The sequence below is a fragment of the Ahaetulla prasina genome, chromosome 12, assembly GCF_028640845.1.
Source record: "Ahaetulla prasina isolate Xishuangbanna chromosome 12, ASM2864084v1, whole genome shotgun sequence".
Taxonomy (NCBI): Eukaryota; Metazoa; Chordata; class Lepidosauria; order Squamata; family Colubridae; genus Ahaetulla; species Ahaetulla prasina.
In genome coordinates this window covers 4,448,947-4,520,060 of record NC_080550.1, presented here as the reverse complement: position 1 = coordinate 4,520,060, position 71,114 = coordinate 4,448,947, and the positions used below count along the sequence as shown (strand labels likewise).

The following is a 71,114-nucleotide window of genomic DNA, read 5'->3' as shown; positions in this document are numbered from 1 at the left end:
TGGAGATTTATTTTAAAAGAAACCATCTTGGAGGCTTTCTGGATGTTCAGTTTAACACCCATAAAGCACAGCCGTGACTCCTTTTCCCCCGTTCTAGAGAGGCGTGGGGCATTTTGTGTTTGTTGTTTTTTTCCCACCTGGTTTTTGGCATCTGTTCAAAAACGAAACATTCTTGATTTGGAGGGTGAAGAGAGAAGCCGAAGCTCCCTGGCAGCTAAAAAATCTGCATTCCCCCCCCCCCCCTTTGCTGGTCTGTAATTTGTCTGCAGGGAATTGTGACATCGTCAGCTTTGGAAGCCATATTAATCCAGAAACTTCCACACTGCCACTTTCTCCTATGTGGGAAAGTAGAAGGTGGGGGGATTTAGTAGAGGGGTTGTCTTTAGACAGAATAGCATAATCTTCCTGTCTGTCAAGATCGGGCCGATCCTGCATCTGGAGAAGGAGTGCTGTCTCGAGATGGGACAGTTGGCGATTGGAGCATGTGATCGACTGAGGAGTGAGGGGATGGTTTGGGGTTTTTTGATTTACTGAGGGAAAACCCAGACCTCTCAGATTTGGGTTTTCCCAGATGTGCCAGTTTAGCTATCCTAGTAAATAGAACTTTGAAAGATGCTTGCTTCGGATCTTTTACTTGGAGTTGGGGTTTTTTTCTGGAATGCTGACAGACATGCCCATTAAACCATGGGCTGTTTATGGAAATGGACTTGGCGGGGGGGTCAATTAAAATTTTAGGAGGGGGCTTCAGACAGATGCCCCAAAGAGCTTCAGATTTAGGAGTGTTGTCCTAGTCCACATTTTGTCTCGCAGAATGCCTTATCAGCCCAGGTCATTTCAGGACTGCCTGTAACCTTCCAAGGGTGATTGAGCGTGATTCAGGGGTGAAATCCAGCAGGTTCTGACAGGTTCTGGCGAACCAGTAGCGGAAATTTTGAGTAGTTCAGAGAACCATTAGCAGAAATTTTGAGTAGTTCGGAGAACCATTAGCGGAAATTTTGAGTAGTTCGGAGAACCAGCAAATGCCACCTCTGGCTAGTCCCAGGAGTGGGGAGGGAATGGGGATTTTGCAGTATCCTTCCCCTGGAGTGAGGTGGGAATGGAGATTTTGTAATATCCTTCCCCCAGCAGTGGGGAGGGAATGGGGGTTTTGCAGTATCCTTCCCCTGGAGTGAGGTGGGAATGGAGATTTTGCAATATTCTTCCCCCAGGAGTAGGGAGGGAATGGGGATTTTGCAGTATCCTTCCCCTGGAGTGAGGTGGGAATGGAGATTTTGCAATATTCTTCCCCCGGGAGTGGGGAGGGAATGGGGATTTTGCTGTATCCTTCCCCTGGAGTGAGGTGGGAATGGAGATTTTGCAATATCCTTCCCCCAGGAGTGGGGAGGGAATGGGGATTTTGCAGTATCCTTCCCCTGGAGTGAGATGGGAATGGAGATTTTGCAATATCCTTCCCCCAGGAGTGGGGAGGGAATGGAGATTTTGCAATATCCTTCCCTGCCACGTCTGCAGAACTGGTAGTAAAAAAAAAGGAATTTCACCACTGCCCTTGGTTGTTTTTGTTTGCATTCAGTGGTTCAGTTCAGAAAAGGAACTGAATGGAACGAAAGCCCAGGCCAACATTGCTAGAAAAGTTAACAAAACTTTATTTTTTGTTAAAGCAAAGGCATTATTTTTTTTTTCTTTGCTCCTTTCCCCCCCCCCCCCTTGGCAGAAGTCATTCTTTCTACCTTCAGGAAGGAAACTAGAAGTTTTCAAGGGCTGCTCCCATTGTGGGTTGCATTCCATTCTCTTTTGAAATCAGGAAATCTTCCCTAAGGCTGGTCTGCAAGTCTGTAGGTTTAACCCTTTCTGTGCTGCAGCTGGCAAACTGAAAGAAGGTGCAATTCAGAGGTGGGTTTCAGCAGATTCTGACCAGTTCTGGAGAACCGGTAGCAGAAATTTTGCGTAGTTCGGAGAACCGGTAGTAAAAAACCCCATCTATTCTCTGCCTCCCAAGTCCCAGCTGATCGGGAGGAAATGGGGATTTTGCTGTAGCCTTCCCCTGGATTGGGGTGGGAATGGAGATTTTACAGTATCCTTACCCTGCCACCCCACCAAGCCACGCCCACAAGCCGTGCCACACCCACCAAGCCACACCCACAGAACCGGTAGTAAAAAAATTTGAAACCCACCACTGGTGCAATTATTTGGGCATGAACGCAAAGCTGGAAAGCTTTGAAAGGAAGCCGCCCTGCAGTGAATAACTCTGCAAAATCGGATGCTTTCTTCAAGGATCTTACTAAGCCTGATTCAGACTTTTGGGGATTTTGCCAAGGACCTCTTTCTCGCTGCATGGTGGTTGTTACTGTTGTTATTTTCATCATCGCCATTATCTTTAGGGGACTGGAGGTTAAAACATGCTGGAATTGGGTATGTTGAATGAAAAGGAGGATTGGTTTCTTGATGGCACGGTTGTTTTGAAGGACCTCAACCTTCAAATGAATGAGGGAAAGGTGACACGTCGGGATCCCTGAGCAACTTCAACGGCGTTTGTGATTGTCTTGTGTTTCGTTCAGAACGGCGATGGGACCATAGACTTCCGCGAATATGTGATTGGTTTGTCAGTCCTGTGCAATCCTGCCAACACGGAGCAGACGATCCAGATGGCGTTTCAGGTAAATCCTCTTAATTGACGACTCAAGGTGTACTGCAGCCCGGATCTGCAATTACAGGTAGGGCATATCTGTGGGTGGAGAGATTCTGTGCAGAGCCTGGCCACCGGTCATATCAACCCTGGAAAACATTGGAGGAGGACGACCTTGTTAGTCTATAACAGGGGGTCTGGTCTCCAAACTTGGCAGCTTTAAGACTTGTGGACTTCAACTCTCAGAATGGTTGGCTGGAGAATTCTGGGAGTTGAAGTCCACAAGTCATAAAGTTGCCAAGTTTGGAGACTCCTTGGTCTACAGCACTCTAAAGAGCATCCTTTGAGACTAACAAGTCTAAACTAGCATGATCAAGAACTCATTATGTGAAAGCTTCACAAAAGTGTGGGCCATATATTTGTTTCCTTTCTCCTATGTGTGGTCTGTGTTTTTCTTCATCTTGCATCCTCTACAAGAATCCTGGAAATTGGATGGTTCTGTACTATATCTTAGCTGTTCCTAGCCCTGCAGTCTTCTGGACAAAGAGCTTTGAAGTAGCCTGGGATCTATTGGATCCACTCTCCCACCTTAGGAGACACAGTCCTGGGTGCTCCTACCACCAGGGACCAAATTGGCCTTGATTTCTCAGATCTTTACTTCCTCCTTGAGGTCCTGATTGAGGTCCTCCACCTTCTCCTTCTGATGTTCTGGTCACTTAGTACTGCTACATCTCTTACTACTGCTGCCTTCTGATCTGAAATCAGGTGCTCTTCCTGATGGGAAAGCCATGATTTGGGTGGTATTAGTTGTTCTTCTGAGAATGGGACTACATGGCTCTAAAGTAGTGAGCCCTTCATAAGAAGAGAAGTTAGTTCTTATGGGAATTAAGTTTTCTACCACTGCAAGATGAAGAGCAGAGCCTTCAAAAGGGGTGGCCAGAATACCATTCTCCCCGATGGCTTTAAAAGAAATCTGGGAAGCGTTTCCCATGCATACAAAGATTGACTTGGAGATGTCTTGGAGCTGAGCTTCATCCCCCTTCCCAACAAACACTCTTTGTTTTCAGCTTTTCGATGTTGATGAAGATGGCAGCATAACAGAAGATGAATTTGCCCTAATTATCCGCTCATCGCTTGGGCTTCCTGACCTCGATGTTTCAAACCTCTTCAAGGAGATCGATGTTGACAAATCTAACAAACTCTCTTATGGTAAAGTAGCCCAGTGGGATTTAAGGAAAAGAAGATTTAGGAGGTACAGTTGGGAGGAGACTTGGGGGTGACTGGAATGTGGGAAGAAAGTTGGGAGACGGGATGAAGAGATGCTGCCAAGGGAACAATCAGATAACAAAACAGTAGAGTTGGAAGGGACCTCGGAGGTCTTCTAGTCCAACTCCCTGATCAAGCAGGAAACCCTGTACCATTTCAGGGAAATGGTTGTCCAATCTCTTCTCAAAAACCTCCAGTGATGAAGCACCTACAACTTCTGGTGGTAAGCTGTTCCACCGGTGAATTGTTCTGTCAGGAACTTTCTCCTTAGTTCTAGGTTGCTTCTCTCCTTGATGAGTTTCCATCCATTGCTTCTTGTCCTGCCTTCTGGTGCTTTGGAGAATAGCTTGACTCCCTCTTCTTTGTGGCAGCTTTTCAGATATTGGAATACTAATTTTCATTAAACTAGATAAGAGAACAGCTTAGCCCACAACTGTATAACTGGCAGGGCAAGAGCCTCTCAGAAGAGACCCTCCCTAGTTTCTTCACCTGTAAAGGAGATGGGAGGGGAGGGGGGAGAATTTTATGTTCAGACTTGCAAAGTTCGGTCAACGTAGCCTCACAATGAAGTTGACTTAGGTCAGCTGGTTGCGATTCCTATTTGGTTTAATTAGCAGGCGTAAGTTGCCTGTTACGGGTGGGATTCAGCCAGTTTGGACCGGTTTAGGCGAACCAGATGTTAATTTTAATCTGGTTCACCGAACCGGTAGTTGCAATTACTGGCTGACCCTGCGCGCCCCACCCCTCCCCTCCCTGGAGTCTTCATGTGGCCCATTTTGTATGATGGGAGAAAAATGGGCCTCCGGGAAATCTGGAAGTTTCCGGCCTCCGGAGGGCCTCCAGAGCCCAGGGGAGGCAGTTTTCGCCCTCCCAGAGGCTGAAGAAAAGCCTTAGAGCAGCGGTTCTCAACCTGTGGGTCGTGACCCTATTGGGGGTTGAATGACAATTTGCCAGGGGTCACCTAAGACCATCAGAAATATGGGAAGTATACTTGCGAGTCGACGAATTGCGAATTCGGCTTCAGCGCGATGAATTAAAAAAGAGAGAAATCTTTGCTCTGATGTCTCCCTCTCAAGCCAGCTTCAATCACTCCCAATCGTTAGCCTAATCTGGCTTCAGGCGCCATAAACTTAATAGGGGAGGAGTTTCCGCTTTAATGCCTCCGTCCTCAAGGCAATCGCAAGCAGTTCAGATCGCTAGCCAATACAACTTCAGGCGCAATAAATTCAAAATGAAAATAATTTTACGGTTGGGGTCGGCACATCGTGGGGAATTGTATTAAAGGGGTTGCAGCACTATAAACGTTGAGAACCACTGCTTTGGAGCCTTGAGAGGCAAAAATGCCCCATCCTCCGCCATGATGCTAGAGGCTGTGTAGGCCACACCCGCCCAGCAACCAGGCAGAGAACCTGTCGCTAAAATTTTTGAATCCCACCCCCTGCCTCCTTCTGGTTTAGCGTGACCTCAGACCAGTCCCTGTGTTTGAAATAACGTCGTTCATTTTTTATTTATTTTTTATTTATTTTTTAGAAGAGTTCAAGGATTTTGCTGAGAAGCACCCTGAATATGCCAAGCTGTTTACAACGTATCTCGAGCTGCAACGTTGCCAGCTGTTGACAGAGGCGGAATTCACTTCTGGGGAAGTCACCCCTACCACCCCACGCTTTCTATCTTCTTCTGAAACAACGCCGCTGCCAAGGAACAAAGTCTGCCCTCTAGTGGCCGAAGATGAGCATTCGAATGTGTCAGATAAAAAAGAAGACTGAGAACCCAAACCTAATATATTCCTTAATTTAAGCTGCGGAAAGGATTCTTTTTTATTAAATCCAAATCTTGGTTGGGATTTGTTTTGTGTTGTTGTTTTTTTAACCAGACCGAGTAAAGCAAAAAAAAAAAATGTTTTTGGGATGTATGCATTGATGTGTTGTATGTCGGGAATTATTTTTCAATAAATAAATTTGGGGAAATCTTTTGCTACTTCTGTTGCCTCTTCGTAGTGACTCTGTTTCCGGAAGATTAATTTGCTCTGAGATGAAATTGGAGGAGAAAAAAAAATATGCCAGTGTTATGTCCTCCTCGCCTCCGTCCGAATGATGGCTTAATTAGCCGGCTCTTATCAGCTCTGGCAGCAAAAGAGCCAGCATCTACCAAGAGCCCTCGTTAGCTGCCAAGACGCTGGTGAGTCACAACCTTCAGCTCTAGTCAATCCGTGGATTTGCCTGATACAAAGAGATAAACCAGCTCTTGCTGCCTTTTATGTCCTGTGGGGTGTGGCTCCATGACTCAGCACTTCCTAGGCCTGCCCCTCCCCTGCTTCTGTTGTTCCCGCCTCTCCTGCCTACAAAACCTAGTGTCCAGCCAGGCCTGATTGCCATCAGCTTGGCCTGAAGGCGTGGCCTGGGGAGGGAAGAGTCAGGGGACAGAGGCCTCGTTATTTTTTCCACCTGGCCTGCTTCTGGCTCCTGGAGCTGAGCCAGGGAGGCCGGTGCTTCCGAGGTAAGTCCTGACAGCCCTTCCCCCTCAATGTCCAAGTCACTTTCTGGTAGCGGGCCTGGCTCCAATGCACTTTCGGGCATGGGGCCAGGTTTGGGGGCGGAAGCCACAACAGCCAGGCTACAGTATCTCAAAATCAGAAACCCCTCAAAATCAGGACATTTTATTCAAAGATAGCTCTTTTGTGAGCTTCAGCTTAGCTTTGGAATGACGATGATGAACAATGATGCTGAACTATATGAGGAATGTTTAAGAGAACTAGGTATGTCTAGCCCAGGGGTGTCAAACTCAAGGCGTGTAGTCCACGGGATGCTTAGATCTGGCCCATGGGGCCACCCTGGAAACAGCAAAGGTCTGGCCCCTGATTCCTCTGCCAGCAAAAACAGAGCTCGGGGGCCCCCACATGAGGCCCTAATGAGGTCCATTTTGGGCCGCGACGGCATCCTGCAGCCCTCTGCCAGTGAAAATGGAGCTCCCGGAGTTCTGTTCTCGCTGGCAGAGGGCTGCAGGAGGCTGTCGTCAAAAACTGAGCTCGTGAGGGTCACCTGCAGCCTCCCTGAATTCCATCTTTCCTGGCAGAGGGTTGCAGGAGGCCCTCGCAGCTGAAAATGGAGTTCAGGAGGGCCACGCATGGCTTTCCCGAGCTCCGTTTTCGCTGGCAGAGAATTGCAGGAGGCCGTTGTGGTTGAAAACGGAGCTAGTGAGGATAGTGTGCGACCTCCCTGAACTCCCATTTTCACCGGCAGAGGGTTGCAGGAGCCCATCGCAGCCAAAAGTGGAGCTCCTGAGGGCTGCAGGAGGCAGTCGCAGCCGAAAACTGAGCCTCGGGAGCCTGTTTTCACAGGTCCTCCAGACATGAGTGATGTCAAGCTGGCCACCCTCCCCATGCCCACGCCCACGCCCCCAGGTCAAACACAATCCTGATGCAGCTCTCAATGAAATCGAGTCTGACACCCTTGATCTAGCCTATCAAAAAAGAAGGCTTAAGGAGGACGTGATAACTGTTATTTTAGTACTTGAGGGGCTGTCACAGAGATGGGGGCTTAGTCTCCAAAGCACCAGAAGATAGGACAAGAACTAATGGGTGGAAGCTCATCAGAAGGAGATTCAAGCTGGAAATAAGGAGGAATTCCCTGGCAGTGAGTATGATTAATCAGCAGAACACGGCTTGCCTCCTTGGCGTTGTGGATGCTGCGATGGTGGAGGTTTTCAAACATAGACCAGATAATCATTTTGACTTAAATGGTATAAGGCTGTGATGGCGAACCTATGGCATGCATGCCACAGGTGGCAGGCAGAGCCATATCTGTGGGCACGTGAGCATTGCCCTAGCTCAGATCCAGTGTGCATGTGCATGCTGGCCAGCTGATTTTTAGACCGTCCAGGCCAGGGGTGGGTTGTGCCCACGCGCGCTTGCTCCGCTCGTGCAGAAACTTCTGTATATGTGCAGAAGAGTTTTGATGATGTTTGGATCAGTGGGTGGAGCCTTCTGCTGGTTTTACTATCAGTTCTATAGAACCAGTCTGAACCGGGGACAACCCACCACTGTTCCAGGCCCGCCAGAAGTTAGGAAACGGGCTGTTTCCGGCCTCCGGAGGGCCTCTGGGGGGTGGGGAAAGCTGTTTTCACCCTCCCCAGGCTCCTAGAAAGGCTCTGGAGCTTGGGGAGAGCAAAAAATGGACCTATGATGCCCACCAGGCCATCGTGTACCAAAAGCGGTGGGAGTGGGGGGGGGGGGTTACACGCAAAGGCGTGGGGGGCGGGGCATATTAAATTATGGGTGTGAGCACATGTGTGCGCAACTTCCCCGCACTCCCCCCGCTTTTGGCACGCAACGTCAAAAAGGTTAGTCATTACTGGTATAAGGTCTCCTGCCTTGAGCAAAGGGTTGGGCTAGAAGACCTCCAAAGTCTCTTCCAGTCCTATGGTTGTACATTCTATTAACATTTTTGTGAAAACATCGCACAAGCCCCGTTTTCTCTGCTGAGCTCCTAATTCCTGTGCCATTTTCTTGGCAGAGATTTTCATTTTTCACATTTCTGAACCATTATGCAGGTGCTATCATCTTTGTCTTCTTTAAAAAATAATATTAATCAAAGTTTGGTTTCCCAGTTTAACCAACAGCTGTCAGATCTCCTGGTTTAAAGTACTTACCAGGATCTAGACTGCTTATCTCCTGAAACCGGGCAAGACTACGTAAGTAGTTCCACTAGCGGTCTGACTCTAAACCTCTGCACAATTACTACGAGCCAGGTTCATTTATAACCCAAAGCCATTTAAGAAATAATCAATTAGCCAATAAATCACCAAGGGCCAAGTCTTTAAAAACCCCTGCTTTCTGCAACTTTCTGCAATGTTTAAAAATGAATGCAAGTTGCATCCTGAATGAATGCAAGTTGCATCCTAATATTGATGTAATTAACCTGGCCCTGAAGATTCTCATCCTTGAACTAGAAGCGTTTTAGCTTGGTGTCATGATGGAGAATGAAATATCTTGCGCCTATCTTAAGGGAATTGATTTAATTATCCCCGATCAGCAACCTGGGGGGTCGGGTCTGAATGCTTAAGAGAAGTGAGGCATCATTGCCCTCTCGTGGCCACTGATCGCAATTGCGCTTATAATGTTATCTAGTTTGGGTAGTGAAGCGTTTGCCAGAAAACAAGCAAATAGAATAGAATGAATGAGCTGGAAGGGACCTTGGAGGTCTTCTGCAAGGCAATCCAACCAGTCAGTCCTAGAGGAGATCAACCCTGACTGCTCTTTAGAAGGCCAGACCTGAAGAGGAAACTGAAATACTTTGGCCACCTAATGAGAAGGAAGGACTCCCTGGAGAAGAGCCTAATGCTGGGAAAGATGGAGGGCAAAAGAAGAAGGGGATGACAGAGAACGAGGTGGCTGGATGGAGTCACTGAAGCAGTAGGTGTGAACTTAAATGGACTCCAGAGGATGGTAGCGGACAGGAAGGCCTGGAGGAACGTTGTCCATGGGGTCGCGATGGGTTGGACATGATTTCACAACTAACAACAACAAATATCTGAGGGGCTGCCACAAAGAAGAGAAGGTCCACCTATTATTGCATTTCTCAGGCCCTATTATGACCTTCAAACTGAAAGAATTTGGAGATCTGCTTGATTTATAGGACTATAGTTCTTCCATTATAGGTTAATTAACCCCTTTAAATCAGACAAACCATGTCTTAATGTGATATATAATCTGCGTAGAAGTTCTCTTCCTTGAATAGAATAGAATAGAATAGAATAGAATAGAATAGAATAGAATAGAATAGAATAGAATAGAATAGAATAGAATAGAATTTTATTGGCCAAGTGTGATTGGACACACAAGGAATTTGTCCTGGTGCAAATGCTTTCAGTGTACTTAAAAGAAAAGATACCTTCATCAAGAATCATAAGGTACAACACATAATGATAGGGTACAAATGTCCCATTTCTTAGACCAGCTACATTTGCAATTACTTTTCCTTCTAACTCTTCTTTCTGATAATCTGTCCACCTTAATCTAACATAAACCAAGATTTCTTTGGCTTGACTGTACTATTCCTCAATCCTCTGGGTATTTCCCAAAAGTATGGTAATCTTGGTTCCCCATCAGCCCTAAGGACAGAGTTGTCCACCTGAATCCTATAAAGCATCTCAACTCTTTAATTCAATTGCTGTTTTCCCTTCATTTGGCCGCAGCCCCCAGCAATCATCAAGGAGAGCCAAGAAGTCTGCTTAGAAATAATCAAATATTATGAAAATATTGGTCCTAGCCGGAGTTGACAAATGGCTTACTCATCATCAACCTTGGATGGTGAATTTCCAGCTTCTTTCTCAGCCTTGATGGGCTTAATTCAATCAACCCGAGAAGACCAATGCTTTCCAGGAGATAGATATGACTGGCGGGACTACAGCTGAGGAGAAGAGCATCTGGGTTTTGCCAGCACAAATACAACGGTTTGTCCTGCAGTTAGTTTTAAAGGTGGGCAGCATCTCACCTTCAATGCAATTTTGAAAGCAAGGGTGGCGTTCAGACCACTGGAAACGTCAAAGGTGCCTCTCTTGTTTCAGGAAAAATGAACATGGGAAAGAACAGAAGCCGGAGATGACAAAGAGGAGATGGAATAGCATTGCCTCTTTCCTCCTGTTGCCTCACCCCCAGCCATGATTGGCATGGAGACCCCAATGAACGATGCCAATGGAATGTTGACCCTTGGCCAAAGGAGAGATTTCCTCCATGGTAGTCTCCTCTCCTTTCACTATTCCTTTCACTGGAATTCACTTCCCAATCAGTCATCCATCGTGTTGGCTTAATTCCATCAGAGAGACACACAACCGCAGAAACACAAACATGAAATTGCTTTCCTATCCACTCTCAATACCATCGTAAACTGTTGGGCTCGACCTTGTTCCAACTCTGTAGTTTGCATGAATAACTTGATTCTTTCATATTGGTGATTTTTGTTGTTCAATAGCAAAAGGCTTTCAAATCCCCAGAACCAACCAACCAACCAACCTATCTACCTACCTATCTACCTACCTATCTACCTACCTATCTTCCCTCCCTCCCTCCCTCCTTGTGTTCCTCCTCATTTCTATCCTTCCTTCCTTCCTTCTTCTTTCCTCTCTCCCTGCCCTCGCTCCCTCCATCCTTCCATTCCTCCCCACATCTATTCTCCTCCCTCCCTCTTTCTCTGAAAGGGACTTATTTATAGATGTATCTACTCTTGAATCTCCTAGAGCAGTGTTTTTAAAACATGGCAACTTTTAAGATGTGTGGACTTCATCTCCCAGCATTTTGAGAGTTGAAATCCACATATCTTAAAAGTTGCCAAGTTGGGAAAACTTCTCTAGAATGTCTTGTTCTGAATGTCAATTTATGAGGAACCAAATTTACTGCTTGGTTCCTACTTTTCTACTCCAAGTGATGGAAAACACTGGTGTTCATCCATTGCCAACTTCTCCCTTGCTTTGCAGAATGCCAGATGGTTCTTTCTGGTTCCTGGGTTGACCTGAAAAACATCACTGAAGCTTTTCTTTGAAATTTCATGAAGGGTGGGACAACAAAGATTCCCCAAGTAGCTGAGCAGCCAGAGAAGGGAAACCACCCACAGATAAAATATCAAGAGCAAAAAAATCATTTTATTCCAAGGGAGTGGAAGAACAGTTTCAAAAATGGAGGAGAAACATGCCTTAAAAAGAAGGTCCAAGGAAGAGAAAATGAGAAATCGCCTCAGATGTAGTTTGATAAAGGATTCATTGGCAAAATGTGCGTGTTGAGTTTAAAAAATAAAATAGACCACAGGAAGCTCAAGGAAACTATGCAGCATTCTGAGTCTCTTCCATTCTTTCATCAAGAACCTTGTCCTTCACAAAGGAGTAGAGAGTGGGAAGGAGGGGAGTAGGAGAGAGAAGGAAAGAAGAGAGGGAAAGGGAGAGGAAGAAGGAAGGGGAAAGAAGAGTAGGAGAGAAGGTTAGAAAGTGAGGAAGAAGAGAGGAGTGGGGAAAGAGGAGAGGAAGTAGAAAAGGGAAGGAGAGGAGGAATGAGGAAAGTAGAAAGAGATAGAAGAAGGAAGGGAAGGGAAGGGAAGGGAAGGGAAGGGAAGGGAAGGGGAAAAGGAAAGGTTGTGCTAAAACAAAGGAGAGGAAATGGTAAAAGAGCAGGCCCGAACAATTAACAAATGAAAGTTAAAAGACAAGATGAATGAATTATGATTAATGACAGATAAGAGACTCTACATTTAAATATGTTGATGAAAAATAAAAATAAACAACTTTTTAAAAAAAGAACCTTGTCCTTCAGCCGTGACTCAAAATATGAAGATCCGCACACCACAAGTTTCTTCCTCAGCCAGGTTTTTCATAATGCACAACTTTTTTACAAAATAACACCAACTTCTTTGTTTAAAAAAGAGAAGAGTTATGCCAAAGAGGTTGTGCTGAAAATCAGCCGTCGTCTCCCATCTTACAAAAGTTGATGTCATGCCTTAATAGATCCCTTATGTTGATGTGTTTTTTTTGGCAGGAAACAGTCTTTGCACCAATCCTTGACAGAGGAGGGTAAAACTTGTCACTGGCGGCCAAGCTGCCTTTTTAAAAATAATAATAATAATAAGTTGGATCTCTGCAATTTGTTAGCGCTGTATCTCCACTCTCACGCCAATTTAGGAAAAAGTCATGTGCCCAACTTTTCCGTTTTGTTCCCATTGTTAATGTGTGTTCATACATTACAAATATACCACTTTATAATGCCTTGGTAAGGCCACACTTGGAATATTGCATTCAGTTTTGGTCACCACAATGTAAAAAAGATGCTGAGACTCTAGAAAGAGTGCAGAGAAGAGCCACAAAGAGGATTAGGGGACTGGAGGCTAAAACATATGAAGAACGGTTGCAGGAACTGGGTATGTCTAGTTTAAGAAAAAGAAGGACTAGGGGAGACATGATAGCTGTGTTCCAATATCTCAGGGGTTGCCACAAAGAAGAGGGAGTCAAACTATTCTCCAAAGCACCTGAAGGCAGGACAAGAAGCAACGGGTGGAAACTAATCAAGGAGAGAAGCAGCTTAGAACTAAGGAGAAATTTCCTGACAGTTAGAACAATCAATAGGTGGAACAATTTGCCTCCAGAAGTTGTGAATGCTCCAACACTGGGAACTTTTAAGAAAATATTGGATAGCCATTTGTCTGAAATGGTGTAGGGTTTCCTGCCTCGGCAGGGGGTTGGACTAGAAGACCTCCGAGGTCCCTTCCAACTCTGTTTATATTATATTATATTATATTATATTATATTAATTATATTATATTATATTATATTATATTATATTATATTATATTATATTATATTATATTATATTATATTATATTATATTATATTATATTATATTATATTATATTATATTATATTATATTATTATATTATATTATATTATATTATATTATATTATATTATATTATATTATATTATATTATATTATATTATATTATATTATATTATATTATAGGACAAAGGTGCTCAACTTCCTGATTCAATTCAGAAATATAGTTTGAGGTGGAAGTTCGACCAAGTTTCGGTCTGATCTCCAAACTATTGTGTAGCTCAGGGGTCGAGGCCTGTGGCTTACATTTGGCCCATCATGTGGTCAGATCCAGCCTGCAGGGCTGTCCTGATCTACCTGCATCGCTTCAGGATGGTCTACCCAATGCAAAGAAGAAACATGCCAGCAGTTTGGGGAGTGGCGTCAAGCTGGCCACACACACCCAGCTGGCCATGCCCCCCCCCCCAGTCGGCCATGCCCCCCCAGCCCCCCCAAGGTCAACCACAACCCTGATGTGGCGCTCAATGAAATTGAGTTTGACACCCCTGGCGTAGCTCATCTGCCCCACTGCAGATGCTTGCAAGGAAGTCCATGTGTCTTAGCACTGATTTCATTTCTGTTCTGCTCCACATGCATAAAGGAAAGGGGTTAAGGCAGTGATTCCCAAACTGTGAGCCGCGGCTCCCCAGGGAGCCGCGCTATCGTCATGGGGGCGCCGCGGAATATCTGCGCCCGCTGGGTCCGGCGCTGATGCGCCATTTCTGGGGCGTCTGGTGCGCATGCGCAGTTGCAGGTCGGATTTCCGGGGAGCCGCGGGCGCGTCTGGTGCGCATGCGCAGTTGCAGGTCGGATTTCCGGGGGAGCCGCGGGCGAAAAAGATTGGGAACCTCTGGGTTAAGGAGTATCTTTTAAAAAAATCTAAGGGACGTGATGGCTCAGTGGCTAAAGCACTAAGCTTGTCGATCGAAAGGTCGGCAGTTCAGTGGTTTGAATCCCTAGTGCCGCATAACAGGGTGAGCTCCTGTTCCTTGTCCCAGATTCTGCCAATCTAGCAGTTTGAAAGCACGTAAAAAAGGCAAGTAGGATAAATAGGGACCACCTTTGGTGGGAAGGGAACAGCGTTCCGTGCGCCTTTGGCATTGAGTCATACCAGCCGTATGACCACGGAGACGACTTTGGACAAGCCTGGCTCTTTGGCTTTGAAACGGAGATGAGCACCGCCCCCTAGAGTCAGGAACGACTAGCATGTATGTGCGAGGGGAACCTTTTAAAAAAAATCTTTTTAACTGATTTCCGTTTTGGTGCAAATGATAACCATTCCACCCCAAGGGAACATCATTTCTTATCATGTGTTCTTTCTATCAAATGAAGGGGGTCTTGTTCGTTTTAAAGCTTCTTCTAACTCTTAAGAACCCATGTTTAAACAGCTGCTACCTTTCCAGCCAAAAGCTAGTTGACTTTATCACCCCTGGCATTTAATGTTTGCAGAGCAATGCAGCAGGTCTTGTTAGATTAAAATGATTTCTTGGATCGGTTTCCCTGTTGGGATTTTATTTGATCTTTCAGCCTTTTGAGTGTCCAAAATTACGGAAGCATTTTCAATCCTGGCAATCTCGTCTGTCCGAGTAAGCCCGAGAGCACAATGCAGAGGTACAATACACAAAGAGCATGTTGCAGACTGGGGGGAAATGGTTGTGGTTGAGTTTTGGGGTGCTTCTGTGAAGACTGCCAAGGTTTTCATCATCAGCATCTTCTTGAGGAGAAGCATTGGGGTAGGACGGACCCCCCCCCCACACACAAAAAAAATGCAAGTAAGTTGTGAGTTGGCCAAGAGATGAAGGTCTCTCCATTTTCCATTCTCGCGATTGTGGACTCTTTGTGCAGCCTCAAATGGTCAATCCCTCCTAAGCGGTTGAAGACGAATCGTAAGGATCCACATCAGGGGTGAAATCCAGCAGGTTCTGGAGAACCGGCCTCTGGTGCCTCTGCAGACTAAGTCTGTCCGTTATTAACAGCAGCTGCTTGCAATTACTGCAGGTTCAAGTCCCACCAGGCCCAAGGTTGACTCAGCCTTCCATCCTTTATAAGGTAGGTAAAATGAGGACCCAGATTGCTGGGGGCAATAAAAGTTGACTTTGTATATAATATACAAATGGATGAAGACTATTGCTTAACACAGTGTAAACTGCCCTGAGTCTTTGGAGAAGGGCGGGATATAAATTCAAATTAAAAAAACAAAAACAAAAAACGGTAGTGGAAATTTTGAGTAGTTTGGAGAACAGGCAAATGCCAGCTCTGGCTGTCCCCAGAGTGGGATGGGAATGGAGATTTTGCAATATCCTTCCCCCAGGAGTGGGGTAGGAATGGAGATTTTGCAGTATCCTTCCCCTGCCACGCCCACCAAGCCACATCACACCCACCAAGCCACGCCCACAGAACCGGTAGTAAAAAAAAATTTGGATTTCACCACTGATGCACATCCGAATTGTGGTCAGCCTTGAAACGCTGAGAAGAAAGAGCTAAGAGACACCGCGGTGATAACCCTGAGCTGTTATAAGTCCTAGAAAAATTAAAAGTTCCTTGTTCCTATTCTATGCAGGTAAATGGAACATAAGGAACGTTGAGGCTGTAACAACGGAGTCAGGTAGTGCATTCCAGGTGTTGACCACTCTGCTGCTGAAGTCATATTTCCTGCAATCAAGTTTGGAGCGGTTTACCTTGAGTTTGTAGTGATTGTTTGCCCGTGTATTATTTGCGGTTGACGCTGAAGTAGTCGTTGACAGGTAGGACATTATAGCAGACAATTTTGGTTTTCTGTAAAGGAAGCTTTGCAACCTGTAGCATTGTCTCTCTAGTAAAGCACGATGCCTTAACTTGGTGGCACCAATTTGGTGGGGGCCTACCTCCACTTTCGGCGCTGAGTGCGAAGCAGGGGATGTAAGAGAAGGTGCTGCTGATGTCGTGCGGAACAGGTTGTCCACACACAACGTGCTCCAAGGGAGCACCGATTTCCAAGATGTCAATTATGAAGCTCGAAGCTTAGCAATGGAGCCTTGGTGCGCGTCACACTTCCTTTGCCATCCTCCTTAATTAACCCAGAGGATCACTCAGCATCCAACAGGGCCTCCAACTCCTGACTGTTCAGGGTTGGAGTCGCCGACTGGAATTTAGTTTCTGAAGTAACAGGAATTGATTTGATCTGCCTGGAAAGCAGGTAGGCAGAGGCACCTGATAGCAGCTTGCTCAGAAATTAGAACATTTCTCTTTAGTGTTTGTTATCTCTTTCTTGAACATGGGACCAAATAATCTTATCTATCTATCTATCTATCTATCTATCTATCTATCTATCTATCTATCTTATCTATCTATCTATCTATCTATCTTATCTATCATCTATCTATCTTATATTTCATCTATCTAATGTATCATCTATCTTTTCTATCATCCATCTATCATCTACCTACCTACCTACCTACCTACCTATGACCCATCTATCATTCATCTATTATCTACCATCCATCCATTATCTTTTTCTCTCATCTATCTATCTATCTATCTATCTATCTATCTATCTATCTATCTATCTATCTATCTATCTATCCATGATCCATCTATCATTCATCTATTATCTACCATCCCTCCCTCCCTCCCACCCTCTATCCCTCCATCCATTATCTTTTTCTCTCATCTCTCTCTTTCTCTCCCTCTCCCTATGATCCATCTATCATTCATCTATTATCTACCATCCCTCCCTCCCTCCCTCCTTTATCTTTTTCTCTCTTCTCTCTATCTCTCTATCTCTCTATCTATCTATCTATGATCCATCTATCATTCATCTATTATCTACCATCCCTCCATCCATTATCTTTCTCTCCCATCCATCCATCCATCCATCCATCCATCCATCCATCCATCCATCCATCTATCACATTTATACAGCTACCCATCTCTCAAGAAGCAGCGAACAACAATCAATAAAAGAACAAGAACAAAGGGCCCTGCCCTGAAGATACTTAGAAAGTCACTAAAGTCCAGGATCTTCTCCCAGGTTGCCTTGCAGATTGGGCACAACGCTTTTTCCTGTATGATCCGGTCCTGTTTTGTTTGATTCCCCCCCCCACCTCTTTTTTTTCCTCCCGCGACCCCCCGACTGAATGCATACCATCTGTTATTTATTTTATTTTATTCCCTTGGATTTTTCTTAGGAAAAGTGCCCAGAGTTGGTTGAAGTTGGTCGCTCTTTAAATCTCTTTCCCTAAACGTAAATAAGCCAATAAGCCAACCATTGAAACTCTTGTCAAACCCGATTAGGTGCAATTTGGTCCTGACAGATTCAAGATTAAGCCTGCTTTGGGGTGGGGTGGGGTGGGAGCAAATCCAATTGAGGACTCTTTTTTTTTTTTTTTGTACCTTGAGGGGGCAGCTGATATTACATTTATCAGCCTGCTGGTGTTCTCCCACCCAGACGCTCAGGGGGAAACAAAGCCAAGCCATCCACTCTTCACCAAAAGAAACCAAGGGAAGAATTCAAGAAGTCTAGAAGCCAAGGGTTTTTGTGTGTGTGTGTGTGTGTGTGTGTGTGTGTGTGTGTGTGTGTGTGTGTGTTTTCCCCCTCTTCTTTCTTCTTTCCCTGCCTTGGAAATCAGATGTAACGGCCTTTAGGAGCAGCAGAGAAGAGAACCAGCTACTCCAGGCTAAAACCTTCTTTGGAAGAAGCTTTGCTGCAGGGCAGGACATCTGTGAAGCTTTATCAATCCAGTAATTCAATCATGGAGAGAGGTTTAAAACGCTTCTCCTCCGGTGCCTTGCCTTACAGTGTCTTCCTGGTCCTGAAGAGGAAGTAGAAGACCATTCAGAAAGGACTCCGACCACCATCCTTCTGCTTTCCGCCTCCCCCCCACCCCCCACCTCCCATCTCCAACTGGGGGGAATGGACCATCTGTCTAGCATCTCCTGAAATAGTGGAACAGGCTAACAGGTGAGTCTTTGTAAGGACTTCTCTTTGGTGTCCTCAGGAAAGGTAAGTGCGGTTGGGGATCAGTTTGAGATCTTGGCTGGCTGGCTGGTGATGCCAGGAAGATGGTTCTCAGCAGGAAGCGGCAGAAGAGATCAGAGGGTGGCAGAAACCCCAACAGACCATGCATGGGGGTGTTTCTGGGTGGGTTTGCACCCAGGTGTGAGCAATTGAGGAACAGTTTTTCCCTCCTAGCCAGCGGGACCGCCAACATTTCTATAAAAGAAAATTATAACCTTAGTCATAATTTCACATGAGGGTTTGCAGGTTGTTTAGTCTCTTAGGCATTTCTGGATTGCACACCTCTTTGTGTGTGTGTGTGTGTGTGTGGTTACTAAAGACACTTCAGCCAGCTTGTCACAGGAAAAAAAAAAGACAATGAAATTCAGATTGGTTTATTTCAAAATGAAAACTGGGTAGCATCCGGAACCACATTCTGATCACCCCGAAAGCAAAACAAGTGATATTTGTATAATGAAAAGATTTACACCTAACCTTGGATGTGATGTTTGAGTGTTGATAATAGTTATTGTCCTTTAAGGCAAAACAGTGATGCTGTTCAGATAACCTTTTGTTTTTTGTTTTTTTTTTAAAAGCTATTTTAGTGTGGAAAATGCTTTGCCTTCTGTCATTAAACCGGATGATTAAAAAAAGGAAGAAAGAAAAACAAATCTAATGACTATACGGACTTTTAAGGAATGCAGGAATACACTTTTTTTAAAGAAAAAAAATATAAAAGTAAAGTTGATTTTGATTTTTAGCTGTTTCTTGCCCCTTGATCCAGGTGAATCTGGAGCCATTTCGGGTTCTGTTTTTGTATTGTTTTCTGACTTGTATATAGCAAAAGCATGCAAATGGCAGTTTACAGCTTAAATTGGGAAATTACTGCATTATAGAATGACAACTTTAGGCACTCTGTGAATTTCTGCAAGACAGATTCAGTCCAGGTGAGAAAGGCATAGCACCAACATACTAGGTCGGGCAGGCAGAATTCATTCCAGGGGGTTTAAACCCTTGCCTAAACTCCAGATTATGAATTGGATTAGATTAAATTGGGCATACAAACCTCCCATTGAAAAGAAAATCCGGATTGCTATTAGGCATCCGCACCCCTCGTCTCCTTGCAGCTCTGGATAATTTTTTGACACAACTCTAGTCGCTCGGACAAAAAGTCTGCCTTTGAGTCTGAAACTTAAAAAAAAACAAAAAAAAAACCCTGGTCCGCTTCCTCGTTCCAGTTTGTGCCCTTCCTCGATTGTCCTTCAGTTGCTCTTCCCGAAAAGAAATCACTTTACGCGGCCCCAGAACAGCAGAAGCTTGAACCTCAGGGAGCTTCGGCTGTGTGTTGTGTCAAAACAGGCAACTTTTCTGGGGGAAGCGGTTTAGCTTTAAAAGAAGCCCCAGTGTGTGTGTGTATGTGTGTGTAGATAGATAGATAGATAGATAGATAGATAGATAGATAGATAGATAGATAGATAAAGAGAAAGATAAAGAGAAAGAGAGAGAGAAATATAAATATAAATATAAATATAAATATAAATCTATAAAAATGGAAACGGCCCATTCAGGATCCAAGAAAGAATCTCGGACTTCCGAGAGCCGGCTCAGAGTTTCTCGTCCGGACCAGACAGAAATCCTTTTGGGATCCTTTTGGAAAACGACGGTTTCTCGCTAACAGCTGCCCAGTTTGAACTGCCATGAAGACCTAGCAACGGGTATTGGGGTGGGGGTCGCTTAGAAGCCGCCGCACTTTCCCCCTTCGGGCCTAGGGGCGCAGGAAGCCCGCTGCTGAAATTGGAGCAATCTCAGGGGGTGGGTGGGGGGGGGGTGAGGGGAGGGGGGTTAGACCGGGACAGCGGCGTCGCCACTCCTTCCTCCGCTAACATCCCCCTCCCCAGCCCCAAAGTCGGAAGGATCCTCTGTCTCAGCTAAGAGGAGAAGAAAAGGGACAGAAAAGAGAAGGAAAAACCTGATTAGGTGGCTCAGTGGCTAAGCCACTGAGCTTGTCGATCGGAAAAAGTTGGCGGTTCGAATCCCTAGTGCAGGTCATCAGCATGAGCAGCGGGGGTCGGACTAGATGGCCTCCGAGGTCCCTTTCCAACTCCGTTCCATTTAAATTGGACAGCTCCCTCCCGGCTCTTGATTTATTTCATTTGTTTGGGCGGGAGGGGGAGAGAGAAGCGACCGACCTGGAAAAAGCCCCCTCCCCGGGATCGGGTGGTGGTCTCTGGAGGCGGACTGGGAGTGGGGTGGGGTGGGGGAGGACGCTCCTCTGGCCCGGAGGTTTTGCTGGCCCGCCGGCGCCTCCTCCTCCTCCCTTTGGCGGGCGCGTCTTTGCGCTGCGTTCTTGGAGAGAGGCTCTCCAAGGGCGCAGCGGCTCTTGCTTTGCGCTCGCCTCGCCCGCTCTTCTCCGCTGAGTTTTGCCTCCTCCTCCCACCCCTCTCCACCCTCTCGCACCTCCAGAGCGAAGATGATCAAACCTCTGGTCCAGGCGGAGGAGCCTTCTGCGCTGCCGCCGTCTCCCCTGGCCAAGAAAGACGTGGAGCTCTTGCTGGTGAAAGAGCAGAACGGGGTGCAATACACCAGCAGCCACCTCCTGGAGCACGCCGGCCCCAGGTACAGCCCTGCCGGCGCCCCGCTGCAGGAGCGCGAGACTTGGGGCAAGAAAATCGACTTCTTGCTCTCCGTGGTGGGCTTCTCCGTGGATCTGGCCAACGTCTGGCGGTTCCCTTACCTCTGCTACAAAAACGGAGGAGGTAAGTCCGAAGGCCACCCCCCCCCCCGAGTTCTGCCGGTCCATCCGCCCCAAAACCTGTCGGTGCGTGTATTCCCATCTTCCATCACCTCTGTGGGGAAGACGGAGGGAAAAGTAAGGGAAGGTGGCCATCCGGCTTCCCTTTGGCGCTTGGTGTTTCTTGGCTTTGGAGGACCGGGGACGGGGAGGGGGGTTTGTATGGCAGTGGTGGGATTCAAAACTTTTTGCTACCGGTTCTGTGGGCTGGCGTGACTTGGTGGGCGTGACTTGGTGGGCGTGGCAGGGGAAGGATACTGCAAAATCCCCATTCCTCCCCCCACCCCTGGGCGAAGGATATTGCAAAATCTCCGTTCCCTCCCCACTCCAGGGGAAGGATATTGCAAAATCCACATTCCCACCTCAGTCCAGGGGAAGGATATTGTAAAATCTCCATTCCTCCCCACTCCAGGGGAAGGATACTGTAAAATCCCCATTCCCACCCCACTCCTGGGGAAAGGATACTGTAAAATCTCCATTCCCACCCAACTCCAGGGGAAGGATACTGCAAAATCCCCATTCCCACCCCACTCCTGGGGGAAGGATACTGAAAAATCCCCATTTCCTCCAAATCATCTGGGACTCGGGAAGCAGAGAATAGATAGGGGCACCGGTTCTCCGAACTACTCAAAATTTCCGCTACCAGTTCTCCAGAACTGGTCAGAACGTGCTGAAACCCACCTCTGGTGGGTTTGGCACACCTGGGATCAGAGCCCCCTTTCCTTGAGAAAGATTCACAGGGAGGCTTTTTACAAAGTCAAAGTTTCCCTTTGAGACTTCTCTCCACTGGAGAGCTGGGCTGAAGATCCAGAGATGGCACCCTGAAGGAACCTTGCTTCCAAAGAGAAAAATAAATCCATAAGGATTTGCTCTTTTAGTCTGCTAGAATTCTAAACTCATAATGTATCTCAGCAGGACAAGTTTAAAAGTTCAGCTCGGCTTTATTTCTGATTTCCTTCCCAGCTTCTTTTGCAAGCTCAGATCAAAAGGCAGTCTTGTACGCTTCCTGCCCTGGCCAGCTAGACTGCTCTTGAAATGCATGCCCGGAGATGGGGATAGACTTGCTTCTGAGCATAGAAGCTCCAATAACCGTCATTCGGCCTCTTTCCTCCCGTGCAGGACTCCCAGTGCACGTTTTGTATTTTTTTAATTTGTTTTCTGCTTTTGGTAGGGTCCGCGTTTTCAGTGGTCTTCTTTGAAGCATCCCATGTTTGTTTCTGATTGTTTGCCTCAAAATGTTGAACTGGGTTTAAAAGCGGCTTTCTACCAGAAGGGAAACAGAAGGAGGATGGGGACCCTAACTGCTTCCATATTGCAATCTGGCATGAATTTTGTGAATGCGGTGAGCTATGTGGGCTCTGCTTAATGGCGCTTCCTTCTACTGTCGCCTGTGGAGGCAACATGGTAGTCATCTTCCAAGAAAGTGCTGCGGTTCTCTGGGGCCACCCTGAGCATAATGACTCCAGAAAATGGGCTAGAACAATGTCCATCCAGATCAGGGGTGAAATCCAGCAGGTCCTGGAGAACCGGTAGCGGAAATTTTGAATCGTTTGGAGAACCGACAAGTACCATCTCTGGCTGGCCCCAGAGTGGGGTGGGAATGGGTATTTTGCAGTATCCTTCCCCCAGGAGTGGGGTTGGAATGGAGATTTTGCAATATCCTTCCCCAGGAGTGGGGAGGGAATGCGGATTTTTCAGTATCTTTCCGCTGGAGTGGGGAGGGAATGGAGATTTTGTGTATCCTTTCCCTGCTATGCCCACCAAACCAAGCCCAGAGAACTGGTAGTAAACAAATTTGGATTTCACCACCGATCCAGATGCAAATTCTCAAGTTTTGCAGCCAGCATGGGTAAAATTATGGACTTTTGGAAATTGCTGGCTTGGGAAAAGTTGGGCTTCAACAATGAACACACACACAAACACACACCTTCCCCAGTTCCAGGTTATATAGCAACCAGTTTTGTTTTCAAGTGCAGGACTACTTGGAAAATAAAGACTGGTATTTTTTTTTTTTTTAAAAAAGGCTGGGGATGAGGCTTTGGTTAAGAAGAAACTGGACTATTGTTAGCTACTACAGCTGTAGTAGAAGATAGAGAGATGTAGTTCACCACAACGGCTTCGGAAAAATCTCATGTCCTCCTGGGAAAACTATGGGAAAACTTCAGTCTGAAAACTCCTGGAGTTTTAGTACATTTTATTTATTGATGTAGAAAGAAAATACAGACTAAATGGATTGATGTTTGGTAACACAGATTCTGAAGTTCCTTCCTGTGTTCTCATGTAACATACAGTAAATCTCGTGTACAACAATAGTTAAGGCTATTGCTTCTCCACAGATTTGCCTCTACTAAGAAGTTTGACTGTCCTTAACTTCTTTTTTTTATTTCTTTTTGTCACAACAGTATACACAAACAATTGTCATAGATAAAACAGCATATCTTGAAGAATATATATATATAAAAATATATAATATATATATATATATATATGTTTTCTGAGGTTTTCACGGGTGTTTGTATGTAGGTCTTTGGTTGTTCGGGTTTTCTCCCGTGTAAAATTGGAAATGTCTTGGCGACGTTTCGACGAAGTCTCATTCGTCATCTTCAGGCTTCAGCTTCGTGCTTCTGGGAGCAAGAAGCACTTTGCTCAGAAGCAAGCTGAAGCCTGAAGATGACGAATGAGACTTCTTGAAACGTCGCCAAGACACTCATACATGAGAAAACCCGAACAACCAAAGACCTACACACACACACACACACACACACACACACACACACACACACACACACACATATATATATATATATATATATATGTTTTCTGAGGTTTTCACGGGTGTTTGTATGTAGGTCTTTGGTTATTCGGGTTTTCTCCCGCGTAAAATTGGAAGTGTCTTGGCGACGTTTGACGAAGTCTCATTCGTCATCTTCAGGCTTCAGCTTCGTGCTTCTGGGAGCAAGAAGCACTTTGCTCAGAAGCAAGCTGAAGCCTGAAGATGACGAATGAGACTTCGTGGCGTCAAAGACACATACGGAGAAGAACAACCAAAGACCTACACACACACACACACACACACACACACACACACACACACACACACACATATATATATATATATATATATGTTTTCTGAGGTTTTCACGGGTGTTTGTATATAGGTCTTTGGTTGTTCGGGTTCTCTCCCGTGTAAAATTGGATGGGTCTTGGCGGCGTTTGACGAAGTCCCATTCGTCATCTTCAGGCTCCAGCTCCGTGCTTCTGGGAGCAATGTGTGATCGCAGCTGTTTCTTCCTTTTTAACTGCTAGTGGGGGTTTGAACTGATTGGGTGGGAGCTTGGCTGTGCTCTGATTGGATGGGGGTTTTTCTGTGCTCTGATTGGCTGGGGGTGTGTCCTGTGTTGGTGGGGGCTTGGTTGTGCTCAGTCTAGTCTGTGCTGCAGGGGGATTTGAGCTGGTGAGCTGCATAGCTGTTGTTTGGCTTTGTGGTCGTGCTACATCTTCATAGTGGGTGTCAGTCTGCTGCATGAATGGATTGGAAGGGTTTGAAATGTTTGACAACCAAGCCCCCACCTTTAAAATACTTAAAGGGCAGAGTATATTTCCCTGGATGAGAGATGGAGAGGCATGTTTTGGAGAAAAAGCAGCTTCCTGACTCCCCCCCCACCTTTGTCAATGGGCCATTAAAGCCTCAACCAAGCTCACTCATTTCCCCCCACCTTTGTCAATGGGTCAGAGGTAGAAACTCAATCCCCCCACCTTTGTCAATGGACCATCATTTGCAACTCAATAGAACAGAAACTCACCACATGGCAAGGCTCAGGCAAGCTTGAGGGACAACCTACAATGTTAACTAAGACCCCTAGACCACCTGGGAGTTTGACAACCAATCAGGATACTCTTCCTGTGCCCCAGAAAGTTCAAAGCTCAGAAAAAGCATAAAGCCAGGGAGCGCACAGGATCTCAGCCCTTTTCTGTTCAGGAACTCAAACCATGTGATCCTGACCATCATTAAACCATCTTTCCAAGCAGTCTCCATGTTTCCAGTGTCTTTGTCCCCACTTGGAACTGAACCCAGATGGATATTTCTTCCAACAGTTGGTTGGTTTGACTTTGAGACTCTGCACAGGTTTTGCTGGGTTGGTCTTGCCATACTGTATGGGGATTCCTCCAGAGTTAAAATAAGTTGAAATAGAGGAGCAAATGGAAAGACACCAAAAAAGAAGGAGGTGGAAGCAGAGAGGGTGGGGGAGTGGGGGAAGAGAGAGAGATCTACTGAAATCATGCCAGCTTGAAGTGAGACATGACTTTGGAACCACTTCGTAGTCTCTTAAGCTTGTTAAAGAAATGGATGGATGAAGGCAACAGCCTCACAACGGGTGAGGGGGGCAAAGTCTTTGGAAAACCACAAGCAGAGACAAGACCAATCTCTAGAGGATTGAACCAGTGGTGGGTTTCAAATTTTTTTACTACCGGTTCTATGGGCGTGGCTTGGTGGGCGTGGCTTGGTGGGCATGGCAGGGGAAAGATACTCTACAAATCTCCATTCCCTCCCAAATCCAGGGGAAGGTTACTGCAAAATCCCCATTTCCTCCCGATCAGCTGGGACTCAGGAGGCAGCGAATAGATGGAGGGCGGGGCCAGTCAAAATTTTTACTACCGGTTCTCCGAACTGCTCAAAATTTCTGCTACCGGTTCTCCAGAACTGGTCAGAACCTGCTGAAACCCACCTCTGATTCCCACCCCACTCTGGGGCCAGCCAGAGTTGGGTATTTGCCGATTCTCCGAACTGCTCAAAATTTCTGCTACCAGTTCTCTGAACTCAAAATTTCTGCTACTGGTTCTCCAGGACCTGTTGAAACCCACCTCTAGATGGAACTTACTGCTGACATGCTCTCATCCACAAGCTACCTGGAGGGACACCATCTATAGGCCTTGCTGGGCACCTGCCAGTCCATCTCGGTGGAACAGAGAGATTGGCAACTCTCCTGTTGCCACAGAAGATTAGGCAGCACAGAATGCTTCTATTTTATGGTGCTTGGGTGGCCCAGTTGCCCATAATTGAACGTATGCAATAAGGACCATTGACCCCAAATGAAACAGAACACAGATTTGAGACGCTGATAGTTAGCTCTGAAAACTTTGCAAAAGGTAGATGCATGTTAACTGATTAGCTGTGCAAACCTGGAAACTAAACCTAAAAATGCAGATTGTGTGTGTATTTGTTTGTGTGTATGTTTCTTCTTGATAGCCGCCCCCCCAAAAAAGGATATTTGTGTTTTCAAAAGAGTTGTAGAGAGCACCTGGTGATGACTCTTAAGACAACTGAATTTGTTTCTGATGTTTTGCCAACTGCATAACATCTGGCGAATCTCCTATTATTTAATTGGGATCTAATGGATGGACGTGGTTTGCTCTCATTGAACCTGATTCTAATGTCATTGACGTCTGACACACCTACACCCATATACATCATGTATGTGTACCCTTATGCATCATGTATGTGTACCCTTATGCATCATGTATGTGTACACATATGCATCATGTATGTGTACACATATGCATCAAGAATAGCTTAAGACCACAAGATGGACCACTCAATCTTTTGCAAAAATAAATATTTATGAACCCAGCGATCGAAAAAGTGCAAGCTACTCAACAACTTGGTTGCTCGGTTAAATAAAATTTTAAGAATATAATTTTTTATTGACCAAGTGTGATTGGACACACAAGGAATTTCTCTTGGTACATATGCTCTCAGTGTGCATAAAAGAAAAGATACCGTCATCAAGGTACAACACTTACAACACTTAATGATAGTCATAGGGTAGAAATAAGCAATCAAGAAACAATATCAATATAAATCGTAAGGATACCAGCAACAAGGTTACAGTCATACAGTCATAAGTGGAAAGAGATTGGTGATGGGAACGATGAGAAGATTAATAGTAGTGCAGATTTAGTAACTAGTTTGACAGTGTTGAGGGAATTATTTGTTTAGCAGAGTGATGGCCTTCGGGAAAAAACTGTCTTGTGTCTAGTTGTTCTGGTGTGCAGTGCTCTGTAGCGTCGTTTTGAGGGTAGGAGTTGAAACAGTTTATGTCCAGGATGTGAGGGGTCTGTAAATATTTTCCCAGCCCTCTTTTTGACTCGTGCAGTATACAGGTCCTCAATGGAAGGCAGATTGGTAGCAATTGCTTTTTTCTGCAGTTCTAATGATCCTCTGAAGTCTGTGTCTGTCTTGTTGGGTTGCAGAACCAACCAACAGACAGTTTTGGAGGTAGAGATGACAGACTCAATAGTTCCTCTGTAGAACTGGATCAGCAGCTCCTTGGGCAGTTTGAGCTTTCTGAGTTGGCGCAGAAAGAACATTCTTTGTTGTGCTTCTTTGATGACGTTTTTGATGTTAGCTGTCCATTTTAGATCTTGTGATATGGTAGAACCTAGAAATTTGAAGGTTTCTACGGTTGATACTGTTTTGTCTAGTATTGTAAGAGGTAGAAGTATGGGAGGGTTTCTCCTAAACTCTACCACCATTTCTACGGTTTTGAGTGTGTTCGGTTCCAGATTGTTCTGGTCGCACCACGAGGCTAGTTGTTCAACCTCCCGTCTGTATGCGGATTCATCATTGTCTTGAATGAGACCGATCACTGTTGTGTCATCTGCAAACTTCAGTGTTCTTTTAAAACAGTGAGAAAAATAAGAAGCTTCTTAAGGAGACTAATATAGATCTATTTCAAGCTATTTAGCTCTCATCAGCTAGCCATACCCTTCTGGGACTCGAACCTGGACTTGCTTGCATATTAGGCAGATGTATTAACCTATAAGCTACAGGTTCTCCTCCTCGCTTTGTCAGCTGTACCAGGGGAAAGATTAAGTGGGGGTTTTTTTCCTATCGAAGCAACCTGGTCTATCCAAATATGGGAGGGAGCATACTGCTTCCCCACTTAATCTTTCCCCAGGTACAGCTGACAAAGCGAGGAGGAGAACCTGTGGCTTACACGTTAATATGTCTGCCTAATATGCAAGCAAGCTGAGGTTCGAATCCCAGAAGGGTATGGCTAGCTCAGGGATCAGCAATCTGATGTGGCTCTTTCACCCCACTGCTGCGGCTCCCTGTCACTCAAAATATGCATCACAACCACAGATGTGCAACACCTATCGGCATGTGATTTATTGAGTTTTTCAACCCCCTGGTCGGCCAACCATAGATAAATCCAAGAAAAGTTAAGTTTCAGGAGAAAACAGAACGTTTAATTCAACTACATAGGCTAGTTTTGTGGCCGCTCAATAAATAGTCAGGCACGGGAAGACTCTTGTGGCTCCCGGTGTTTTCTTTTCTGCGGGAAATGGGTCCAAATGGCTCTTTGAGTGTTTAAGGTTGCCAACCCCTGGGCTAGGTGATGAGAACTAAATAGCTTGAAATAGATCTATAGTAGTCTCCCTTTATTTCTTTGTCAGCAAATATAAATTAACACTAACACACACACACACACACACACACACACACCTTATTCATATTCCTGTGATTAAAAAAAACACCTTAGTCCGAAGGTTAATATTTTTTAAAGAGATGATTTCTAAGATATGACCAGAAATCTTGAAAGCTGCCTCTTCTTTTTTCACAGGAGAAACACGCACACACACACACACACAATGAATCTAAACTGGAGAAAGAACAAATACATTTTTGTGGGGGTTTTAAAAAATTTTTTGGGGGGGAGGTCCCCGAGCGCTTCTTTCAGAACTGTTGAGGTGTGGATGAAAACTCCCCCTTTGTGCACAGTTTCGCCTTTTCAGGTTACAGCTCACAAAACGAAAGCTTTGATGTCCAATCACTGTGGTTTTGGAAAAACAAGAGGAGGAAGGGCTGAGCCTAGCATAGGAGGGAGATTGTAGGATCAAAGAAAAGCAGCTGGGTATCATTTGCATCTTTGCAAGACCTTTTTCCAAAGTGGGGAATGTAGGCGTGAGAGTTGAGGGTGAATCAAGGAAGGGAAATGGGACGTTAAGTCATTGCACTTCTCTCTCTACACAAGATGTCTCCAAGACGTAGGTTCCTAGAGTTGGAAGGGACCTTGGAGGTTTTCTATTCCAATCCCTCCCCTCCCCCGCATCCAAGGCAGGAGCCCTTATATTTTTTGTATTTTGCTTTATCTTTTAATGAGCCTGTAATCCAGGGATGAAATCCAGCAGGTTCTGACCGGTTCTGGAGAACCGGTAGCGGAAATTTTGTGCAGTTCAGAGAAATGGCAAATATCACCTCTGGCTGGCCCCAGAGTGGGGGTGGGAACAGAGATTTTGCAATATCCTTTCCCCAGAAGTGGGGAGGGAATGGGGATTTTGGAATATCCTTCTCCTGAAGTGGGATGGGAGTGGAGATTTTGCAATATCCTTTCCCCGGGAGTGGGGAGGGAATGGGGATTTTGGAGTATCCTTCCCCTGAAGTGGGACGGGAATGGAGATTTTGCAGTACCCTTCCCCTGGAGTGGGGTGGGAATGAAGATTTTGCAGTATCCTTCCTCTGCCATGCCCACCAAGCCACACCCACAGAACCGGTAGTAAAAAAGTTTGGATTTCACCACTGCCGTAATCCCTTACATCAGGGTGGAGTCCAGGCAATTGAATGGAGCTGAGTATTTACCGGCTGGATGCCCTTCCTGTTGCCAATGCAGAGTTCGCAGCAGATAATTAATCCTTGTGCCAAGAGAGAGAGAGAGAAATAGCTGCCGCTAACTAGGATCGAACTCACAACCTCCTGCTTGTGAGGCGCGAGGTCTGCCTCTAGGCCACTGCGCCACTCGTGGGAGTCTTTTTATCACCCTGGACCAATGGTTGGCCAGTTTATTTTTTGAAAGCCTCCAGTGATGGAACATCCAACAACTTCTCGAGACAAGCTGTTCCACTGGCTAATTGTTCTTAGAAATTTCTCCTTCATTGCAGACTGGATGTCCCTCCGTTGCTTCTTGTCTTGCCCTCAGAAGCTCCCTCTTCCCGGAATAACGTCTCAAGTATTGAAAGATGCTATCAGAACTCTTCTAAGCCTTTTCTTCCTTAGACTAAGCCAGAGGTCTGCAAACTTGGCTCTTTTAAGACTTGTGGACTTCAACTCCCAGAGTTCCTCAGCTAGCAAAGCTGTCTGAAGAACTCTGGGAGTTGAAGTCCACAAGTCTTAAAAGAGCCAGGTTTGCAGACCCCTGGGCTAAACATACCCAGCACTAGTGGGTTTCACTTACCATCACTAACGGTTTGGAACTGTGAGCGTGCGCATGTGCATGATCGCTTCACTCACACACGGTGCTTCTGCGCATGCACAGAGCATCCGTGATGACATCTGGACAAGTGGTTGGGTGGAGCCTCCCGCTACCGATTCACCTGAACCAGGGTGAACCAGTAGAAAGCTACCACTGATACCCAGTTTCCTTAGCTGTTCATCGTTCGACTCATGCTGTATACCCCAATTGTCTTTGTTGCTCTTCTCTGCTCTCTTTCTAGGAACGCGACATTTTTTGGGAGGGTATTATGGCGACCACAACTTTCTTTACTTGATACTTTTCAAACCTGGAAAACAAAAACGGAATATTTTGGTGGTCACCCATCAAAAGATTAATCTGGTCTTTGTGAGATCAGCCAAGTCCACCTTTAGTGGAGCCTCTGAAGATGGAGCCTGAGAGTTAGTTTTTGAACCTCAGCTGGAAAAGTCTGCTCCTTTTGAATAAAAATCAGGAAATAACTTTAAAAGATAGGTTTTTGTTCAATAAATAAATAAGCCATGTTGGCCATCAATACCTTCTTAGAGTTTTCATCTGGTTGTTCCTTTGAAATTTTTTTTAACACATCCTGCAGACTTCCTCCCTCCCTCCCTCCCTCCCTCCCTCCTCCCTCCCTCCCTCCCTCCCTCCTTTTTTCCTTCCTTCCTCCCTCCCTCCCTCCCTCCCTCCCTTCCTTCCTTCCTTCCTTCCTTCCTTCCTTCCTTCCTTCCAGTACAAATGAGTTAAATCTGTCCAGATTTATTTTCTTTGAACTTGAACATCTCCCATTAGCTGTAGCTACCCTTTGATATTTAAATTAGCTTTATCCTGATGGGAGAATGCATTTGGTTTCCCAGGGAGGTTGCTACTGAATTTACTCAGCTCAGTTTTGGAGCTATCAATGCAGAAGAGAGAGAGAGAGGGAGAGGGAAGGAGGGAGGGAGAGAGAGAGAGAGAGAGAGAGAGGGAGAGGGAGGGAGGGAGGGAGGGAGAGAGAGAACGCTTAGTAAAATTCATGTTCTATAACCTGCATTGGAAATACTGCTCATTTAATTGAATTTTGTCTGAGTGCACAGAGCTTAGCAAACAGATCGTTGAATAGTCAGAAAAGGACAGCACTGAGTTTGTACTTGGATTGAGGAAGAAACAAGGAAACCTCACCTGATTTTGGAGTATCTTGGACTGGCTTGTAAGATCTTGAACTTCTGGTGCTGCAGCTTAAGGGGATACCTGGGAAAATTCGCAGGTTTTCCACCAATAGTCCTACCTGCAGAGAATGCCTTCAGTCTGAGGATGGCTCGCTCCAATCTATACCGTTGTCCTGAGCCAACCTGGGACATGTGACCTACAGCCACAAAAGATCCTTCATTCCCTTACCCTGATGTTAGCACATTCTATTGCTCTAGTATCTTTGTAGATACTAGATACTCTATCCGGTAGAGTGTTTTGCCTGTTTCCATTAATAGACTGATGGAAATGACAATTAATGGAGAAAGAGTTTTTAAAGCTCTTTTAAGCTCTGAGTTTGCTATTTGGACTTTCTTATTTACTTACTTTTTCCTTCCTTCCTTCCTTCCTTCCTTCCTTCCTTCTTTTTCTTTTTCTTTCTTTCTTTCTTTCTTTCTTTCTTTCTTTCTTTCTTTCTTTCTTTCTTTCTTTCTTCTTTCTTCTTTCTTTCTCCTTCCTTCCTTCCTTCTTTTTTCTTTCCTTCCTTCCTTCCTTCCTTCCTTCCTTCCTTCCTTCCTCCTTTGTTTTTTCCTCCTCCTCCTCCTCCTCTTCCTCTTCCTCTTCCTCTTCCTCTTCCTCCTCCCCCTTTTTCTTTTTCTTTCCTACATATATTGCAATAACAGCAGAAATCTATTGAGAGAGAAGGCTATCAAAGTCTGTCTTGTAGAGGTGGGGAATGATGAAGATGCTCGGTCTGGAAAAAAAAAAGAGAAAGAAAGAAGGATGTTCTAAATACTCTTCCTTTCTATGTTTCTGTAACAGCTGCTTCTTTGTGATTGAAGACGACTTTAAAAACAGCCGAAACAAAGAAACTCTGAGCAAATTCTTTAATGCAATCCACTTCTGGGGGGAAAAAAAACCAGTTTAATGGGTAAGAATGCAAGCCAGCAGTTTTTTCATCTGTATTTATTTTTGTCTTCCCAGGTGCCTTCCTCATCCCTTACAGCCTCTTCCTCATCATTGCAGGAATGCCTTTGTTTTATATGGAACTTGCTTTAGGCCAGTATAATAGAGAAGGGGCTGCTACTGTATGGAAAATCTGCCCATTGTTTAAAGGTAAATCCAATCAACATAAATCGTACTAGGATACTAAGTAAACAATATAAATCGTAAGATACAAGCAACCAACTTATAGTCATAAGAAGATAAGGAGATAGAGAATAGGGAAGATGAGAATAATGATGGTAAATCAGTGGTGAAATCTGAACCAGTTTACTACCGGTTTGCTGGCTGCACATGTGCACTGTGCGTGCACATGGACAGTGCGCACTATGCACCAAACGTGTGTGCCAAAAGAAGGCATGAGTAAGTAGAACAGCGCGCTGGGGGGCGGGGAGGTTGGTCAGCTGTGGCACACACTTTTTTTTTATACTTTTAAAAGCATTTTTTTTACAACCTATTCGGCCGAATAGGTTGTTTAAAAAAATGCTTTTAAAAGTTTTTTTAAAAAAAGGCTCTGACGATCACGTGGCTCAGCCATGATCGTCAGAGTCTTTTTAAAAATCTTTTAAAAGCATTTTTTACAACCTATTCGGCCGAATAGATTGTAAAAAAATGCTTTTAAAAGTCTAAAAAACAGGCTCTGAAGATCGCGTGGCTCAGCTGTGATCGTCAGAGCCTCTTTTTTTCTTTTTAAAGCATTTTTTAAAAGAAGCCGCAAGCAGGCGACCGGGCGATTGGGTGGACATGGGAGAGAGGCAGGGATTTTTGCTACCGGTTCTCCGAACTACCTGTCACCATCGCTACCGGATTGGCCGATCCGGTCTGAACCAGGAACATTTTACCCCTGTGGTAGCTGCCTTTTTAGATAGTTTGACAGTGTTATGGGGATTAGTTGTTTGGCAGAGTGATGGCATGGGACTATTCTGTCCCAGCTCCCCAAACACAACAAACCCTCTGAAGTGAATTCAAAGATTCCTAGGAGTGCCGGCTGCCCTGGTAAAAAGTTTCTCTCTCACTGCAGGTTAACAAGTCTGTTTGGCCAGAAAATGAATAGTTGTCTGCCACATCTATTCATCTCCGCCCCCTGCCTTTTATCCCCAGAGTTAGGGTGGAGCTTCGCTAGCAGCAGTGGCTGTTCTGGCACAAGAATCAGCTCATAGGTTTCCACTGCTCTCCTCTCCTCTGCCTTCTGCGCAGTCATGTGCCAGGTACTGGACCCAGCTGTTCCTCTTCTTCCTCATCAGCCACCTCCAGACGTGGGGGCTGTTGATTCTCCATCTGAGGGTTGACGGCTCTGCCTCAGTCTCTCTCTCTCTGCCAGCTCCATTCCCTCTTCCCCCTCGGAGCTCTCAGGTTGAAGCTGACTCTGACCCCCACGCTTCCTCCCCCTCCTCCTCCTCCTCCTCCTCCTCCTCCTCCTCCTCCTCCTCCTCCTCCTCCTCCTCCTCCTCCTCCTCCTCCTCCTTCTCTGATTTGGCTGCTGGTTGCGGGCCAGCGACCGACAGGCCACAACAGGGAGATCAGTCTAAATGCTATATCTATAGCTGTACTGAGAATGGCAGATTCTTAATTCTTCCATGTGAACCAATACTGTATGGCAAAGATCCCATTCCTTACACCGAACCAAAATAACTGCATGTCGGATTTGTGCCTGGAGACAGAGAGCAGTGAAATTTCTTTGATCTCATGAATGAGTTGATTCCCAATGAAGGTCGGTGACCAATTTTGTGTATAATCTCTTTTCCCTTTGTCTTCAGGCGTGGGTTATGCTGTGATCCTCATAGCACTCTACGTTGGCTTCTACTATAACGTTATCATTGCCTGGTCTCTTTATTACCTGTTTGCCTCCTTCTCCATGGGGGAGCTTCCCTGGATTCACTGCAATAATCATTGGAACACCCCCAACTGCACAGACCCCAAAGTCAATAATTCTATCTTCTTCAACGTTAGCTCCAAGCTCAAGAATACGCCAGCTGCTGAATTTTACGAGTAAGTCTGAAGCTTTCCAGGGCGTGCGCCAGTGGTGAAATGTAAAATTTGTTACTACCAGTTCTGTGGGCATGGATTGGTGGTGGGGGGGGTGTTAATGTGTCTGGGTGGGCATGGCCAACTTTTTTTTTTTTTACTTTTAAAAGCATTTTTTCTACAACCTCTTCAGCTGAAGGGGATGTAAACAAATGCTTTTAAAAGGCTCTGACGATCCCAGCTGAGCTGCATGATCATCAGAGGCTTTTTTACTTTTAAAGCATTTTTCGGCTGAAGAAAAATGCTTTTAAAAGTAAAAAACATCTCTGAAGATCCTGCGACTCAGCTGGGCATGGAGGGCGGGGCAGGGATTTTTGCTACCGGTTCTCCGAACTACCTGTCACCATCGCTACCGGATTGGCCGATCCAGTCTGAACCAGGAACATTTTACCCCTGTGGTAGCTGCCTTTTTAGATAGTTTGACAGTGTTATGGGGATTAGTTGTTTGGCAGAGTGATGGCATGGGACTATTCTGTCCCAGCTCCCCAAACACAACAAACCCTCTGAAGTGAATTCAAAGATTCCTAGGAGTGCCGGCTGCCCTGGTAAAAAGTTTCTCTCTCACTGCAGGTTAACAAGTCTGTTTGGCCAGAAAATGAATAGTTGTCTGCCACATCTATTCATCTCCGCCCCCTGCCTTTTATCCCCAGAGTTAGGGTGGAGCTTCGCTAGCAGCAGTGGCTGTTCTGGCACAAGGATCAGCTCATAGGTTTCCACTGCTCTCCTCTTCTCTGCCTTCTGCGCAGTCATGTGCCAGGTACTGGACCCAGCTGTTCCTCTTCTTCCTCATCAGCCACCTCCAGACCTGGGGGCTGTTGATTCTCCATCTGAGGGTTGACGGCTCTGCCTCAGTCTCTCTCTCTCTGCCAGCTCCATTCCCTCTTCCCCCTCGGAGCTCTCAGGTTGAAGCTGACTCTGACCCCCACGCTTCCTCCCCCTCCTCCTCCTCCTCCTCCTCCTTCTCTGATTTGGCTGCTGGTCGCGGGCCAGCGACCGACAGGCCACAACAGGGAGATCAGTCTAAATGCTATATCTATAGCTGTACTGAGAATGGCAGATTCTTAATTCTTCCATGTGAACCAATACTGTATGGCAAAGATCCCATTCCTTACACCGAACCAAAATAACTGCATGTCGGATTTGTGCCTGGAGACAGAGAGCAGTGAAATTTCTTTGATCTCATGAATGAGTTGATTCCCAATGAAGGTCGGTGACCAATTTTGCGTATAATCTCTTTTCCCTTTGTCTTCAGGCGTGGGCTATGCTGTGATCCTCATAGCACTCTACGTTGGCTTCTACTATAACGTTATCATTGCCTGGTCTCTTTATTACCTGTTTGCCTCCTTCTCCATGGGGGAGCTTCCCTGGATTCACTGCAATAATCATTGGAACACCCCCAACTGCACAGACCCCAAAGTCAATAATTCTATCTTCTTCAACGTTAGCTCCAAGCTCAAGAATACGCCAGCTGCTGAATTTTACGAGTAAGTCTGAAGCTTTCCAGGGCGTGCGCCAGTGGTGAAATGTAAAATTTGTTACTACCAGTTCTGTGGGCATGGATTGGTGGTGGGGGGGGTGTTAATGTGTCTGGGTGGGCATGGCCAACTTTTTTTTTTTTTACTTTTAAAAGCATTTTTTCTACAACCTCTTCAGCTGAAGGGGATGTAAACAAATGCTTTTAAAAGGCTCTGACGATCCCAGCTGAGCTGCATGATCATCAGAGGCTTTTTTTTTTACTTTTAAAAGCATTTTTTCGGCTGAAGAAAAAATGCTTTTAAAAGTAAAAAAAAAAACATCTCTGAAGATCCCGCGACTCAGCTGGGCATGGAGGGGCGGGGTAGGGATTTTTGCTACCGGTTCTCCAAACCACCCGCCGTCATTGTTACTGGATAAGACAAGCCGGTCTGAACTGGGAGCATTTCAACTCTGGCTTGCGCCCCTCTATCATTCCTGGATCCATTTCAGCATTTTCCAATGTTGGGTATATGAGTAGTCCTCAATTTAGAACAGTTCATCTAGGGAGAATTCCAAGGTACGACAGCGCTGAGAAAAAAGTGGCTCGTGACCTGTTGTTTTTTTTCCACACTTACGACGGCTTCAGCATCCTCGTGGTCACGTGATCAGAATTCAGACGCTTGGCGTCTGACTCATAGTTAGGACGGTTGCGGTTGTCCCATCGTGTGTTCCCCTTCTGCGACCTTCTGGCAAGCAAAGTCAAGGGGGAAGCCAGATTCCTTGAACGACCGTGTTACTAATTTAACGTCTGTAATGATTCATTTAACAACTGTGGCAAGAAAGGTTGTAAAATGGGGGGTAAAACTCACTTAGCCACAGAAATGTGGCTGGGGGTGGTGGTGGTCAACTGTAGCCGTAAGTCAAGGACCACCTGTATATTTGCAGAAGTTGCGTTTTGTAGCGGGAAGATGTTTGTTCTTCTCTGGAGAATGAGTATAAAATCCCTGGTAGCTGACTGGGGAAATTCTGGGAGTTGAAGTCCACGCTTCAAGATTGAGAAACACTGCCGTAGAGCAGTGGTGGTGAATCTTTTACTCACTGAGGGCCAAACAGGTACACGCTTCGCTTACACATGGCTCCTCCCCGTGCACTGTGCATGCAACCACACCACCCGCACATCTGCACAACTTTTCCATGCACCCCCATGCGCTCTGCGTGCAACTGCACCATCTGCGCATGCACACGGCTTTCGCACGGCTCTCCCCATACGCTGTGTGTGTTCAATTTCACCATCTGTGCATGCACATGGCTTTCGTGCGCTCAATGCATGCGAAGACCAGCTGGACCTCCAGGATTGCGCACATGCGCACCGGAGGCCTATACACCAGCTGGGGCGTGCACACATGCACAGCTGAAGGTGAGTTGGGTGACAGCTCGCCTGCCCAGAAAGACAGCTCTGCATGCCACCTCGGGCATGCTTGCCATAGGTTCACCATCATGGCCATAGAGTTGTCCACTTAATTACAGAAATAGTTAGAAAGAGATTTGTGGACTTCATCTCTCTAATCTCTCTAATCCTTGTGGCTTCCCATGCTTCCATTAAATCCCCAAGGGGAGGCATCAAAGTGAAATGTTCCCAGGTAGATTTTGAAAGTCAGCGTTGAGTACCACAAAGCAACTCCCGAAGCAACATCTCCCGGTACCTCCAGCTATAAAGTCACTTTGTATACCCTACCAAGAAAGAGCAACTCAACAAGCTAGAAACTCTCTCATGGGCTGGAGAAAGAAAATGTCTGAGAAACTCCAAAACAAATGTATTTATATCTACAGATGCATTTATGGTGTTTCTTGGGTCTTATGTCATTTCTGGCTTGTTTGCTTTGTTCGGTTTCGGGTTCTGTGCTTATTTTTCTTTATGACGATGTTTTGTTTGTTTGCCATGCTTTGCGAAATCAAAATTTAGAACAGAGAGCGAGAGAGTGGAAGAGACATTGCAAGGAGAGAGAGAAAGAGAAAGAGGGAGAGAGAAAGCTGTCCAAAACTAACAGAATGAGAAGAAATGACCTATCAGGCAATAAAACTGAATGCACCTATATCGTTTGGTATTCAATCTGTGGTGGTGCTCCATATATAGCTCCATGCCTTCTAGAAAGATTATCCAAAACTGTCTTAAGATGAGGATGTTCCTTGGAAATATTTTGACCTCAAGGTCCGACTTTGCTAAATGGATGCCTGAGATCTCCGTAGACCTCTGTTTTGGAGCCGAGTGTCTAGGTTTATTATTTCTGGCTCCATCCTAAAGACCATGATGGGAAAAACAAAGGCAGTCCAACCCATGAAGGCACGTCATGTTCTTTTAAATTCTGCTTCCTGTTTAGGCTTCGCTTCCTAAACGAGTACTCTTTCAGTATTGGTCACCATGGGGCGACAACCAGAGACCTATCCTTCTACCTCCAACAACAAAGTCTTGCTTATCAACTCCTTGAACTTCATTCTTCTGATGCGTTCTTGAAAGAACCCTGTTGCATCTCTAGAAATGCTGCAGGATTTTGTCTACTTTTAAGAAATCCTCTTAAGCAATGCCACCCAACAAAGATTATTTGGGATGCAGAGATCCTCAGCTCAAGGTCCCTGTGTAGGATTTGAGTCACAGTGGACTGGCCAGGAAGAACATCTTCTCAATGGCAAATTTCTATGGAAGTTCTCAATCATCTAGATCAGAGGTTTGCAAACTTGGCTCTTTTAAGACTTGTGGACTTCAACCCCCAGAGTTCCTCAGCTAGCAAAGCTGGCTGAGGTACTTTGCGAGTAAAGTCCACAAGTCTTAAAAGAGCCAAGTTTGCAGATCCCTGATCTAGACCATGCTCGTCCCAAAGATACTTTTCCAAAAGGCAACTGGACTTTGTTGTTGTTGTTGTTGTTGTTGTTGTTGTTTCTTCCTTGAAAACCTTTCACTTCTCATCCAAGACGCTTCTTCTTCAGTGAAGAAGATGAAAAACTGAAGAAGCATCTTGGATAAGTAGCAAAACGTTTTCAAGGGAAAAAAACCAAGAGTTCTTGTTTTTTTCTTGAAAACCTTTTGCTTCTCATTCAAGAAGCTTCTTCTTCAGTGAAGAAGAAGAAGAACTGAAGAAACGTCTTGGATAAAAAGCAAAATGTTTTCAAGGAAAAAACCAAGGAAGTCCAGTTACCTTTTAGAAAAGCACCTTTGGGACTTCTCCATGTCAGTTTCACAATCATAGGTCATTCTTAACTTCCATAACTGAAGTGTAGCTGTGTGGTAGAAGATACCTATACAGAAGTTTTGACTTCTGTTGCCTTAAAAGTCCTTATTAAAGCAAATCTCCCGGGTATATACTAGTGCTTCAGAACTTTAAAAATTGTACAGACATCTTAGTGGAAAAGATGATAATTCATTGGATTTAACACCGACGGTGATCTTTGTAGCATCCAGATCAGGGGTCTGCAAACTTGGCTCTTTTAAGACTTGTGGACTTCAACTCCGAGAGTTGAAAGCTGGCTGAGGAACTCTGGGAGTTGAAGTCCACAAGTCTTAAAAAAGCCAAGTTTGCAGACTCTTGATCCAGATAAATGTATGGACTATCCTAATCCCTCCAAGACGGAGTGGCTGTGGATGCCGGCACCTCGGTACAGTCAGCTGCAGATGCGGCTGACTGTCAGGGGTGAATCATTGGCCCCGATGGAGAAGGTACGCAACTTGGGCGTGCTCCTGGATGGTCGGTTGTCCTTTGAAGACCATTTGGCGACCGTCTCCAGGAGAGCATTTTATCAGGTTCGCCTGATCCGCCAGTTGCGTCCCTTCCTGGACCGGGATGCCTTATGCACAGTCACTCATGCTCTCGTTACCTCTCGCCTGGACTACTGCAATGCTCTCTACATGGGGCTCCCCTTGAAGAGCACCCGGAGACTTCAGCTAGTTCAGAACGCAGCTGCACGGGTTATTGAGGGAGCGTCTCGGAGCTCCCACATAACACCTATCCTGCGCAGACTGCACTGGCTACCTGTTGTTTTCCGGGTGCGCTTCAAGGTATTGGTTACCACCTTTAAAGCGCTCCATGGCTTAGGACCGGGCTATCTATGGGACCGTCTACTGCCGGCTTCTATCTCCCATCGCCCGGTACGCTCCCACAGAGAGGGACTCCTCAGGGGGCCGTCAGCCAAACAAGGTCGACTGGCGGCCCCAGGGGAGGGCCTTCTCTGTGGGAGCTCCGACCCTGTGGAACGAACTTCCCCTCGGACTTCGACAATTACCTGACCTTAGGACCTTTCGCCGCGAACTTAAAACTTATTTATTTCATATGGCTGGACTAGCCTGATTTTTATTTTTATTGGATGGGTTTTTTAAATTTTGTGATTTTACGGGGGAGTACGTTTTTTAACATTTTGGGCATTTAAATTAGTTTTTTAAGGGATGTTTTTAATTATTGTGTGTATTTATATTTTATCTGCCTGTTCACCGCCCTGAGTCCTTCGGGAGAAGGGCGGTATACAAATTAAAATATTATTATTATTATTATTATTATTATTAAACTTCTCGGAGAGTGAATTATTTCTGGGGGAAATTCCTTCTCTGGAAACTTTGTGACTAAGTGCCCAAATCAGTGGAATGACATGTGACTTCCTTCTCTTTTATTATTTTTTTTGTTTCTCTCAAAAAGGGAAATCCTGATTCTGAACATTGATTTCGCTCATCCCAGTTAAAGTAGGTGGTGGCTTTCAGTGGAGAATCGGGATCGACAACCACGTTCTCCCTCCATATTAAATGATCTAATTCTTCCTCTTCTCTCTCTCTGGATAGGCGGAGAGTTTTGCAAATTAGCCGTGGGATTCATGAAATCGGACAGCCCCGGTGGCAGCTGGTGCTGTGCCTCTTGGTAGTAGTCATAATCCTGTTTTTTAGCCTGTGGAAAGGCGTGAAGACCTCTGGAAAGGTAGGAGAATGGTTGTTTGCTGGTCTTTAACTTAAAACTTCAATGTATTGTTTTGATTCCATTGGGATAGCCACAAGCAGTATGGAATTATCATACTATATTACCGTGTTTCCCCAAAAATAAGACCCTGTCTTATATTTTTTTTGAACCCCGAAATAAGTGCTTGGCCTTATTTTCAGGGAGGTCTTATTATTTTGGAGTGCTGGAGAAAGATGGGGCTCCTCTTGCCATCTTACCTGATTTCCAGCTCTGTCTCCCTAACCCTAACCAGAGGAAATGGCGGGGACCGGCTGCATATGCGGTTAAAGATTTTCAGGAGGGCTTATTTTCGGGCAGGGTTATTTTTGTGCATGTGCTTAAAAGCCCAATTGGGCTTATTATCCAGGGAGGTCTTATTTTCAGAGAAACACTATATACCAATGATAGACACTTTCCTAATAAATTAGGATTACCAGATCAATGCAGCCAAAAGTGGCAGATGACCACTCAACGGTGGTAGTCCCAAAGATGCTTTCCAAAGACTTCCTTGGTCTTCATCTTTGAAAACATTTCGCTTCTCACCCAAAAAGATTCTTTAGTTCTCACGGTTCTTCAGTTAGAACCGAAGAAGCATCTTGGATGAGAAGTGGAAAAATTCAAAGAAAATTCAAAGGGAAAAAATACAAGGAAGTCCAGTTGCCTTTTGGAAAAAGGACCTTCTCGACAACCAGGTCCTGAATAGTTGAGAATCTCCATAGACATCAACGCTGGTAGAATGTTCTTAACAGCTACGAAGTGGAGATCGCGGCTTTTATATTCCAGATATGGTAACTCTACGCCAGATATTATTCAAGGGGTGCAAATGGCGTGGTTATCTTGGATATAATGCAGAATAAATTATGGAAGATAATATTCTTTTTTTTTTTTGAAGCCATGGAAACTCTCATATCAACCCTACTAGACAAAGTAAGACAAATAATCTGGTTCCAGCGATAACAGCATTCTGTGTTCCTAATAGAGACTTGCATTTTTAATCAACATTTACTGTTGATGGATGGAGCCTATTGTTTTCATGTGTTTGACCTGACAGGTTGTATGGATAACTGCGACGTTGCCTTATGTTGTGCTGTCTGTCCTGCTAATCCACGGGCTAACTTTGCCTGGTGCATATGAGGGAATCAAGGCGTATCTCAACATAGATTTTGGACGATTGAAAGAAGCTCAAGTAAGTCTTCTACCCGCCTACCGTCTGCGCTCTCAGTTGTTAAATTCCCATTCTGGAAATGATTGTAGTTACGATTCTCATGAAGAGTCTAAAGGGAATCTCTTCTGAACATTTGGTCGCCTCGTGAGATTTGTAACTACAATCATTGACTTATTATTATCATCAAATACCGTATTGAAAAGCCAGCTCGATGTAAAATGCCTTATTTATGTTTCTTGGTTTGAATATCCCAGCAAAGCATTTTCAGAAGTAACTAGGACAGTCTGCATTAAAGTACGAACCTCTCCAATTGTAATTTGGAGAATAATCTCTCAGGCAACCATATTGTCTAGTCCTGTGATGGCGAACCTATGGCGCGTGCGCCCAAGGTGGCACGCACAGCCATCTTTCCGGGCACACGAGCTGCCACCCAACTCATCTGCAGCTGCGCATGCGCGCATGGCCCAGCTGATGTACAGGCCTCTGGTGTGCATTCATGCAATTCTGGAGGCCCAGATGGTCTTCGGAGCTCTCCTGTGAATGCTTGCGCATTTGTGCATGCACACGGAAGTACCTGCAGGCAGGATGTGCATGAGCAAATGGTGTGCATTGTGCGTGTGAAAGCCATACCCATGCATAGATGGTACAGTTGCACGTGCAGCGCATGGGGGGGAGTCGCGTGAAAGCTGTGCGCATGCACAGATGGTGTGGTTGCACACGCAGCGCCCGGGGGAGGTGCCGCACGTAATGAAGCGTGTACCTATTTGGCACTCGGTGAGTAAAAGGTTTGCCACCACTGGTTTAGTCCAGGGGTGGGCTTCAAAACCCATTGCTACCGGTTCGCTCGTGGGCCCATGCATGCTCGCGCGTGATGGTTCTGTGCATGTGCAGAAGCGTCCGGGCGGGTGGGCGGAGCCTCCCACTGGTGCCGCTACCACTTCTTCTGAACCAGGGCTCCACAACCTGTCAGAACCTGCTGGATTTCACCCCTGGTCTGATGCCTGAAATCGAATGTCTTCTTCACAAGAAGGAAGAGTATTTGCTTCTCAGATCAAGTCTGCCCTGTCAGGAAGAGCGAGTGGCTTGGTGCCATTGTTCTCCAGAAGGAGCTTCCTGCAAACATCTTGGTGTCTGTGGACGTTCTCCAATTGTTTTCTCTTTTCCTTAAACTATAAATCTATCATTTATTATCTGCTAGCAAGCATCATAACGCCAGCCCTGGGCCAGAGCAACGTTCATAACAAGACCGACGCTGGAGCTTAGAGGGGAGACCGACTGGCTGGCTGGCATTCCTTGTAAAAACATTTAGTTAAGTAAAAATAGTTTGGGACAGTCACCCTGGGCAGGACGAGTGGCTGGCGAAGTCAATAAATAGCATTACTGCAGAGTAAACAGCTGAGGAGGGAACGTTTTGGTATGAATGATCAGCAGAGAAGTTTTCTTCACAGGGGTTAACATAAAGAAAGATGAAACAATGCTGTGATATTTTCCCCCACTGAGAATGGATGAACCATGACGTATGGACGGCATAAGAATGAGACTACTCCGGAAGAAAAGATAAACCCAGTATTTGTTAATATTTATTTATGCCTTTCTTGGATTTGTGGCCTGTCATTCTTCAAGCATTTAAGGCACTCTCCATGCAGATCTCTTACTTGAGCTGGGAGAAAGATCTCGGGGTGAAATGCTACCGGTTCGAGCAAACCAGTAGCAGTGGTGGCGCATGGTTCAGCGAACCGGTAGCGGCAGCAGAGCTAGGCTCCACCCACCCGCCCGGACATCATTACTTCCTGGTTTTAACCAGGATTGTAACCTGTTTTTGATCCTCTGTGCATGGGCAGAAGGCTTTGCACATGCGCAGAGGGTCCAAAATCGCACTTGATAATGGCAGCGCGTGCACTTCCAAACTGGTAGGGAAGGTAAGTAAATTTCACCCCCGGAGAAAAGGCCCTAAAGTCAATCATTCAGGTTGACTCCATCATTGAAAAAAGCTTCGCCAGCAGTTTTTGAAATTTCTGAACCAGGTAGTCCTTAACTTATGACCACAATTGGGAGCAGAATTTCCATTACTAAGCAAGGAAGTGTTCAATGACTCACACCCGATTTTATGACCTTTCTGGGGGGTGGGGGCGGGCACAGTTGTTAAGCAAATTACTGTGGTGGTTAAGTGAATCACACAGCCGTTAAGCAAACCTGGCTCCCTCCCCTCTCCCATTGACTTTGCTTGTTGGAAGTTGGCTAGGAAAGTTTTTTTTTAAATTTGCATTTATATCCCGCCCTTCTCCGAAGACTCAGGGCGGCTTACACTATGTCAAGCAATAGTCTTCATCCATTTGTAAATTATATACGAAGTCAACTTTATTGCCCCCAACAATCTGGGTCCTCATTTTACCTACCTTATAAAGGATGGAAGGCTGAGTCAACCTTGAGCCTGGTGGGGCTTGAACCTGCAATAATTGCAAGCAGCTGCTGTTAATAACAGACTGTCTTACCAGTCTGAGCCACAGAGGCCCATAAGTTGCCAATTACATGACCCTGGAATGCCGCAAACATCATAAAATACACGCCGGTTGCCAATCGTCTGAATTTTGATCACGCGACAACTTAAAAATGCATTCACAATGAATTCTCTTCATGTAGGTATGGATTGATGCTGCCACACAGATATTTTACTCTCTTGGAGCTGGGTTTGGTGTCTTAATTGCCTTTGCGAGCTACAATGAATTCCACAACAATTGTTACAGGTAAGTTGCATTGGTTTAATTGTGTGCATATCTTTAATCTTTCTATTGGCTTTTTTTTTTTTTTAAATTTTCATACAACGAGACATTAACTAGAAAATAAGAGTGCGCCAAAGGGAAACCAGGCCCTTCCAGAGCATAGAACAAGTCCAAGAAGTAGTGCAAGATCAGAAGATGTGGAGAGAGCTGGTCAACAGAATTGCCAAGAGTTGGACACAACTGAATGTTCAGTTCATCATCATCATCATCATCATCATCACCACCACCACTCACCGTTTGTGATCTAAAGAAGCCTCATGGGAGGACCTCGTGCGATTTCATGGAAGTAAAAGAAGATGGGAAGACTGTAGACTTTTTCATGTGGCTGTTGCTAAAAATAGGATCGATAACATGCTCGCCAATGTCTGATGACGGATATGGCAGAAGAAGAAGAAGAAGGAGAAGGAGAAGAGGAGGAGGAGGAGGGGGGGGAAGAAGAAGGAGAAGGAGAAGGAGAAGAAGAAGAAGAAGAAGAAGAAGAAGAAGAAGAAGAAGAAGAAGAAGAAGAAGACGACTAGACTACAAAAGGATAGAAAGGATACCAAACAATGGATGGAAAATAGTCAAGGAGAGAAACAACCTGGAACAGTGATGGCTAACCTTTTTTGGACCGAGTGCCCAAAGCACGCATGTGCGAACTCCCAAAATGCAATGCACGCGTGGCCCATGCATGCATCCCACCACCATGCGCATGCGTGTGTGGCCCCCACATGCACGCCCCCCGCCACATGCATGGCAGAGACCTGAAGACCAGTTGGCTGGCAGGAGGAGCATGCGCATGCGCGGCAGAACTGAGCTGGGGTGACGGCTCGTGTGCCTACAGAGAGGGGGCTGTGTGCCACCTCTGGCACACGTGCCATAGGTTCGCCATCGCTGACCTAGAACCAAGGAGAAATTTTCTGACAGGGAAAACAATTAACCAGTGGAACGAGATGCCTTCAGAAGTTGTGGGTGCTCCATCAATGGAGGCTTTTAAGAAGAGACTGGATAGCCATTTGTGTGAAATGATATATAAGGTTTCTCACTTCAGCAGAGGGTTGGACTGGAAGACCTCCAAGGTCCTTTCCAACTCTGTTATTCTGTTCTCTGATTGATTAGACGCATCCCCTTTCCCACATAACCCATAACCATGAGATTTGAAGAACACTGTTCCATCAAAACCCCAAAAATCTCCCCAAAGAACAGAAGCAAACAAATTTCATAAACATAAACCAATTTCTTTTCCATCGTATTAAAAGAAAAAGTAGAGGGAGGGGAAAGGCTAGATATTTGTGGTGGGTGGGCAAACAAACCCAAATTTCATTCCAAGTAAGCATTTTCATCATTGGGTTTATTCTACTGTGAGATCAGCTCCTGCACCTGTTTTGGAGAACTGAATCCATGTTTTCGTTTTAGCATCCTGATTCGCTCTCGATTACAGTTTGGTTGGGTCACTTGAGATGGGCATCATGCAATAGTTGTGACACCTCTAATCACACACGCTTATCCTAATGGCAGCCATCTGCCTTTGGAATCTGATTGCCATTAATTGTAGCCAATCACTAGGATGCACGCCATTGGGGGAAAAAAAGGAGCAAGAAATAAAACATTTCCGGCGTAATTGCTTTTATCCCTGTAATTGGAGTAAATTTACCGTGCAGTGTTTTAAAATGCACACGAAAAATGAAAAAGCAACTTCACCCAGGTTCTGCTGAAGGAAGGATGACATGCTCTTAAAGGCAGTTTTCCCAGTTGCGTTAACTTGTTTGGCGATCATTCGATCTGCCTTCTGGTGTTTTGCTAAGTGTTTCTCTTTCCTTGCCAAATAAGAGTAAATTTGCTCTCATTCTGAAATATTTATTTCTCTTTAACCCTTGAAAACAACGTTTGCTTCTCAGACAAGTGGAAAGATTTGGTCTTGACTTGTTTAGTAGAGTAGAATTCTTTATTCGTCAAGTGTGATTAGACACACAAGGAATATGCAGTATGGTGCATATGCTCTCAGTGTACATAAAAAGAAAAGATACATTCGTCAAGAATCATAAGGTACAACACTTAATGATAGTTATAGGGTACAAATAAGCAATCAAATCAAACTAGGAAACAATCAATATAAATCGTAAGGATACAAGCAACAAAATTACAGTCATATAGTCATAAGTGGGAGGAGATGGGTGATAGGAATGATGAGAAGATTAATAGTAATAGTAATGGACACTTAGCGAATAGTTTGACAGTGTTGTGGGAATTAGTTGTTTAGCAGAGTAATGGCGTTTGGGAAAAAACTGTCCTTATGTCTAGTTGTTTTGGTGTGCAGTGCTCTACAGCATCTTTTTGAGGGTAGGAGTTGAAACAGTTTATGTCCAGGATGTGAGGAGTCTAAAATATTTTCCCAGCCCTCTTTTTGACTCGTGCAGTATACAGGTCCTCAATGGAAGGCAGGTTGGTAGAAATTGTTTTTTCTGCAGTTCTAATGATCCTCTGAAGTCTGTCTCTGTCTTGTTGGGTTGCAGCACCAAACCAGACAGTTATGGAGGTGCAGATGACAGACTTAATAATTCCTCTGTAGAATCAGCTCAGTTCCCAAATTGCTGGTGAGACTAATTAATCCAAGATACTTTTTCTTAATGGATCAGGCTTTTTGAATTAGGATTCTGAAATCTGAAATCAAAGCAAATGAAATAAAACAAAATAATAAAAAAAATGAAAATAATATTTTATCCCAGATCTTGCTTCTTTTCTTGCTTCACGCACGATTCTTGCTTCTTCTTTAACCCGGTGTTTTGAATCTTGCCTGTCAAACTAATCCAGAATTCAAATCCTATTTGTATATAATGTTATAAATATCAAGTTGGCCCCTAAAATGCTAGGTAAATGTGAATTGGGGGGGAAAGGGAGAAATATATAGTATATAGATATAAATATTGATATAATCTATAAATATATAGATTCATCTATTTCAGTTTTAGAATAGAATAGAATAGAATAGAATAGAATAGAATAGAATAGAATAGAATAGAATTTTATTGGCCAAGTGTGATTGGACACACAAGGAATTTGTCTTGGTGCATATGCTCTCAGTGTACATAAAAGAAAAGATACGTTCATCAAGGTACAACATTTACAACACAATTGATGGTCAGTATATCAATATAAATCATAAGGGTTGCCAGCAACAAGTTACAGTCATATAGTCATAAGTGGAAAGAGATTGGGGATAAAAACTATGAGAAGATTAATGGTAGTGCAGATTCAGTAAATAGTTTGACAGTGTTGATGGAATTATTTGTTTAGCAGAGTGATGGCCTTCGGGAAAAAACTGTTCTTATGTCTAGTTGTTCTAGTGTGCGGTGCTCTATAGCGTCGTTTTGAGGGTAGGAGTTGAAACAGTTTATATCCAGGATGCGAGGGGTCTGTAAATATTTTCACAGCCCTCTTCTTGATTCGTGCTTTTGTTTTTGTTTGTGGGTCTGCAAAAATGTCACTGGACCCAGCTTTTTTGTCTTTAAAAATATTGAAAATACCTTTTCCTTATTATCCTCTTTTTTTTTTTCCTTCTCAATTTTTGGTTCTCCTAGGGATGCACTTATGACTAGTACAATCAACTGCGTCACCAGCTTCATCTCTGGCTTTGCCATTTTTTCTATCTTGGGCTACATGGCTCATACATACAAAGTCAGCATTAAAGATGTGGCTACAGAAGGTAAGGAGGTTTCTTCCGTGCAACCCCCATCTGATTCCATGAACGGTTTCCCTTTAAAAATAAATAAATAATAAATCCTGAATTATTCGTTGGCTCATCTATTCTCCTCTTTGTGGTATAAGGAGAGTGCCTGGTTAAACAAAGTAGACATGTCCGGAAATGTCGAAGAGATACTTGTCCTACGAATTAAATTTCTGAGAATCTTGCTTGGGGGTTTTACTCTAAGGTAAAGGTAAAGGTTCCCCTCGCACGTGTGTGCTAGTCGTTCCTGACTCTAGGGGGCGGTGCTCATCTCCGTTTCAAAGCCGAAGGGCCAGCGCTGTCCCAAGACGTCTCTGTGGTCATGTGGCCGGCATGACTCAATGCCAAAGGCGCATGGAACTCTGTGACCTTCCCACCAAAGGTGGTACCTATTTTTCTTCTTGCGTTTTTTACATGCTTTCAAACTGCTAGGTTGTGGCAGAAGCTGGGACAAGGAACGGGAGCTCACCCTGTGACAGGCGCTAGGGTCTCGAACCACTGAACTGCCGACCTTTCGATTGACAAGTCTTAGCCACTGAGCCACTGCGTCCCTCTAGTTTTACTCTGTTTTTTTTTTTTAAAAAAGCAAAAGAAAAAAGCACAAAATCTTATTCTAAACTGAATTCAGAGGGATATTTCAGGGTCAGGATCATTTCCAAAGGGTGAGGCATAGCGACACCTTTTTTTTTTTGTTTGTTTACATTTATACCCTGCCCTTCTCCGAAGACTCAGGGCGGCTTACAATGTATAAGGCAATAGTCTCATTCTATTTGTATATTTGTATATTGACCAGTCACAAGTATTACAACAACAAAATTTATTATCCGTCTTCAGTCCGATCAAGGCAAGGAGAAGGGAGGGTGTGGAATGGTTACACATGTTTACGTTGATTGAAGTGTACAAACCTTAAGTTTATAAAATTGGGAAATGCATGTTTTAATATCTTAAAGTTTATGAAATCAGGAAACCCAAATGTTCTTGTTTCTTAGGAGCTGGGCTGGTTTTCATCCTTTATCCAGAAGCTATTTCAACTCTCAACGGATCAACGTTTTGGGCAATTGTGTTTTTTATAATGCTCCTTAGCCTGGGCATAGACAGTTCTGTAAGTATTCTGCAAGGGTCGTGGTGACGCAGTGGTTAGAATGCAGTATTGCAGGTTAATTCTGCTGACTGCCAGCAGTTCGATCCTGACTGACTCAAGGTTAACTCAGCCTTCCACCCTTCCGAGGTGGGTAAAATGAGGTCCCAGATGGTTGGGGGCAATATGCTGACTAGAAATGGTAGTAAAAGCACTACAAAACGGTATATACGTCTAAGCGCTATTACTATTGCTATTCCTTGCTCTTTCCTTTTTCCTTTTGGTAACATTTTAGTATTGAACTATTTTAATTCTAGAATCATCATCATTTAACGACCCCATAATCCCTTGCAATGGGATGGAGTCTGGGCAACTGAATGAAGCTAGCAGAGTGTTTTAATGGCTGGACGCCCTTCCTGTACCCAATGCGGAGTTTTGTTCAGCAGATATAGGCTCAGTATGCGGCCAGAGAGAGAAATATCTGCCTGTACCTAGAATCGAACTCACAGCCTCCTGAATGTGAGGGGGGAAGCTCCACCTCTCGGCCACCGCACCACTCCATTTTAATTCTAGAATGATCTATTTCAGTTTTGCTTGTGGGTCTACAAAAATGTCACTGATATATATCTAAAGAGACAGGGGAGGGAGAGTCTGCAGAATATAGCTAAGATGGTGTGGTTGGAACTCTGTTTTTTATGTGTGGATGCATACTTCATATATTAAAAAAAAAACATCCACTATTCAGCCTGCCATCTTTATTGTTTTAACCAACCCTAAAAATGCCCCTGTAGAGACATTTTTGGTACTTTTATTTATTTATTTATTTATTTATTTATTTGAATTTATATCCCGCCCTTCTCCGAAGACTCAGGGCGGCTTACACTGCGTTAAGCAATAGTCTTCATCCATTTGTATATTATATACAAAGTCAACTTTATTGCCCCCAACAATCTGGGTCCTCTTTGACTAACTTTGACTAACCAACATTAGAACTGTATGACACAGTAGGTGAATGTTGGTTTGTTCCGACTTGTCCATTCTTAGGACATGCCAACTTTTGATGGCAAGTCCATCTTCTCTTTCTTCCCAACTTAGATGGGTGGCATGGAAGCGGTCATTACCGGTTTGGCAGATGATTTCCAGATCCTGAAGAGAAACAGAAAGCTGTTCACACTTGCCGTCTGTATTAGCACTTTCCTCCTGTCTCTCTTGTGCGTATCCAATGTAAGTGCACTCTTGGGAAGGCAGGCCTTTGCCAGTAAAATAAAATGGAAGGGAATGGAAGGTGTGTTAGTACCAATAGAAGAGAATATTTGTAGCTCAGGGTTGAACTAGGGGATCGTTGGTGTTCTCTGAAAACGAATATTATTTTCTTGCAGATGTTTCATTATCCAAGTAGGTAACATCATGTGTGATATCCTTCCCTCCCTCCATCTCTTCCTCCCTCCCTTCCTCCCTCCCTCCCTCCCTCCCCTCCTCCGTCCCACCTTCCCTCTCTGTATTCCTTCCTTCCTTCCTCCGCTTCCTCCTTCCTTCCTCCCTCCCTCCCTCTCTTTCTGCCTCCCTCCCTCCCTTTCCCACTCCCCTCCTTCCCTCTCTCCCTCTCTCCCTCCCTTCCACCTGGAAATCATGCTAATAATTGTTATATCACAAAATATGATGAAGTTTCCTTCCTTCCTCCCTCCCTCCCGCCCTCGCAGCGCTAGGGATTCGAACCGCTGAACTGCCGACCTTTCGATCGACAAGCTCAGCGTCTGAGCTTAGCCACTGAGCCACCATGTCCCACACCCATCTGCCCTTACTGATGTTCATTCACCTCTTTCTAGTGTTAAAATGGGTGCTTATATTATTTCAGGAACTGGGCAAAATAATTTCTAAGTGGCCCAAGTTTGGAGCATTCCACTGCGTTTTTGAAATGACGGTCAAGCTTATTTTACAAGCTGCTTCCTTCTCATCTTATAGGGCGGGATTTACATACTGACTCTTCTGGATACTTATGCTGCTGGGACCTCCATCTTATTCGCTGTTTTGGTGGAAGCCATCGGTGTTTCTTGGTTTTATGGTGAGTGGTGAGAAGAGCAAGTTTAGCTCTTTTATTTGATGACTGCAGACAGACAGTGAGTCTGTCCCAAAACTGGGTTTAAATTGTTTCCAGAGTCTTCATGAATCCTGCAGAAAAAACTGCCCCAAGACTCCCTGAGGAGAAAGATGTATCTGAGGTATAGTTGGGGATCCATCCAAGGTCACATGGATTTGAGGGGTACCTTAGTGCTCTCTGAGCTGGGTTGTTTTCTTGCAGATGTTTCATTATCCAACTAGGGAAAATCATCAGTGCTAGAAGGGAGTGGTCTTTGTGGAGAGGAAGAGGAGGAGGAGAACTGCAGAGTCCTTGGTGCTCTCTGAGCTGGGTTGTTTTCTTGTAGATGTTTCATTATCCAACTAGGGAACATCATCAGTGCTAGAAGGGAGTGGTCTTTGTGGAGAGGAGGAGGAGGGGGAGAAGGAGGTGGAGGAAGAAGTGGAGGAGGAGGAGGAGTGGGAGAAGGAAGAGGAGGAGGAGAACTGCAGAGTCCTTGGTGCTCTCTGAGCTGGGTTGTTTTCTTGCAGATATTTCATTACAGAACTAGGTAACACCATTGGTGTCTTAACTTCAGCACTGATGATGTTATCTAGTTTGGATAATGAAACATCTGCAAGAAAACAACCCAGCTCAGAGAGCACCAAGGACTTATCACTTCAACCCTGAGATACAAATATTCTCGTAACTTTAAACTGTCTAACAAACAGTCATAAGTCAAGGTCTACCTGCATTCCTGCATTTGTAGAAACCATCAGGAAGAGCTTGTCTTCATTGCATGGTCTTCTTCATTTTAGTTTTAGGAAGGAATGACCACTCAACATCTGAGGATAATCTTTTGCCTTCTGAACGGCTCCTGTATGTCAAAAGACCCTGGCCAAAATGTAGAGCCACTGGTATAAAAGAGGCATTGGGAGATTAATCCACACAGAGGCAGACTTGACTTTCCCGATGTGTACGTAGTAGCCATAACTCGGGCCACCCGAGGCCTTCTGCAAATTGAAATAAGCGCACTTGGATAACCCTAGATTGTAGTGGCTGTATTCATTATGACTGTGATTTGCAGGGGTTTATGAACTGCCTCAAGGCAAACCTGGGGAAAATGGCTTCTTAATCACTCCTGCTCCTGCCAAGTTGCGAATGACAAAAGCCTGTTACTGGCAAATCTCAGAGACCGGGAGCCGAGTTTTTGTGAGACCTTCAATTATGCTGTTCCCATCTTGTTGGATAAATGGTTGTAATTGCAGGGCATCTGAGACTCGGCTAGGAAAGGTAGCTTCAGTTCTCTCCCTCCATCAGATGCTCAGCTGGCAGCTTGTTTGGAGATCTCCAGACACACTTCAGATTCTACAGCTCAATCCTCCTTCGTCTATGATGGCAGCAGGGAGGACTTCTGGGAAGTTTAATTCTACCGGCTCTGACCTGTACTGACTTGCCTAGCCCTGTCACGGTTTAGACATTTAGGAAAGAAAGACCCTCGACTCCCTATGTTTGAAGGGATAAGGTTCTTTTACTAAAGATAAGTGGTTGCAGCCAATAGTGGGTTCCACTTACCTTCGCTATCGGTTCAGAACTGTGAGCGTGTGCGTGGTGCTTCTGCACATACACAGAACCTTCTGCGCATGCACAGAGTGTCCATGATGATGTCCGGGCGGGTGGGCAGAGCCTCCGCCACTGCTACTACTAGTTCGCCTGAACCGGGGTGAACCAGTAGAAACTCACCACTGGTTGCAGCGAAAGTAAAGCTAGATCTTGAGTATTCCTGTGCAAAGGTGACACTTTTCCCCTTCTCCCTGGCCCCTCCCTTCCTCGACCAGTTCATCGGTATTCCTTTTTGATGTTCGAAGAACCGCTTTGGGGTTTGGCACCTCTCGATGTCATTTCACTTGTTCTTTTCCCCAGGCCTTGTGTCCTTGGCGGCTGGCTGATTCCAGTTTGACACCTCTGGTTCTTGGCCACTTGTTCTCCTCCCTCCGTTTGTCTTTCCATTCCCATGCCCGACTTGTACTTCCCCAAATTTCTTCCCTCCCCCTCACTCCCTTGCATTTTATGTCAGGATGCCAGCAAAGTGAAGAAGCTGAAGATGGCAGGCCAAACATGGCCGTTCAGTACTAACCAGAACTTCAGATGCCCGAAGCACATAAGCCTGTAGTTGTTGTTGTGGGGCGGGGGGCAACTTGGCTTGGAATGTTCTAAAAACATCTGAAAACGTTTTTATTTTTTCTTCAACCCTTGTGGTCCATTTTCAGGTGTAGACAGATTCAGCGAAGACATCCAGCGAATGTTGGGTTTTAAACCGGGCATCTACTGGCGATTGTGTTGGAAATTTGTGAGCCCTGGTTTTTTACTGGTATGACCCTTCATTTGTTCCTTAGAAATGTTTCACTGCTTCATTTATCTTTGGCCTTCTATCTTCAATGCTTCCAATTGGGTTGGGTTTCTCTTCCCACGAAATGGGCACAACGACTAGAGGACTTCAGAAATGTGCCAAAATGAGAAGAACTGAAGTCACCCACTAAGATTGCTTTAGGGATGTTGCATCAAATACCTGCATTGTATAGCCTCTAATATGCAGCTCTTGCAAAGAAATTCCTATGATAGACTGCAATTTTGTACAATATCGTGTAGGTTATTTTTAAGTGGAAAACTACACTGAAATATTCAGCTAAAGCACCCAAATCTTGGTTTGAAAATTTAAAATGAAGTCCATTCAGATTTTTCTTTCAGCCCAAGAGAGCAGCAATGAAGGAAATATAGATTTATGGCACGATGGAAATCCATAGAAATGTCGAATTTAGGAGGGGATCTGAATTCCCAAACATCTCCGTTTTAATAACTATTTATAGCTGATGGTTCTCTCAATCTTGCTAATCTCCAGACATTTATTTTTATTTTTATTTATTTATTTATTCATTCATTTTGTCAAACGCAACAATATATATAAGTATAAGCATGAAATAACCACACAAATTGAATAAAACCAAAGGGAACATTAGGACAGGAACGGTAGGCATACTGGTGCTCTTATGCATGCCCTTTACAGACCTCTTAGGAATGGGGTGAGGTCAATAGTAGATAGTCTTTGGTTAAAGCTTTGGTGTTGTGTCTTGTCCGCTCTCACCGCAGCCGGGGTCTGCTTATCTGCTCCCGAACACGGAGGAATGTATGCCTCCCGGCCCCAGTCCTGGCTCCATGCCCAGACAAGCTGCAGAGGAGGGGGCACCTCCCGGTCCCAGCCCTGGCTCCATGCCCAAGCAGGCTGCAGAGGAGGGAGCACCTCCCGGCCCCAGCCCTGGCTCCATGCCCAGGCAAGCAGACAGCTAGACCCTCCCCACCTCCACAGCATGTGAGCCTGAGGAAAGTTTACTTCCAACAGCTGATTGGAGTGACCCTCGCATCAGAAGATTGGATAGGCGGAGGCAACAGAAGGAAGGGAGGGGCAGGCCTTAATGAGTGCTGAGTCATGGAGCCACACCCCATGGCCTATATAAAGGATCTGCTTTCTGGCAGTCTCTGAGTCAGGCAAAGTCGAACTTATCTTGCTGAAGTCACTTACTGGTCTCCTGCCTGCTCTAAGGACTTTGCTAGGACTTTGGGCAGAGCTGCAGAGGCAAGCCTGATTCGGATTTCCCTGACCCGGCCGTCAGCGGAGGAGTGGGACACGACAGCTTTGGGGATTTTGGGAAGAGAGCACAGAGTCAGGTAGTGCATTCCAGGCATTAACAACTCTGTTACTGAAGTCATATCTTCTGCAATCAAGATTGGAGCGGTTCACTTTTGTAGTCTTCGGTTCCAATAGTCCATCAGCTTACATGGCCGTTGCTGAAAATTCTGCGAATTGAAATTTAGATGCTTGGAGCACAGTAGGATTCCTAAGATGAACATTTTTGATAGCCTTTGCAGATTTTTAATTTTACAAACATCCTGCAGATTTTCAGTGTGCATTGAAAGAGATTGTGCACAAAGTATATGCTGATTTTTTTATTTTATTTTATTTATTTGTTGAGTACATATTAGATAATATATATAAGTATAAGTATGAATTGAACACATAAAATGAATACAATTAAAGGGAACATTAGGACAGGGACGGTAGGCATGCTGGTGCTCTTATGCACGCCCCTTACAGACCTTTTAGGAATGGGCTGAAGTCAACAGTAGCCAATCTAAGGTTAAAATTTTGGGGGCTTGGGGATGAAACCACAGGTAGTGCATTCCAGGCATTGACCACTCTGTTGCTGAAGTCATATTTTCTGCAATCGAGTTTGGTGCGGTTCACCTTAAATTTGTATCTATGCTCGTGTATTGTTGTGGTTGAAGCTGAAGTAGTCATTGATAGGTAGGACATTGTAGCAGATGATTTTATGAGCTATGCTTAGGTCATACCAAAGGTGGCGTAGTTCTAAGTTGTCTAAGCCCAAAATTTCGAGTCTAGTGGCATAAGGTATTTTGTTGCGAGAGGAGGACTGGAGGACTCTTCTTGTGAAATATTTCTGGACATGTTCAATTGTATTAATGTCCGATATGCAGTGCGGGTTCCAGACAGACGAGCTGTATTTGAGAATTGGTCTAGCAAATGTTTTGTATGCTCTGGTTAGTAGTACAGTATTACCGGAGAACTTCAGTAGTTCTTCTTCAGTAGATATGGGATTGTTCCAAGTCAACCATCTCTTTCCATACCGTAGAACGCTGCATCATTATACTTTTAGCAAGAGTTGAATTCAGGAATAAATTCCCAATGGAGTATTGGAAAAAGATGGAATCAGGTTTTCATACTCACCTTTGCTGATGCTCCCAAGTCAAAATTGCAGAATTCAGCTAAGCTCCTTATCATATTAATGTAATCTTAATCCATTGTCTTTCTAGAAAAAATCACTATTTCAGGGTAACCTGGTTGAAAATTTTGGTTTTTTTTTATTCCATTAGAATGGAGATTAGAAAAAACAACAACAGAGTGTTTTTAGAGCCATGATAAGTTCCTGCTAAAACCGTTTCTTCTACAGTTAACATCTTTAACTTGATGTTTGAGTGATGGGTCAAATAACTAACATTATGGGCAGATCAAAACGTTTGGGGCCTCTTTGTACAGCGTAATTGCACTTGGCACTCAATATTAAATGTGAAGGGCTGGCCTCCTGTCCAGTGGTGTGACTTGCTTTGATTTTAAGTAGATGCAAAAGCTTTGATAAAGCAGAAAAGCTCAGGGAGAGGCTTGAAGAATCTCCTAGAATTCTGAAAGAAAAAAAAACAGCTGTCTGAATTTGGGAATCAGACCCAGATTCTAAAATGATAGGAAGGAACTTGCATTGGAGTATCTCGGTATGCCACTCATTCACTCGCTCACTCACTCATTCACTTTTAATCAAAAGTGATTAAAATATAATATGCCCTTCTGTAATGTCACTACTTAGCTATTGCTGCCCTATCTATCTATCTATCTATCTATCTATCTATCTATCTATCTATCTATCTATCTATCTATCTATCCAGTCAACCATCCATCATGTAATTATCCTCTTTCTCTCTCTCTCATCTCTCTATTCTCTGTCTATCTATTCATAATCATCTCTCTTTCATCTCTTTCATATCTGTCTGTCTGTCTGTCTGTCTATCTATCTATCCATCCATCCACCCATCCATCCATCCATCCATCCATCCATCCATCCATCCATCCATCCATCCAACTATCATGTAATTATCCTCTTTCTGTCTCTCTCATCTCTCTATTCTCTATCTATCTGTCTGTCTGTCTTCATCATCTATCTGTCTGTCCATCCATCTAAAAAAGTAACGATAAACAAAAAATGTTGACTCTTTTTCTTCTTGCATGCCACAAGAATCAGATGTGAGTCACCTTCTCTTTCCACCTTAGCATAAACCTGTGATTCAAAGGAAATTAATTTTGTTTATCCCCCCCTCCTCCTCCTCCTCTTTCCCACCCTTACAGTTTGTAATCTTAGTGAGCATCATAAATTCCAAACCGTTGACCTACGACCAATACACCTTCCCCACTTGGGCCACTTCTGTCGGATGGGCCGTTGCATCATCTTCCATGATCCTTGTGCCTGCATACATCCTCTACAAATTACTGAGGACACCAGGGACCTTTCAACAAGTGAGTGGCCGAGCTACGAAATGTCATGGAAATGTTCTTTGCGAAATGAAAATTGCCAGCGTTAAGCTAAGAGTTTGCTTTTCTTTAATTCCGCAAATGCTTCATAGATAGGTGACCTTTTGGAAACCAAGTCAAAAGTAATTTTGCATTTCAAGAAAAGGATTTGGAACACTTCTGTATTTTCTCTTCTGGACATTTGGAAGCTAAGCCATCCCAGGTCTATTAAGGGACAAAGTAGACATTGAGGCAGAAAAAAACAAAATCAAAATTTGAATTTCCTAATGGCTTTTTCCTGGCATCAACACAATTGCAGGACTTCAAATTAAATTAAGGAGGTGGTATCTGGGGGGCAGGACACTTCTCAGTGGTGCTATGGGGATAAAATCCTGGACATTGCCCAGGAGATGAAGGAGGAGGAGGAGATAGAGGGGGAGGGGGAGATAGAGGAAGAGAAAAGGGAGGAGGAGGAAGAGGAGGACAAACGGAAGGAGGAGGAGGAGGAGGGGAGTGAAGAAGAGGAGGAGGGGGAGGGGGAGGAAGAAGAGGTAGAGGGGAGGAGAAGATAGAGGAAGAGAAAGGGAAGGGATTGAGGAGGAGGAGGAGGAGGAGGAAGAGAAAGGGAAGGAGGAGGGGATTGAGGAAGAGAGAGAGGGGAAGGAAGCAAAGCAATTTGCAGTTTCCATTTTTGCAGAAATGTTTGCTTGGTGACAAAAACCTGTGTCCCATTGATCTACCTCACAATTGCTCCACAGATACCCCACCCCAATTACCAGTTCTAGATTGCCTAGAATTAGGACCAGTGACAGACAGTAATTTTCTTGTCACTGCCATTGGAAAAATCTTGCGCTCTAAACTCTAGAAATCCATTAAATTCGAGAGAGCACAGACCCCTGTCTTTTGTTTTATTGCAAGTTTTCAGTAAGATATCAACCTTTGGGGTTTTTAGATTCAAATTTATATACCCTATTATAAAACAGATGAAAACATACAGAGTAGGGGTGAAATGGTACCAGTTCGCACCGGTTTGGGCAAATCGGTAATAATAAAAGCTGCCGGTTCATCTGAACCGGTATTTCCGACGATCAGCTGTTCCGCGTGATTTATATTCACTAGGAAGCAGGAAATCCTGCTTTCTAGTGAATCTAAATCACGCAGCACAGCTGTTTCCCCCGCCCTCGCTGTTCCACTTACCTTCAAATGGTTCCTTTTTCCACGCGAAGTGCGCGTTTGGCGTCTGCTGCGCATTCACAAGCAGTGTTCATTTGGTGCGCGCTGTGCATGCGCGCACAAGCAACATCCGTTTGGCACGCAATGCACATGTACACACATAGCACGCATGTGTGGGCAGCAAACCGGTGGCAACCCGAGGAGGATTTCACCACTGATACAGAAGATGTTTCTTTTCTTAACCGGTTGACCGTCTCTTGCTATTCCCGCTGAACTCCAAATTCTGAGTTATCCTGAAAGGTTTACCCCCATATGATCTTAAACTGGGATTTATTGTTTTGCAGTGCAAGGCAGTGGTGTAAAATGTTGACTGAGAAGACCTAACAGGTCTATAATTTGCTCGGGGAAACTTTCAATGAGTATGATGCAGTGGTGGGTTGCCCCCAGTTCGGACCGGTTCTATAAAACCGGTAGTAAAACCGGCATGAGGCTCCGCCCACTGACCCAAATGTCATCAAAACTCTTCTGCGCAGGCGCCTGCGCGTGTGGGCACAATACGAACCGGTAGTAAAGGTAAGTAGAACCCATCCTTGGTACGATACAATCCATTTGTTTCCTTTCTTGGCTCGAATCTGTTTTCATAAAGGGAGAAGACCTACATTATGATTACTTCATCATCATTGAAAGCGTTCCGGACCAAATTATCTTTTGGGGAGTGGGGAAAAAAAAAAATCCACATATTTGCTGAGGTTGTGCTTTAGCTTATTTCTGAAACTCTTTCCTTTCTTGCTTTCTTCTCATGAACGATCCTTATCTATCCCCAAATATTCCTTAAGCTGTATGGCAGCGATGGCTAACCTTTTCAGGAACGAGTGCCCAAAGCGCGCATGTGCCAGAACCCCCAAAATGCAATGTGTGCGCCCTACCGTGCATGTACCCCGCCCATGCAATCACGGCCCCTGCATATGCGCCCCCACCCCATGTATGCATGCACTCTCGTGCATGTGCCCTGCTCCCCCGCATGTGCGGTTTCTCGCATGCACCCTCTTGCGATGCGCGGCAGAGACCTAAAGACCAGTTGGCTGGCGGGAAGCGTGTGCGCACGTGTGCAGCGGAGCTGAACTGGGGTGACGGCTCGCATGCCATCAGAGAGGGCGCTGCGTGCCATCTCTGGCACGCGTGTCAAAGGTTCGCCATCACGGCCGTATAGCGTTCTTTCCATCGTGAAAATGCTGGGTTGAATTTCCTTAAAACGCCTTTTTCTCCCCCCCTCCTTCTGCTTTCTGTTAGAAAATAGCGTACTGCATCACGCCATACAACGAGCAGCCTCTAGTAGACCAAGGAAATGTGAGACAGTTTAAGGTTCGTATTCTCAGCTTCTCAGTTCCATGGCATGTAAACTTTTTTGGGGGGTGGGGGTGGGGGACATTCATGCGATTTTTTATTGATTTAACCTTCTTGTTAAGAACATGGTTTTTTTTTTTGACTGCCCAAGTCGCTCATGATGATTTTGGGTGGTTTACAGCAGGGGTCTCCAACCTTGGCAACTTTAAGCCTGGAGGACTTCAACTCCCAGAATTCCCCAGCCAGCTTTACTGGCTGGAGAATTCTGGGAGTTGAAGTCCGCCAGGAGTTATAATAATAATAATATCAGAGTTGGAAGGGACCTTGGAGGTCTTCTAGTCCAACCCTCTACCCAGGCAGGAAACCCTACACTATTTCAGACAAATGGCTATCCAACATTTTCTTAAAAATTTCCAGTGTTGGAGCATTTACAACTTCTGCAGGCAAGTTATTCCACTGATTAATTGTTCTAACTGTCAGGAAATTTCTCCTTAGTTCTAGGTTGCTTCTTTCCTTGATTAGTTTCCACCCATCGTTTCTTGTTCTGCCTTCAGGTGCTTTGGAGAATAGCTTGACTCCCTCTTCTTTGTGGCAACCCCTGAGATATTGGAAGACTGCTATCATATCTCCCCTAGTCCTTCTTTTCATTAAACTAGGCATACCGAGTTCCTGCAACCGTTCTTCATATGTTTTAGCCTCCAGTCCCCTAATCATCTTCGTTGCTCTTCTCTGCACTCTTTCTAGAGTCTCAACATCCTTTTTACATCGTGGCGACCAGTTAAAGTCCTCCAGGCTTAAAGTTGCCAAGGTTGGAGACCCCTGGCTTACAGAAATAAAACCCTAATTAAAAACCCCAATGGATCCTTATCTCCTTGGGTCAACAATTAAACCAACCATTTGATGGGCTCCATCCCACTCTGGTGTCCTCAGGTCCACGGGCAAAACCATATCTTCAGGGCCCTGCAAAAAAGAAAAAGTGGGAGCCAATCATATCTCCACAGGAATGATGTTCCAGAGGGAGGGAGCCACCACAGAGAAGGCCCTTCTTCTGGGTCTCACTAGGTGGACCTCCTTAAGAGAAGGGTCTTCTAACATTCCCTGCCTCCCTGTTCTGGTGGTTTGTATGGATATAACCGGAAAAAGATGTCCTTTTGACTTTCAGCCATGCGTATATATGCAATGTGAAGAATAGAATAGAATAACAGAGTTGGAAGGGACCTTGGGGGTCTTCTAGTCCAACCCCCTGCTTAAGCAGGAAACCCTCTACCAACCTCTTCTTAAAAACTTCCAGTGTTGGCAAGTTCTGGAGGCAAGTTGTTCCTCTGATTAATTGTTCTCACTGTCAGGAAATTTCACCTTGGTTCTAGGTTGCTTCTGTCCCTTGATTAGTTTCCACCCATTGCTTCTTGTCCTGCCCTCAGATGCTTTGGAGAATAGCTTAGAATAACAGAGTTGGAAGGGACCTTGGAGGTTTTCTTGTCCAACTCCCTGCTTAGGCAGGAAACCCTACACCACTTCAGACAAATGAAGATTATGAGTCCTTCCACAACCCCACTTTGGCTTGTGAGCTTGGGGACAGCAATCCAACTGTAATGCTTACTGGGACAGAAGAGGAAGGTTGCTAACCATAACTTTGCAACTTGGCAATCCAATGGAATTAATTTTAGCTTGGGGCTTTGGCTTCAGCAGTGATTCTTGAGGGCCCAGTTTCAGAGACACTGTTCAAACAACATTGCCCAGACAAAGTTGTGCTCCCTGGCTGTAGGCTTGTATATACATCTTTGTTGCAAATATTTCTGGGTACGTTTTTTTTCTTCTTCTGAGAAATGCAAAACTATTTCCTTTGAAGTGAAGTCAAGTAAATAGGTAAAGGCAGCTCCATCAATCTCACATATTTCTTACTTAGTGGAATTGAACATGGCTGGTAGGCTAGATCTTGGTATAAAATAAGTGAACCAATTGAATGTTTTCGTTGTAAAATCCTAAAAGTTTTATCAATCATGTCGTTCAGCTAAATTCTGGTTTTTCCTGCTTCTCCTTGCAGCTTCAACACTGGATATCCATATGATAACTGTGACGTTTGACAGAAAAAGTCAATATGTTGAAAAACACAGTTGGGAACACCTGAGAAAACCAGTGATGAAGTCTGGGCCATCCTTGGTTGTTAATTGACTGGCTGGAAAGCTGATTCGGATTATTAATTCCAAATTTCTATGGGCGAAGATTCATCTTCCTCTCAAACACTTAATAGTTCAAGGGTTTTTTTTTTCCCCAGACGAACTTCCTTGATAACTTGATTTTTTTAATTATTCTTTTTTATTTAATAATAATAATAATTTAAAAAATGCAACAATTAATTTTCGACACGCTAAACATGCTCCTGATCAAAAAAGGGACCATGCTTGCTAATGCCAGCAGCAAAGACTTAGAGATGTCTACTTTTGCTCAAAGGTAATTTTACTTGGAGCAGGCAGAGAGAGAGAGAGAGAGAGAGAGAGAGAGAGAAGGGAAGAGAGGGAAACAACAAGAAGAACATATTTTGGAATCTTCAAAAGAAAAGGAGTGGTTATGTTTCTTTATTCAAGGAGGAAAATGGTAGAGAAGATTGCTTCTGATGACATTGACATCAGACATGATTCACCAACTGATTATACACCAAAGCAAGCTAGTAGGACAATCTTGGACACCTTGACCATTTCTGGTTCGGTGGAGAAATCCAGAGTCAGCTCTCCGATGAAGAAACTTTCCCTTGTGCTTCGAAGTCTTTGGCAAGCGAAAACCTGGACCGTTGTAAGACGTTTTCCAATCAATTGTCAAACTCTTTTTCTTTCGTTGTTGGAGCAGATGGTGACTTTTCATGCATAGGTTAGGCAACGTTATACAGATACCAAAATATGATGCTTTTCCTTAACAAGAGTCTAGGATGACATTCAATTTCAAACTCGTAGCCACGTGCAACAGCGAAATAAATAAATAAATAAATGGCCTGAGAATAGTCTTATCCTCTAGCTATGTTTTGTTCTTTATTCCTGCCAAATAAAGAATCCACAGAATAGATTCCTGTTTTTTTAAACAAACTTATGTAATTTATGCCAAATTTAGTAATTTATGCCATCGAGCAGCATAGCTCAGTTCTAATTAACTTTCAAAGGAACTGGGAAGAGAAAACGTTGAAATTTAGCAACTTTCAGTGGCTGATCATTAGAGAAAAGGGTAAATCCACGGAGGTTTTGTCTTTAAGTTTTATGGACAAGCGTTTTCTAGACTAGCAATGTATCTTTTCAGAGATAATCTTCTTCCTTTGCTGTCACCATCAAAAGCTGCCCAAAAACTAGTAGCTAGAAGTTGGATGTTAACACAAGTGGTCAGATCAATAATCTTCTCGTCAATGGGAGAAGTTTGGAGAAGTTAGGAGAAGGGAGGCTTATAAAAATGCTGACAGCGAAACTCCAAAAGAGAATTACCCCAAAAATGAAAGCTTTAGAATCCCCCCAAAAAATAATCCCAACTCTTTCTTCTATTTGACATAGAAGCCTTTTTATACATGGGGTGTTCGCAGTTGTACCTTTATGGAAACATCTACTCTATAATGTCATCACCACCTCTGGGCTTAGAAATAATCAAGGCACCGTTTTCCTTTCAACTCCATGCTTGGTTTTTTTTTAATCTCTCAGTCTAATCTACCCCAGGGAAATTGTGAGGCTATAACCTCTCATTTCTTTTGCAGATGGTCTGCGTAAAAGACCTATTGCATGAAATGAAAGCCTGCAGACAGCCCCTTCCAAGATTCCCTTTTTGGCCCCAGCTTCAAAGCCCATTAAGAGACTCAGAATGATGGATCTCAAAGCTCTTCCTTCTTTACAGATGACTTGGAAGTCATATTTTTTTTACCTAATCCACTTTTTGTTTTTGTAAAAAAAAATATGTTAGATTTAGCAGCCGTATATTCTTGACAATTGCTTTAAATTCATCACCACCCAGCTTCACCTCTTGTCATTTACAAATCTCATCCTTCTTTCCTGCCTTTCTCATCTTCTTTCTTTGTCTTCAGCTTTGAGAAGTTGAGGTTCTCTTGTTTCATTTTTCAACTCTTTCAAGCAGGCACCCTTGGGATAGGTGTATGTTTTGATCATCCTTTTTAGACTACCATTTTTGGTGAGAAAGACCTTCTGAAGGCCAGGAGAATCATCTACTCTACCACTATTATATATATATCTATCTTCCTGGTAAAGTTAGTTTTCTTTTCAATCTCTGAATCTAGAATCCAGATGACCCCCAGCATGCCTTAACATCAAAACAATCTGCTCAGCATTTGTATGATATCCATATGCAATTAAGTTAAGAAAACGTGGATTGCAATGAAGAGGGTGTGTGAAGAGCAAAGAACGGCATTCAGAAATACAGAGGATGTTAAGTTTTCATTTTGGTATGTCTAATGCGTTCTTTGTAGAGTTCCTTAAACCTCCTTATAACAGTCTTTTGAGTTTGGGATACCCTTCAATCCGCTAACTAATTCTCCATGTCTCCATGGTGGCTGGAGAATTCTAGCAAATGAAGACTGCATTTCTAGAGGACACCTAGATTGGAGAAAGCTGCTTTAGACGAACGATCCAAGGTGAATGGCCTTGCCATTCTTCTTGGATCACAATTACCATCCTTCTGCTAAGACTGTCTGCTTCAAATTAGAATTGAGTAGCTTTTGAGGGACATAGCAGATATGATTCAAATGACCCTCAAATATTCTTTCACCCAACTTTCTAATTACAGTGCAGAAGGAGACAGGGACTCATGCCTGGATCATCGGTTCTCATGATATAAAAACCAGAGTTTCATAAGCAAAGTCATGTCTCTCAGCTGCCATTTTGTTCTCCAGCACCAATCCAAGTCTTGATGGTATACAATAGATAGATTTTCATGTCACAGCATGGAAAGTGAAAAAAGCAGAGGTCAGGGACTGAATTCCAATGAATTCAGATGAATTTCCCACTCCCGGCATGGAGTTGTTTTGAGGGAATGAACAGCAACGGACTTTGCCTGAACGTAAAGACTACATTGACCCGTAGCTTTCGCTATGAAGAAATGTCCACATTTGGAGAAGTGTCCGTGCTACATGAAGTCTGCTTCCATGCTTTACATCTGAATTTACAGGAAAGCTTGATTAGCTGCACTTGGTTCTGTCTGAGCTTGGTGGTTTTCTTGCAGACGTTTCATCACCAAATTAGATAACATCATCAGTGAAGTTGCTGACTGATTTTTTTTTTTTATTTGCATTTATATCCCGCCCTTCTCCGAAGACTCAGGGCGGCTTACACTATGTTAAGCAATAGTCTTCATTCTATTTGTATATTTATATATAAAGTCAACTTATTGGCCCCAACAATCTGGGTCCTCATTTTACCTACCTTATAAAGGATGGAAGGCTGAGTCAACCTTGGGCCTGGTGGGACTAGAACCTGCAGTAATTGCAGGCAGCTGCTGTTAATAACAGACTACATTAGCAGTCTGAGCCACAGAGGCCCCATGATGATGCACTGTTACCTAGTTAGGTCATGAAATATCTGCAAGAAAATCATCAAGCTCAAGGACTCCACAGTTCAACCCTGGGATACAAATATCCTTTATTTTACATTGAATTAATCACTAGGAGTGGCACGATATCGTTTAGATTAAATTTTTGTCCTCTTATCCCTAAGGCTCTTCTTCAGATGTCTTCTTATTTCTATTGCTTTTTCAGAAATAGAAATAACAGAGTTGGAAGGGACCCTGGAGGTCTTCTAGTCCAACCCCCTGCTTAGGCAGGAAACCCTACACCACTTCAGACAAATGGTTATCCAACATCTTCTTAAAAATTTCCACTGTTGGAGCATTCACAACTTCTGGAGGCAAGTCATTCCACTGATTAATTGTTCTCACTGGCCAGGAAATTCCTTCTTCATTCTTGGTTGCTTCTCTCCTTGATCAAATTAAATTGAAGGAAGGAATGCAAAGTCGTATCAAGTCAAACTTCTCCGAATCCACTTCATTTTCTCAAAATGGGACCAAATGTTCACAGAAACCCCTTCCTTTAATTCAACGTTGTTTCAGCTTGGAGAAAAAAAAATATCACAGCCTTATTACAAGTTGTTTTGAACTTACTGTGGTCTTCAGTTCTAGTCTAGAACTGTCGAAGTTCCTTTCCAATGGAAACATGTTGCTGGATGCCTTGGGAAGTTTATCACTGGTGAAACTCTGTATTTTAAAAAACGTTGCTTTTCCCCTGTCTGTCTCAGTAGACATTTTTCCAGGTTGCCTTACAGAGAGTGCTTTATCTTTAGCATTTCTTGGGTTTCCTTTTGCTTAATTTGTACTGCCCTTTTTTTTCCTTTAATAACCAAAGGGAAAGTAAGGGTACGTCTGTGTATATCAATCTTTTAAAAGTCCTGTTTTCTTCTTTTCTTTTTCATAAAAGGGCGGAAAAAAATGTAGATTGTAAAACTAACAAATGAAAAACGTGTTCCGATCAAAATCCGTCCCTTCTCTCTAAATTGAATCCGGTCAGCGGTTCATTCCGTTTGGAAGGATGGGCTGGATTTTGAATTCTTTGTGTAGTGTAATAAAAGGAGAATAACCTGTTTGTATAGACAGCACTGTGCAATGTTTTCCAAAGCTGCCTTAACCAGATAGATAGTCTTGTGTGGTTGTATGCTATAATCTCAAGAAGAAGAAGAAAGTATTTTTCCGTGTAAGTTTTATTGTCGAAAATTGTTCGTAGTCCTAAAATGGGTGGAGAGAATTTAACTGCCATTCTGGTCTACTTTCCACCTACATTGCGCAAAACACGTCAGGCTGTGATTCTCCATGAATGAAACCACAGGAGCCCAATCTTCGTTTCTCAAATCGGTATATGGCGTATATCAAAATCTTTATTTTAAGAAGAGATTTGGAAGTAGATTTGTTGGGAATATAAAAAGGTGGGAGGCGGAAATCAGGATAAATGGGCTTAAAAAAAAAGAGTTTGCAGAAGCAAAGATTTTTCTTGTAATAGCCTCCGATTTCTTTTCAGACAAACCTAAATTCCGAGGCAAGTAAGAGCTCACACACCACTAAAAATGCAATCTGAGCATGGTGTAGCCAAGTGTCTTCAATTCACACTTTCTTCTGTTGACTTTGGCTCTTTGCCGATGGTTCAACAACACTTCCTTTTTATCAATCCTATTTTGGAGGGTGTCTGAAAATAGCATTTTATTATATCTCACCCTTACTACTGCAGCCTCCTTCCTCAAGATGCGGAAACCTCCTTTCCAAAGTATATAACCAGAAACAGCTTCTTTCCTTTCTCGTTTATGGACATTAAGTGTGATGTTTGCACTGGTTGACTATATCCAGGATGTTCGGTCACGTTTTTGAGTATCAAAATATTTGTCTCCCCCTCCCCCCATGTCTTCTTGTCCTGTGGATCCTTGAAGATAAATGGGTTATGTCTGGCTTTGTTTTTCCAAGCTGTGCACTGTAAATACTGTGTTTCAAAGTCTTATTTAAGTTTACCTAGAAATATGCACTATGAAGAAATATATAATAATACTAATAATAATAATAAAGAATATCTTCTGTATCAATAAACTCTGCAAGTTGTCCTTTTCTATAAACAGCAATTGATGTTCCTGCATGTCTAAGTTGAAAGCAAATTGTCACCATCTGGGCTAAAACAATGATTTGTTATGAGCAGAATAAGAGCTGGTCTCAAGGCACACCTTTTGTATTCATTCCCACCTGATTCTTTGGTTTCCTTCTTTCTACAGCAAGCACTGTTCCAAAAACTGCAATCCTTCCCCCTCGCCCTCATTTGAGAAGCAGGAAGGGAGGTAGAAAGGGAGGTAGGGGGGAAGGAAGAGAAGGAAAGGAGGAAGGGTAGAAGGGAGGGAGGGAGGGAGGGAGGAAGGAAGGGAAGGACAGGAGAAAAGGAGGGAAGGAGGGAAGGAGGAAGTAAGGCAAGAAGAAAGGAAAGAGTGTAAGGAAGGAAAGAAGGGAGGGAGGGAGAGTAGAAGGGAGGAAGGGAGAAAGAGAAGGGAGAAAAGGAGGGAAGGAGGGAAGGAGGAAGTAAGGCAAGAAGAAAGGAAAGAGTGTAAGGAAGGAAAGAAGGGAGGGAGGGAGAGTAGAAGGGAGGAAGGGAGAAAGAGAAGGGAGAAAAGGAGGGAAGGAGGAAGTAAGAAAGGAAAGCGTTAAGGAAGGAAAAAAGGAAGGGAGGGTGGATAGAAGGGAGGAAGGAAGAGAAGGAAGGGAGAAAAAGGGGGAAGGAGGAAGTAAGGCAAGAAGAAAGGAAAGAGTGTAAGAAAGGAAAGAAGGGAGGGAGGGAGAGTAGAAGGGAGGAAGGAAGGAAGGAAGAGAAGGAGGGAAGGAGGGAAAGAGGAAGTAAAGAAAGAAGAAAGTAAGTGTAAAGAAGGAAAGGAGGGAGGAAGGAAGGAATATAAGGGAGGACTTTGGGATTAATTAGAAGACTATTGAATGTGAATTCCTGTTAATTCATTGCATCATCATTTTCACACACAAAAAATTCACCATTCTCTATCCTATCTAGTTGATAGCCCAGGCTTATCAATGTTAAGCAAAAATTTTCCTTGCAATTTCTTAGCCTTGCCATTTTTTTTTCATTATTCTCAGAAAGCATGTTTTGTTGTTGTTGTTTGTTTGTTTGCCCATACTTCTTTCCATCACACTTGCAGCCTTCTTCACTCTTCATTTTCTTTCTCAGGGCTGGGGGCTGGGGTGGATGGGACTAAGAACCACACATGGGTTTTCTTTCCATTTTTTTTTCTTCCCTGGTGCAACGTGGAAGCTAAACTAAAGATAGGCCGGTCACACAATCCCTCACCATCCCACAGCTAAAGATATTTTCACCGTAGTTCCCATTGCCTTTAAAACAACAAAAACACAACAATAACAACAACAACAACCAATTATCTTTCCTCAAATTGAATAACAATTGGTGGAAAGAATTCAGAAGAAAAAAAAATCTATTTAGCACTAATTTCGACTCATCTCATTCAAAACTTTCTTAATCTCTCTTGAGCAAACGAATATAAAATTATTGTACTGTTGATGCTGAAAGAGGAGGGGGGAATGTAACCAGAACTGATAGAAGAGAGAGACGAAGAAAAATTGTAGCTGCAAATGACAGCGACTATCAATTACATTGTCATCATAAACATTGCATTACGTCAATAGTGACCTCAAAAGGACAATCTTATCCATCTTTTTTCTTACAAATGTTGGAAAACATCAGCTTGATGGGCCCATTCATACATTGAATGTGATCAGAAAGTGAGAGAATATTCGTCATTGGCCAAGTGCGATTGGACACATAAGGGAATTGTCTTCGGTGCAGAAGCTCTCAACGTACTTATTTATTTATTTATTTATTTATTTATTTATTTATTTATTTATTTATTTATTTATTTATTTATTTATTTTGTCACAACAATATATGTAGGTATCATACAAAAAGATTATATAGCATATAAACACATATATGAGTAAATATAAGGAGGTATAAGCATATATATAGGAAGAAGAAAAGAAAAACAATAGGACAGGAACGGTAGGCACGTTTGTGCGCTTATGCATGCCCCTTATGGTCCTCTTAGGAATGGGATGAGATCAATAGTAGACAGTTTTTGGTTAAAGCTTTTGGGATTATGAGAAGAGACCACAGAGTCAGGTAAAGTATTCCAAGCACTGATGATTCTGTGACAGAAGTCATATTTTCTGCAATCTAGATTAAAGCGGTTGACATTTAGTTTAAATCTATTAGTTGCTCTAGTATTATTGCAATTAAAGCTGAAGTAGTCTTTAACAGGAAGGACATTACAATAGATGATTCTGTGAGTTAAACTTAGGTCTTGTTGGAGGCGACGGAGTTCAAAGCTTTCTAAGCCTAGGATTTCAAGTCTGGTGGGATAAGGTATTTTGTTGTTTTCAGAGGAATGGAGAACTCTTCTTGTAAAATATAAACATATAAATATCAAAGTCATAAATCATAAGATACAATCATAAATCGTAAGATACAAACAACAAAGGGATAATACTAGGAGAAGGTAGCGGGAAAGATGAGAAGGATAATAGCAATTAATTGTTGTTACAAACCATACTTAAATTCCAGCTTCCTGTATCACATACCTGAATTCAGTTTTGGTCGCCGCGATGTAAAAAAGATGTTGAGACTCTAGAAAGAGTGCAGAGAAGAGCAACCAAGATGATTAGGGGACTGGCAGCTAAAACATATGAAGAACGGTTGCAGGAACTGGGTATGTCTAGTTTAACAAAAAGAAGGACTAGGGGAGACATGATAGTAGTGTTCCAATATCTCAGGGGTTGCCACAAAGAAGAGGGAGTCAAGCTGGTCTCCAAACCACCTGAGGGTAGAACAAGAAGCAATGGGTGGAAACTGATCAAGGAAAGAAGCAACTTAGAACTAAGGAGAAATTTCCTGACAGTTAGAACAATTAATAAGTGGAACGACTTGCCTACAGAAGTTGTGAATGCTCCAACACTGGAAATTTTTAAGAAAATGTTGGATAACCATCTGTCTGAGATGGTGTAGGGTTTCCTGCCTGGGCAGGGGGTTGGACTAGAAGGCCTCCAAGGTCCCTTCCAACTCTGTTGTTATATTATATTATATTATACCTACAATAGGTAGTTTCCTAATTCTTCAAGTTCAGAATGAGCAGGCTTGCTTGAGGCCATTCCATTGAAATGCTCTAGTTCCTTCACTGCTGTTGTTCTCCTGGGGTGTGATTAATGACATAGAAGTGGAGACTCGCCATTTTGATTTATGATCC

General features: G+C 44.1%; 2 protein-coding genes across 3 annotated transcripts in view; both read left to right on the top strand.

The window, feature by feature from the left end:
* Positions 1-5,735, top strand: part of LPCAT2 (lysophosphatidylcholine acyltransferase 2) — a 34,589-nt gene extending 28,854 nt beyond the window's left edge. The window contains exons 12-14 of the mRNA XM_058154934.1: positions 2,556-2,654; positions 3,691-3,832; positions 5,420-5,735. Of these exons, the coding sequence (XP_058010917.1) occupies positions 2,556-2,654; positions 3,691-3,832; positions 5,420-5,655 (477 nt within the window). The 3' untranslated portion in view covers positions 5,656-5,735. The remainder of the gene's footprint in view (positions 1-2,555; positions 2,655-3,690; positions 3,833-5,419) is intronic.
* A 14,852-nt stretch (positions 5,736-20,587) lies between these two features.
* On the top strand, positions 20,588-67,819 carry SLC6A2 (solute carrier family 6 member 2). Of its 2 annotated transcripts, none has more exons than XM_058155398.1 (14): positions 20,588-20,969; positions 32,404-32,535; positions 35,699-35,930; positions 40,721-40,853; positions 41,923-42,057; positions 44,677-44,780; positions 48,374-48,498; positions 49,509-49,621; positions 50,693-50,821; positions 51,560-51,659; positions 53,924-54,024; positions 57,622-57,789; positions 60,247-60,318; positions 62,345-67,819. In XM_058155398.1, exons 1-14 carry the CDS (start codon positions 20,684-20,686, stop codon positions 62,366-62,368), a joined length of 1,854 nt encoding a protein of 617 aa, XP_058011381.1. In that variant the 5' UTR covers positions 20,588-20,683; the 3' UTR covers positions 62,369-67,819. The 2 variants fall into 2 exon arrangements, with proteins under 2 accessions (XP_058011381.1, XP_058011382.1); XM_058155399.1 differs by lacking the exon at positions 35,699-35,930 and adding an exon at positions 34,179-34,410.
* The last annotated feature ends 3,295 nt before the right edge of the window (positions 67,820-71,114 follow it).

What these genes read in the sequence shown, in the direction of transcription:
- SLC6A2 (XM_058155398.1), top strand. Translation starts at nt 20,684, where the DNA reads ATGATCAAACCTCTGGTCCAGGCGGAGGAGCCTTCTGCGCTGCCGCCG. An exon ending in CCAGCTGCTGAATTTTACGA is followed by an intron (nt 35,931 to 40,720) that starts GTAAGTCTGAAG and finishes CTCTCTGGATAG; the next exon opens with GCGGAGAGTTTTGCAAATTA. An exon ending in CTCTCTTGTGCGTATCCAAT is followed by an intron (nt 50,822 to 51,559) that starts GTAAGTGCACTC and finishes CTCATCTTATAG; the next exon opens with GGCGGGATTTACATACTGAC.